The sequence below is a fragment of the Musa acuminata genome, chromosome BXJ1-7 (genome assembly GCF_036884655.1).
Source record: "Musa acuminata AAA Group cultivar baxijiao chromosome BXJ1-7, Cavendish_Baxijiao_AAA, whole genome shotgun sequence".
NCBI lineage: Eukaryota > Viridiplantae > Streptophyta > Magnoliopsida > Zingiberales > Musaceae > Musa > Musa acuminata.
In genome coordinates, this window is record NC_088333.1 from 36,549,130 (window position 1) to 36,621,218 (window position 72,089).

General features: G+C 38.7%; 2 protein-coding genes across 2 annotated transcripts; both read left to right on the top strand.

Moving 5' to 3' along the window:
• The first annotated feature begins 17,399 nt into the window (after positions 1 to 17,399).
• On the top strand, positions 17,400 to 18,483 carry LOC135679720 (beta-eudesmol synthase-like). The gene is made up of 2 exons (XM_065193701.1): positions 17,400 to 17,664; positions 18,107 to 18,483. Exons 1-2 carry the CDS (start codon positions 17,400 to 17,402, stop codon positions 18,481 to 18,483), a joined length of 642 nt encoding a protein of 213 aa, XP_065049773.1.
• Positions 17,829 to 20,585, top strand: LOC135680009 (beta-eudesmol synthase-like). Its single transcript, XM_065193989.1, has 5 exons — positions 17,829 to 18,479; positions 18,660 to 18,878; positions 19,077 to 19,212; positions 19,413 to 19,661; positions 20,140 to 20,585. Exons 3-5 carry the CDS (start codon positions 19,114 to 19,116, stop codon positions 20,431 to 20,433), a joined length of 642 nt encoding a protein of 213 aa, XP_065050061.1. The 5' UTR covers positions 17,829 to 18,479; positions 18,660 to 18,878; positions 19,077 to 19,113; the 3' UTR covers positions 20,434 to 20,585.
• The last annotated feature ends 51,504 nt before the right edge of the window (positions 20,586 to 72,089 follow it).

Here is a 72,089-nt window from a genome sequence, read left to right on the forward strand (position 1 = left end):
AAATTTAACCTGAGGCAGCACGGGAAGCTTCCACAAACAATAAAACTAGTCCATGTTAGGATCAAACATTCGAACTGAGAAGCAAGAAAATGATAGGCAGACTTAGCAGAACAAACCCTCTTATTATCTAGCTTCTAAAACTAAAAATTATCATGTGATATATGGATTAACAATGAGATTAGAACTACCAAAGTGTTGGAATTAAACTTGTTCAAGTATCATAAAGAGGTTCATTTCATCAAAAGAAAGGTTCATTGCATCAAGAAGGAGATTCATTACATCAAGAAGAAAAAATTGATTAAAAGTCTATAAAAGGATAAGTCAAATTGATTATTGGTTCTTGAAAGGGTTTCTTGAAAAAGAATGATTCATCTTGAATACAATTAATATAATATATCTTTGGGGACTATATAAACCCCATATGTTGGGTCATGAGAAATAGAGTTTATGAAATTATAAAGTGTTTTCTTGAGAGAAATATAGAAGATTTAAATTTGTTCCTCTGTTTGATATCTCTATCCCCTCTTCCTATCAAGTTCAACATTTGGTATCAGAGCATAGGTTAAGCTATGACCTCTTCCTCAAGTACCATCTAACTCCAGATCCCCAGATTGACAAAAAAAAAATTATAACATATGGTGCATCCAAATGAAGGTTCTTCTAGGCTCCCAAGATATATGAAAGTTTGTAGAAGATGGATTTGCTGAACCAAGTCCAGCAGAAGGAGCAATGAATGTAGAAGGAAGCAAAACAACTCAAAGAAAGAAGGAATAAGGAGAAAAAGGCTTTGTTCACGATCTACCAAGAGCTTGATGATACAATGTTCAAGATCATCGCTCCAGCAAATACTTCAAAGGAGGCTTGGGAAATGCTTCAAAAAGCATTCAGTGGTGTTGATTAGGTAAAAAAACTTCGTCTACAAGTTTTACGAGCCGAGTTTGAAAAATTACAACAAGGTACTTCTGAAACTATTTCTGATTACTTCTCAAAAATCATTTCTATTGTTCATCAAATGAGACGAAATGGTGAACAAGTAAATGATCAAAGAGTAATAGAAAAATTATTGAGATCTCTAGATCTGAAATTTGATTTTATTGCTGTTGCGATTGAAGAATCTAAAGATTTGAAAAAAATATCTTTAGAAGAACTTATGGGTTCCTTTCAAGTTCATGAACAAAGGATTACAAAAAGAGAAGAAGACAAAACTATGGAGCAAGCACTACAAGCTAAATTTGCTCTTGAAAATAAAGGAGAATCAAATTCTCAAAGAGGAAGAGGATAAGGACAAAGAGGAAGAGGAGGCAGAAATCAGACTAATCAAGAATCTCCAAATAATGAAGATGTTAGACAAAATTCTAACCAAAGAGGTCGAGGTTATGGTCGAGGATGTGGCCGAGGCCGTGGACATGGCAGAAACTCTAAATGGTTTGAAATATAATGCTATGTTTGCAAAAGGTATGGACATTACTCTTATGAATGTTATTATAATTCTAACAATCAAGGTGATAAGGCAAATTTTGTTGAGGAAGAAAAGAACGAAAATCAAGTTTTGCTAATGAGTTATGATAATTTGAATGAGGATCAATCTATGACATGGTATCTAGATATAGGAGCTTCAAATCACATGTGTGGCATCAAAGAGTTATTTTCAGAAATGAATAAAAGTTATTCCGGAAACATTACATTCGGTGATTTGTCTCAAAGACTAGTAAGAGGCAAAGGTAAAATTCTTCTTCAACTTAATAATGGCAAGGAATTATGCATTTCAGATGTTTATTATGTTCCTGATATGAAAAATAATATTTTAAGCTTGGGACAATTACTTGAAAAATGTTTACTCTCTTAATTTTATAACCATTTTCCTTTGTAGTATAAATATTAGATTGATACCATTTTACATCCTTTCTCTTTGGATAAGATAGAACCGAAATCATAGTCTTTATATATGGGATTTAAATTAAATGAGATAAGTAGTAAATAAAATTTTATATTAGCACTTGTTATAGTTTCTAACAAGTAAAAATTTTACAAATATATTATATAAAAAAAAGCATAATTTATAGTTTTTCTAATTCCGCATGGTACCCTAAATCATGCCAATTAGACCGAACAAAATTAAATTAGACTAAAATTAAAAATTAATCAAAATTTAATTGTTCTTAAATTTGATCAAAATGAGATCGATCAAATCTAATTTTAGCCAAGTAGTTGAAATATGATTAGAATCAAATTTGATCAAAATATTTGATTAAAGAAAATCAAATTAGTTAATTTTATAGTTGTGGACAAAAGTCAAAAATATTTGATTGAAAGGGTAAAACTATAATTTTTTAAAATATGTAGTGAAAATATCTTACTTTTAAAGGGCAAAGCTGTCAAGGATGTTGACCGAAATTAAAAGAATTTATAAAGAAATTATAAATATAACACATTCCGCATTGCTTTACTTGAAAGGATACTCAACTTTTCATGAATGATGAAAACTATATACAAGAACATTGATGCATACACCAACTCCGACACACACATGAAAGAAAACATCTCATTGTTGCTGGTCCATCCTGTTCCGATTTGATTGTGTTACCACACTTATTACTCCTCTCAATCCTATATACGATTAGATATCAAGCATTTATGAATAAAAGACCATGCATTATCCGATTTTATTGTGTTACAATGCTTACCTGATAGTTCTACTTGCTCTCCGGTTAGAGGTAGTTTTGACGTTGTTAGATACTGCCATGCCGTTTGCATTTTCCGAGGTATTACAGAAACTATTATAGGGCTTGAAAGTTGTATACATGCGTGTGTTTCTTGACAAAGTTTTTTAAAACAATTTTCTTAAAAAAATCATCTTTTAGCAATATTATGATGATCATTGTTGAAGAACTAAAAAGAGGTGGATCTATTCGAATTGGCTCTTTGGGGAAGTTTATCAGTAAAATCGAATCCTTATTTAATTCCTCAATATGAATTAAATTTTCTCCTTTGTTATTTTTCAATTAATTTTTTTTAAAAATGTTCTCTGTTCAATCCATTGAAAGTGGTCCAATTAAGTCTTTTCACGAGCATTCTGATACAAAGAATATTACTGATTGAATTTAGACGTAGATAGAACACTCATTAATCTCACACGAGAAAGAGAGAGAGAGAGAGAGATTTTATGTTAAGATAATGATTACGTAGCTTCAAATTTATTTCTTAAGCTTTAAATATATATTTTATTCATAGAAGTTATGCTATTTTTGTAATCGAACACACTTATATTTCACTTTTATTCTAATTATTTTGTGTATAAAACCATATTTTCTTTTTACGAAATAAATCAGATCAAATGTGTCACATGGCTAAATGGAAGACCTACACATTCTCAATCATTATTTTAGTTTGGTAAGTCCCATAATCCCACATCGGGAAAATCAGACTTATTATCTCATATTGGAACTATAAATAAGGACTTAGGTTTTGAAGTCAAATACACCATAAGTAGCACCACAAGAAAAACCTAAGTGTTTGCTTTGGGTTTAAGTTCATACTCAGTTAAATAGTTTGGGCTTATAGTTGAGATTTTTCTTGTTTAGTATTTTCGGATGTTTTATGGCCTAGGAATATCTTCCTAAGGCATTTGTAATAGTCTCTTTTATAGTAGTGATTTGCTCTTTTTTCGTCTGTGGATGAAGGTCATGTAGGTCAAGGTTAATTGACCGAACCACATAAATCTGGTGTTCTTGTCGTTTTTATTCTTTCCGCTTTATTGTCTTTGTCGGGTTACCAAAATTACCCTTTGGTAAATTTTCTAGGACTAGCTCTAATAATTTTCATTCTCAATTCTACCACCAAATATCAAGAAATACATTATAGTCTAATATATACTAAAATGATTTAAAAATTTTGAAATTTATGATCAAAGAATGGAAATTTTTAGCGGCGACATCACAAAAATGTTATGACGCTATTTTTTAGTCATCAAACCGTAATATTTTGATCAAGAACATGATGTGTTGTCGGATTAAATAATTTTATCATGTATCAAAATAATCACGGAGCAAATATAGCTGACATCATTATTACATCAAAATAATCATGGAGCAAATATAGCTGACATCATTATTACATCAAAATAATCATGGAGCATATATCAGCCTTGCTAAACCATTCTCATTGGATGAGATTATTATTGCTCTCGACCAAATGGACCGAACGGCTTCATCGTCTAATTTTACCATGGGTTCTAGAATGAATTAAAAGTCCTGATTCATTAGGTATTAAGTAGCTTTCACAATGATTGTTACATTTTACCTAAAACCCACATGTTGCTCATTCCCAAAAATATCAATGCCACCATGATCATAGATTATAGACCCTTCACCCTTTCTAACATTATTTGCAAAATAATATTCAAGCTCAGCCAATAGACTTAAGGAAATAATATCCGAGAAATTGATTGTACTACAATTAAAGCACATGATACTGTAATAGTGAAAGGATTAGCAATTCTTTTGAAGCCCTAAATATGCTTCAGCTAACATGATCAATTGTGTAAACGGCTATACATACGCATCTGATTCCTAGATAGCAATTCTTGAAGCCCTACATTTTACAGAGCAGGAGGGCTTAAGCAAGATTTGGATATGCTCTGAGTCTGCTGTCTTGACTGATGCTACCCTTCGTACGAGCGCAACTTAACACTTCTGGTCACAATCATCTTTTTTTGTTTTTGGGAAGGCTGATGCGACAGCCCTGTCGAGCAGCTGTAACTCTCTTTCTTCAAGTGCCACTTCATTCTCTTTTTCCCAAAAAAAAAAAACAAAACTGTAGCTGTAGCTCACATATAAGTCCAAATGTACATCTCATTTGAGGCTGCAGTTACAGGTGACTCCCCGTATTGAAGTCATCCACCACAGAGAAGAGATAAGCACATCTACGTGTTCGCCGAAGTGCGTCAAACACGAAAACAGACTCACAAAGTATTTATTTGAATACTTGTATTTATTTGATGGAAACACGTATTTATTTGAATTTGAGTCAAGTAAAATCCAACATGTTTTGAGTATAATTTTTCTATATTAAGTAAAATACAAATCTGATCTTCAAGTTGAATTCCAACATGTTTTCTTTTAGTTAAATATGTTAAATATAATTTATGCACATAAGATGAATACATATCGATTTTTAACTTATTTAAGTTTTAGATTTAAGTCACGAAAATAATCCTTAAATACTTAAAAGTAAGATGGTATATCCCGATCCCACATTGGTGAGAGCTTTTAAGTACGTCCTTTTTTAATTTAAAATTAGCTAATTATTATTTAAATATTTAAATTGGATTCGAGTATATACTTTTAATTAAAATCCAATTGATCTCATTGCTAAATCACAATTGAATTATATAGCGTGATAGATTTATTTCTTCATTATTAATGGGCTAGTAGGAGGAACATAACCTCATACCGGTCCCCTTTCACGTAACCATCATAGTTTCATTGAGACTGATGGGGTTATCATCGTCAACAAAGAACCTTACATGTTAGTCATGGACCACCACGAGGAATACGACCTAAGACTCTATGACAAGGCCATGTAATCTTTTTTTTCATCATAGGAAATTGATAGACGATTGATGAATGACAAAGACGATTGATTGTGGGAAAAATATTTGAGAATTCTATTACTGAAACTTGATTACTACGAACAACAAAATCTATAGATTCCTTGGTTATATCTTAATCTTAACAACAAATCAAAATGAAACTATTGAACTTAATATCTACTTTGATAGGATTTGGAATTCGTCGCTCAGTATTATGCTCAAAATTGGTCCCAAACACCTTCTCTAGCATGAACCCTTTTGTGTTTTAATTTTTCGTTATGTTATGTCATGTTATTTTTTAATTAATTATTTTATATATCCTTGCATATGGCGCAATGTGATTGTAATTAAATATTACAAATAACTATCTCAGGCGACAAAATCCAGACATTGAACATGGCAGTAGGTGTTGCAGTAACATCTTTGTGAGGGGGAAGCCATCTTGAGTAGGTGTTGCGGCAGCATCTTTGTGAGAGGGAAGTCATCTAGAGAAGTTACTAATGGGGATATAAACAGGAATAACTTTTGTATATGAATAAATACTAGAAGACCATAATACGCAGCGGAATTAAATGAAACCATAATCAAATAGAACACCAAGATATATGTGGAAAACTCCTTCAATGTGAAGGGTAAAAACTACGGGGCAAACTAGAGATAATCCACTATGAGAATAATGAATATACAAATCTCAATCTCTTGCCCTAAACCCTAGCAACAATCATAAGAGAATAATTGGGATACAAGGATCACGTCATTACTTACAATATCTAAAACCTTCATAAGTAATCACAGCAAGAGTCTACTATAGATTTGATCTAACCTGAGATGAGAACACTGCTAGATGATTGAGAACAGCCTCTCTGCGTTATCCTTGTCTTCTTCCCTTTCTTTCTCTTCCTTTTCTGCCTTGTTTTTGTTTCTTTTCTTTGGAATCCTGTGGCTGTTCTTTTCTCCCATGTTGCTGCCCTATTTGTGCCTTTTTCTGCCTCCAAAAAATAGCCACCACGCCCCTCTAATGTTAATTAGGGTTAGGTTAAGAGGGGGTGTGGGCTGTGGGCTGCCTAAGCCCACTATGGGCTGAATCTGTGGGTTGCCAGCCCAACAACCTCCCCCTTCAGCCCATAAGAATTCTTTCATCCATAACATTTCTTTGCATACCTCTGTAGCAGCAATATATTCTGCTTCTATGGTGGAGAGAGCAATACACCTTTGCAACCTAGATTGCCATGACACAGCTCCCCCTGTAAAAGTAAGTACATAACCTAAAGTAGACTTTCTCGTATCTATATCTCTTGTCATATTTGCATCTGTGTATCCTGTCAACACATGTGGTCCACCTCCAAAGCTTAAACAAACCTTAGAGCTCCCTTTGAGATATCTAAAAATTCACTTCACTACTGCCCAGTGCTCTTTGCTTGGATTTGCAAGAAATCTACTAGTAACACCAACTGCATATGTGATATCTAGCCTCGTACATACCATTGCATATATTAAACTTTCAACTACTGAAGCATAAGGAATCTTTTGCATTTTCTCCTTCTCCTCATCAGTTGACGGACTATGTTCTGAGCCCAACTTGAAGTGACATGCAAGAGGAGAACCGACTGGTTTTGCATTGCTCATACTGAATCTTTCCAATATCTTCTCGATGTATTTCTCCTGTGACAACCAAATTTTCTTATTTTTCCTGTCACGGGAAATCTGCATACCTAGTATTTGCTTTGCTGGCCCCATGTCCTTCATTGCAAAAGACTCACTCAGTTCCTTCTTTAACCTATCAATTTTAGACATATCTTTTCCAAGAATAAGCATGCCATCAATATAAAGTAAGAGAATAATAAAATCCTCACCAAACCATTTAATGTACACACAATGATCTGAAGCCATTCTTTTGTATCCATTTTCTATCATAAATGAATCAAACTTTCTATACCATTGTCTTGGAGCTTGCTTTAGCCCATACAAGCTCTTCTTCAATTTGCAGACAAAGTTCTCTTTACCTTTAACTTTGAAGCCTTCTAGTTGCTCCATATAAATTTCCTCCTTCAAATCCCCATGAAGGAAAGCTGTCTTCACATCTAACTGCTCAACCTCCAAGTCCTGGCTAGCAGCAATACCTAGAGCAACACGAATAGAAGACATTTTAACAACAGGAGAAAAAATCTCTTCAAAGTCAATACCTTTATTTTGACCAAAGCTTTTCACAACCAATCTAGCTTTGTACTTTGGTTGAGAATAATATTCTTGAGTCTTCAATCTGAAAATCCACTTGTTCTTCAAGGCCTTCATTCCATTTGGTAGTAGCACCAAATCATAAGTGTGGTTCTTTTGAAGAGCATTCATCTCTTCCTGCATAGCAACTAACCACTTCTCTTTCTGCTCACTTTCAACTGCTTCCTGGTAACTCTCTGGTTCACCTACATCAGTAAACATCACATACTCATCTGTAGAGTATCTTCTGGAAGGTTGACGTTGTCTAGAAGATCTTCTCAACCGAGGTTCTGTTGGAACTTGCTCTCCTACTTCTTCTTGCTCAACATGTCCTACATATAGATCAACGTTAGGCTCTACACAATCTTCCTGCACATCTCCCCCATCATCCTGATATACTGGAGGAATAACTGGGTCACAATCTGCTAATCCTTCTGCAGAAGTCTTGGCCGGTGTCTTCTTCATCAAATCTTCAAAGGTTTGTTCCTCAAAGAAGACTACATCTCTACTTCTGAACACCTTCTGCTTTTCTAGATCCCAAAGCCTGTAACCAAAATGATCATGTGAGTAGTCAAGAAAAATACATTCTTTAGTCTTACCATCCAACTTGGACCTCTCATTGTCTTGAATATGTGCAAATGCGTGACAACCAAACACTCTTAAATACTTGTAGGAAACATCTTTCCCTAACCATACATGCTCTGTAATTTCACCATCTAGGGCTGTACATGGTGATAAGTTGATCACATCAACTACAGTACTCAAAGTCTCATCCCAAAACCTTTTGGGTAGCTTGACCTATGAAAGCATACATCTGATCTTTTCCATAATGGTACGGTTCATCCTCTCTGCAATTGCATTATGCTCAGGTGTACCAGGAACTGTCATCTCATGTTGGATCCCATGTGACCTGCAATAGTCCTTAAACAATCTTGTATACTCACCACCATTATCTGATCTTTTGCATTTCAATTTCCTTTCTGTCTCCTTTCAACCCTGGCATGAAACTCTTTGAAGATATTAATTACCTGATCTTTAGTCTTCAAAGCATAGGCCCAAACTTTTCTGGAAAAATCATCTATAAAAGTGACAAAATAAAGTGCATCACTTATACCAAGAATATCAATAGATCCACCATGAGTTTTTGCCCTTAAAGGACCACATACATCTGTATAAACACAGTCTAAGGCATGCATTTTTCTAGACAAAGCAGGACTAGCAAATGAAACTCTATGTTGTTTACCTGCCAAACAATCAAGACAAGGATTCATATGTATATATCTGAGATCTGGTAATATCTCTCTTGGAAAGAGCTTGCAGCCCCTTCTTGCTCATGTGTCCTAGTCACCTATGCCACAACTCCATGCTGAAGTCTTTTTCTATAGCATTTAACTGCTCACCATAAGCTTTAGCCTGTAACCTATACAAAGTATGACATTTCTTTCCATTAGCTATAACAAGAGAACCCTTACTGAGCTTCCATTGCCCATTGTGAAATCTGCTTTCGTAGTGTTCATCATCTAGCCTTCCAACTAAAATTAGATTCAGCCTCAAGTCAACCACATGCCTCACGTCCTTAAGCACCAACTTGCAACCAAGGTTGATCTTTAAATGGATATCACCCATGCCTATGATGTCTACTGTGCCATAGTTACCTATCTTGATAATACCAAAATTTCCAGACCTGTATGTAGTAAAAAACTCCCTCTGTGGTGTAGTATGATAAGAAGCACCTGTGTCAATCACCCACTCAAGATCCTGACACATACAAGAAAAAATATCATCAGAATGAGACAAAATCAAATAATCACCACCCTGCATTGTAGTTGTGATATTATCTTTTGACTCTATAGACTCCACTTTTTTTCCCCTTTTTTTGCTCTTCTTAGGTTACTTACATTGGTTCTTGTAATGTCCTTTCTCACCGCAATTATAGCAAATAATATCTTTTCTTGATCTTGACTTGCTTCTATCCATGCGTGAATTACTTCTAGACTTTGACCTTCCTCTGTTCTCTGAGATAAGTGCCTGTGAATCATTCTGAGATGTTGCCGAACTCTTTCTTCTCAACTCCTCATTCAACAAATTGCTTGTTACTTGACTCATAGTGACAACACCATCTGGCACAGAATTACTGAGGGAAACCACCAATGTCTCCCAACTTTCTTGTAATGAACTGAGAAGCAACAATGCTTGCAACTCATCATCAAGAGACATTTTCATAGAGGATAACTGGTTAGTAATACTTTGCATTTCATTCAAATGTTCAACAATAGAAGCACCCTCTCTATATTTTAGGTTCACAAGTTTTCTGATCAAAAAAGCTTTGTTGCCAGTTGTTTTTCTTTCATAGAGACTTTCCAACTTTTTCCAAAGAGAATATGTAGAAATTTCAGTAGAAACATGGTGAAAGACACTATCATCAAGCCACTGTCTAATAAACCCAATTGTTTTTCGATCTAACCTCTTCCACTCATCATCTGTCATTGTTGTGGGTTTTGCACTATCCCCCTGCAAAGGTTCATACAAATCTTTGCAATACAAGAGATCTTCCATTCTTGGTTTCCATATCATCCAATTGTTTCTATTCAAACTAATCATGCGAGAAACATTACTGGCCTCAATGTTCAAATACAAAAATTAAATCACCAAAACCCTTTGTTCTGATGCCAGTTGATGGGGATATAAATAGGAATAACCTTTGTATATGAACAAATACTAGAAGACCAAAATACGTAACGGAATTAAATGGAACCACAATCAAATAGAACACCAAGATATACGTGGAAAATCCCTTCAATGTAAAGGGTAAAAACCACGGGGCAAACTAGAGATAATATACTATGAGAATAATGAATATACAAATCTCAATCTCTTGCCCTAAACCCTAGCAACAATCACACGAGAATAACTGGAATATAAGGATCACGTCACTGCTTACAATATCTAAAACCTCCCTAAGTAATCACAGCAAGAGTCTACTATAGATTTGATCTAACCTGAGATAAGAACACTACTAGATGATTGAGAACAGCCTCTCTGCGTTGTCCTTATCTTCTTCCCTTTCTTTCTCTTCCATTTCTGCCTTGTTTTCCTCCTTTTCTTTGGAATCCCATGGCTATTTTCTTCTCCCACGTTGCTGCCCTATTTATGCCTTTTTCTGCCTCCAAAACGTAGCCACCACACTCCCCTAATGTTAATTAGGTTTAGGTTAAGAGAGGGGGTGAGCTGTGGGCTACCCAAGCCCACTATGGGCTGAATTTGTGGGCTGCCAGCCCAACAACCTTCCTCTTCAGCTTATACGGGAGGCTGTCTCATGACTCCTCAATATGAAGCCATGCCGACCAACTGTCGGTATATCTCCTATCTTTCTTTTGGTAAAGTTTTTGTCAACATGTCTGTTTCTTTGTCATCTGTGTGAATATTCTGAAGCTGCAATTGCTTCTCTTCAAATACATTTCGAATCTAGTGGTATCTGATATCTATATGCTTTGACTTGGAATAAAACATTGGGTTATTACACAAATGGATGACACTCTGGCTGTCACAATGCACCACATAATTTTCCTGTTTTAGCCCCAATTCTTGTAAAAATTCTTTCATCCATAACATTTCTTTGCATATCTCTGTAGTAGCAATATATTCTGCTTCTGTGGTGGAGAGAGCAATACACCTTTGCAACCTGGATTACCATGACACAGCTCCCCCTGCAAAAGTATGTACAAAACCTGAAGTAGACTTTCTCGTATCTATATCTCTTGCCATATCTGTATCTATATAACTTGTCAACACATGTGGTCCACCTTCAAAGCTTAAACAAACCTTAGAGCTCCCTCTGAGATATCTAAAAATCCACTTCACTACTGCCCAGTGCTCTTTGCTTGGATTTGCAAGAAATCTACTAGTAACACCAACTGCATATGCGATGTCTGGCTTCGTACATACCATTGCATACATTAAACTTCCAACTACTGAAGCATAAGGAACCTTTTGCATTTTCTCCTTCTCCTCATCACTTGACGGACTTTGTTCTGAGCACAACTTGAAGTGACCTGCAAGAGGAGAACCAACTGGCTTTGCATTGCTCATACTGAATCTTTCCAATATCTTCTCGATGTATTTCTCCTGTGACAACCAAATCTTCTTATTTTTCCTATCACGGGAAATTTGCATACCTAGTATTTGCTTTGCTGGCCCCATGTCCTTCATTGCAAAAGACTTAATTAGCTCCTTCAATCTGTCAATTTTAGACATATCTTTCCCAAGAATAAGTATGTCATCAACATAAATTAAGAGAATAATAAAATCCTCACCAAATGCACAATGATCTGAAGCCGTTCTTTTGTATCCATTTTCTATCATAAATGAATCAAACTTTCTGTACCACTGTCTTGGAGCTTACTTTAGCCCATACAAGCTCTTCTTCAATTTGTAGACAAAGTTCTCTTTACCTTTAACTTTGAAGCCTTCTGGTTGCTCCATATAAATTTTCTCCTCCAAATCCCCATGAAGGAAAGCTGTATTCACATCTAACTGCCCAACCTCCAAGTCCTGGCTAGTAGCAATACCAAGAGCAACACGAATAGAAGACATTTTCTTGCTTAACATGTCCTGCAGGTAGATCAACATCAGGCTCTACACTATCTTCCTGCACATCTCCCCCATCACCGTGATACACTGGAGGAATAATTGGGTCACAATCTCAAATCTTCAAAAGTTTGATCCTCAAAGAAGACTACATCTCTGCTTCTAAACACCTTCTGCTTTTCTGGATCCCAAAGCTCGTAACCAAAATAATCATGTGAGTAACCAAGAAAAATACATTCTTTAGTCTTACCATCCAGCTTGGACCTCTCATTATTTGGAACATGTGCAAATGCACGATAACTAAACATTCTCAAATACTTATAGGAAACATCTTTCCCTAACCATACATGCTCTGCAACATCACCATCTAGGGTCGTACATGGTGATAAGTTGATCACATCAACTGCAGTCCTCAAAGCCTCATCCCAAAACCTTTTGGGTAGCTTGGCCTGTGAAAGCATACATTTGATCTTTTCCATGATGGTGTGGTTCATCCTCTCTGCAATTGCATTATGCTGAGGTGTACCAGGAACTATCATCTCATGTTGGATCCCATGTGACCTGCAATAGTTATTAAACAATCCTATATACTCACAACCATTATCTGGTCTTATGCATTTTAATTTCTTTTCTATCTCGCTTTCAACCCTAGCATGAAACTCTTTGAAGACATTAATTACCTGATCTTTAGTCTTCAAAGCATAGGCCCAAACTTTCTTAGAAAAATCATCTATAAAAGTGACAAAATAAAGTACACCACTTATACCAAGAACATTAACAGATCCACTATGAGTTTTTGTCCTCAAAGGACCACATACATCTTTATAAACATGGTCTAAGACATGCATTTTTCTAGACAAAGTAGGACTAGCAAATGAAACTCTATGTTGTTTACCTGCCAAACAATCAATACAAGGGTTTAGATATATACCTTTGAGGTCTGGTAATATCTCTCTCTTTCTTGGAAAGAGCTTGCAGCCCCTTCTCGCTCATGTGTCCCAGTCGCCTATGCCACAACTCCATGCTGAAGTCTTTTTCTGTAGCATTTAATTGCTCACGATAAGCTTTAGCCTGCAACATATACAAAGTATTACATTTCTTTCCATTAGCTATAACAAGAGAACCCTTACTGAGCTTCCATTGCCCTTTGTGAAATCTGCTATCATAGTCTTCATCATCTAGCCTTCCAACTGAAATTAGATTCAGCCTCAAGTCAACCACATGCCTCACATCCTTAAGCACCAACTTGCAGCCAAGGTTGGTCTTTAAATGGATATCACCCATGCCTATGGTGTCTGTTGTGCCATAGTTGCCCATCTTAACAACACCAAAATTTCCAGACCTGTATGTAGCAAAAAACTTCCTCCGTGGTGTAGCATGATAAGAAGCACCTGTGTCAATCACCCACTCAAGATCCTGACACATACAAGAAAAAATATCATCAGAAGGAGACAAAATCAAATAATCACCACCCTGCACTGTAGCTGTAGTATTATCCTTTGACTCTATAGACTCTACTTCTTTTCCCTTTTTCTTATTCTTCTTAGGTTGCTTACATTGGTTCTTGTAATGTCCTTTCTCACCATAGTTATAGCAAACAATATCTTTTCTTGATCTTGACTTGCTCCTACCCATACGTGAACTGCTTCTAGACTTTGACCTTCCTTTGTTTTTAGAGATAAGTGCCTGTGAATCATTCTGAGATGTTGCCGAACTCTTTCTTCTCAGCTCCTCAATCAACAAACTGTTTGTTACTTGAGTCATAGTGACAACACCATCTGGCGCAGAATTACTGAGGGAAACCGCCAGTGTCTCCCAACTTTCTGGTAATGAACTGAGGAGTAACAATGCTTGTAACTCATCATCAAGAGACATTTTTATAGAGGATAACTGGTTAGTAATACTTTACATTTCATTCAAATGTTCAGCAATAGAAGCACTCTCTCTATATTTTAGGTTCACAAGTTTTCTGATCAAAAAAGCTTTGTTGCCAGCTGTTTTTCTTTCATAGAAACTTTCCAACTTTTTCCAATGAGAATATGCAGAAATTTCAGTAGAAACATGGTGAAAGACACTATCATCAAGCCACTGTCTAATAAAACAAATTGTTTTTCGATCTAACCTCTTCCACTCATCATCTGTCATAGTTGTAGGTTTTGCACTATCCCAAGAGATCTTCCATTCTTGGTTTTCGTATCATCCAATTGTTTCCATTTAAACTAATCATGCGAGAAACATTACTAGCCTCCATGTTCAAATACAAAATTAAATCACCAAAACCCCTTGCTCTGATACATGTTGATGGGGATATAAAGAGGAATAACCTTTGTATATGAACAAATACTAGAAGTCCACAATATGCAGCGGAATTAAATGGAAGCACAATCAAATAGAACACTAAGATATATGTGGAAAACCCCTTCAATGTGAAGAGTAAAAATCACGGGGCAAACTAGAGATAATCCACTATGAGAATAATGAATATACAAATCTCAATCTTTTGCCCTAAACCCTAGCAACAATCACAAGAGAATACCTGAGATACAAGGATCACGTCATTGTCCACAATATCTAAAACCTCCCCAAGTAATCACAGTAAGAATCTACTATAGATTTGATCTAACCTGAGATGAGAACACTGCTAGATAATTGAGAACAGCCTCTCTGCGTTGTCCTTGTCTTCTTCCCTTTCTTTCTCTTCATTTTCTGCCTTATTTTCCTCCTTTTCTTTGAAATCCTATGGCTATTTTCTTCTCCTACGTTGCTGCCCTATTTACGCTTTTTTCTGTCTCTAAAACGTAACCACCACACCTCCCTAATGTTAATTAAGGTTAGATTAGGAAAGGAGATGAGCTGTGAACTACCCAAACCCACTATAAGCTGAATTTATGGGCTGCTAACCCAAGAAGTTCAGCTGCTAACACAATTATCTTTTTTTTTTGTTTTTGGAAAGGCTAATGAATGCGACAGCCGAGCAGCTGTAACTCTCTTTCTTAAGTGCTAATTCATTCTCTTTTTCCAAAAACAAAAACAAAACTGTTGCTGTAGCTCACATTATGTCCAAATGTACCTCTTATTTGAGGCTGCATTGAGGCTGCATTTACAGGTGACTCCCCCACCACAGAGAAGAGATAAGCACATCCACGTGTTCGCGGAAGGGCGTCAAACACGAAAACAAACTCACAAAGTATTTATTTGAATACTTGTATTTATTTGATGGAAACACGTATTTATTTGAATTTGAGTCAAGTAAAATCCAACATGTTTTGAGTATAATTTTTCTATATTAAGTAAAATCCAAAACGTTCGATGAATACCACTTGATCCGAGCGTTTGTGAGACTACTTTATCATGTTGTACCACTTGAGGATATCAGATTAGTTGATAACAAAACGTTCAATCAATAGTATATACGCAGCAGATTTAGATGATCTAGTAGTACGTACACTCAGATTTAGATAATCTCCAAAACATTCAATGATATTAGTATGTACACAGCAGCTTAGCTGATAACAAACCTGACGATTAATAGTAAGGCCATGAAATCAAATCCCGCTTGCCGGTAACAAAAAAAAAAGAAATACTCTATTGGATCTACATTGCTTAGGTCATACATCCTTGGGTTTCATAATGATGGCATAAATATATCATTATAGATTCGAATAATTCGCTAAGCATGTGCGAGCATCGACATGTGGGCCATCAACTTCCAAATCCTTTCATCTAAAAATCTCATGTGAACTTTTTTTTTTTTTTTTGTATGTTAACATATTTATATCAAAGAGACGATCTCTCTTTGAAATTAGTAATTGCTGCTTTAGTACTATGCCGTGCAACCAACCACACACATCCACATCTGGGAAAAATATTTGAGAATTCTATTACTGAAACTTGATTACTCCGAACAACAAAATCTATAGATTCCTTGGTTATATCTTAATCTTAAAAACAAATCAAAATGAAACTATTGATCTTAATATCTACTTTGATAGGATTTGGAATTCCTCACTCAGTCTTATGCTCAAAATTGGTCCCAAACACCTTCTCTAGCATGAACCCTTTTGTGTTTTAATTTTTCGTTATGTTATGTCATGTTATTTTTTTAATTTATTATTTTATAAAATGAGAATTATTTCGTCGATTAATCAAATTGGAGGTTTGATGATTGAATAAAGATGAAGCATCCCAAAATGAACCACATTATTTGTTGTAGATTGATGAAGAATATGTAGATAGGTTTTGAAAGAAATTTAACCCTTTAAAGTAAAAAAGAGTTCAATTAATACACACATGGAAAAAATGTTAAAAGTTAAACTAAAGTTTATATAATATTATTTATAGTTTGAGAGTGAGTAGACTGATATGATGAGTTTCACACTGTTTAGAGTTTATTATAAAACTTAAGTTAATATACGATTATATACATGATTTATAGTTCTATTACGAGAGTGAGAGCAAGGGTGATGGATGCAAAACTAATTATATCTCGTCTTTTTCCTATATTATTAGAAGCAAAACTAATCATAGGACGTCAATTAAAGATGATGGATAAGCTAAAACATAAGCCAATAAAAAAGGAGCGTACAATCCCTGATGACTCATTCGTTATCTTCTTTCTCATAAAACGTGTTACTTACGAAACCAAACCAGATTTAAGACTATAAATTGCTACACAAGGTTGCAGGCTCTCGCCATCCTCTCATCACTTGCATCCAGATCAGAATGGAGAACGTAATTTCGCAGCCACACGTTCCAGGTGATGAAGTGGTGATTCGCAAGTCTGTAAGCTACCATCCCACCGTTTGGGGTGATTACTTTATCTTACAGGCCCAGTCCTCCCCCAGTACACAGGCATGTATATACACATATATCTCACATATGTTCTAAGTTTTAGGCAAGAAACTCTCCGAGAACGAATGGTGTCAATGTTTCATTAACATGAAAAATGTGCGCATGTTACTTTCTTTCGGTTTTGTTGGTTGAACAATTAATTGCTATGCTATGGAGGATGCAGGAGTGCGATGCAAGGATGCAAGAGAGAGCAGCAGAACTGATGGAGCAGGTAAGAAGCATGTTCAAGGACACTACCGACATCTTGCATACTATGGACTTGGTCGATTCAATCCAGCTTCTTGGATTGAGTTATCACTTCGAGAAAGAAATAAGTGAAGCATTAAACCGAGTCCATGATGCCGATTTTAACGATCATGGTCTCTACGATACTGCTCTCCGGTTTCGCCTGCTGAGACAACAAGGGTATCATGTGACCCCTGGTAATATGCTCTTACGTTTCCTTGGAGTAGATGTATTTGTATGTTTTATCTATAATTATGTTTGCAAAAGTAATATTTACATATATTACTTTTGCAAACATAATACATATATATAAATACATATATATATATATATGTATATATATATATATGTATATATATATATATATACATATATATATATATATATACATATATATATATATATACATATATATATTAATTCCAAAACAATACGATCTTCTTTAATCATCTTTTATTTAATTCAATCATAGAGGTTGGCAGTACCAAAAATATTTTCTCCGGTAAAATAGACATAAAAATCACACACAAAAGTCATTGTATTGATTATCACGTAATCACTTAAAACAGTAAATTAATTTTGATAATATGACTGTATGTTTTTTTTTTCTCAAAACCAAAACTCTATGTATTTCTGTAGTTGTCTTTAACAAGTTCAAAGATGAGGGAGGGAGTTTCATGTCTACCTTGGGGAGTGATGTGAAAGGACTGTTAAGCTTGTACAACGCAGCCTATCTTGGGACTCATGGGGAGATCATTCTTGATGAAGCCATCTCTTTTACGAGGAATAGCCTAGTGTCTGCATTAGCTGATCTTAAACCACCATTAACAACGCAAGTGTCTCTTGACCTCGAGACACCTCTCTGTAGAAGAATGAGAAGGCTCCTGGCAAGAGATTACATCTCTATATACCAAGAGGATGCCACACGAGTTGATGCCATCCTGGAGTTTGCAAAGTTGGACTTCAATTTGTTGCAATCTCTTCATCGCGAGGAACTTAAGAACATCACCAAGTAAGCTCCTCCTCACTTTTGAATTCCCTGGAGCTATATTTCTTCTGGAATTTTATAAAGAAAAAAAGATACAATCAAGTTGCAAATGTAAACAAGCGAAGGCTAATTGCTGAGTTTGGTTCCTCCTCCCATCAAACATTAATTGATATGTAATCATTTTGATTTGTGAACTACTTGAAGGTGGTGGAATGATTTAGCCTCCTAAAAAAATCTCAGTTTTGCTCGAGATAGATCGGTGGAATGCTATTTCTGGATCCTGGGGGTATACTTTGAGCCCTACTATTCTCGTGCACGAGTGATAACGACCAAGGTGATTGCCCTTACTTCAATTCTAGACGACATATATGATGTCTATAGCACATTGGAGGAGAGTCAACGACTAACTGAGGCAATTCAAAGGTTCGTAAATCTTATATCGATGGACAGATTACCTTTTACTATCATGGCTCAATAGATGATAACAAAAAGTGCCATTGATAATATCACATAAGAAAATAAAATATCACATAATAGTTTTAGTCATTGTGTATAGCAAAATAACAATATGTATGTTTATGTTCTATTTTTCTAAAGATGGTGAAACTAATACATATGCAGGTGGGACGTGAAGATTATTCATCAATTACCAGAGTACATGAAAGATTATTATCTAAAGCTAATGCACACCTTTGAAGAGTTTGAAGATTTATTGGCTTCCAGTGAGAAATATCGTATAACCTATCTAAAGGAAGCGGTGAGTGATGAGATTATAAGGTTCTTATTATTTTCACTTTTATTAATTAGCATTACATAAGTAATAAACGAATCCACTAATGGCCAATATAAAGAATAAGCGTTTGAGATGAGACAGTATTGAACTTAGATTGTCCCACTTATAGACGTTACTCATGCATTACAAACATTAAGGAATGGTTTTGTTTTACTTGTGTACAGATGAAAGATTTATCTGAAGCTTATTTTGAGGAATCCAAATGGAGAGATCAACATTACGTACCAACTTTGGAAGAACATCTACATGTTTCCCTCATCAGTTCAGGATATCCTACGCTCCAATGTGCTTCTTTCGTTGGAATGGGAGAAATAGCAACTAAGGAGGCATTTCAATGGATTACTAGTTTCCCAAAGATTGTCCAAGCTTCTGCAATAATTTGTCGTATCATGAATGACATTACTTCACATGAGGTATGGTCATAATATAATCTCCTGTGTTTTATATCATATAAACATTTTTCATAGTAAATTTTGCACTGATTTCTGTCATAGTAGAAATATGATGACACAAAAAAAAGAAAAATAAAATAACATACATTCTCCGATTAGATGAGATGGACCATAATTGAGGTTTAATAGGTAATCTCCAAAGTTGTCTTCAATATTCCTTCTATTTATCTCCTCAAAAGCATTTCTTATCTCACTCAATTGCATTATCAAAGTTTTGCTGAACTCCTTAAATGATTTTATATTAAGAAATCTAGTACAAACAAAAAAACCCCGTTCGTAAGCTTCCACATCTGTAGATTCCCAAATTCCTTTCATCTATACCTTATTATTGATAATAGTCTATCAATTTGTTTTAATATAATGAACATGTAAATCCTCAAAGGATCCGTTAGAATTTAGTTTGTAGATCATTAATCCTCTTTTTTCATGAAATTTACAGTTGGAACAAACTAGGGAACATGTTGCCTCCACAGTCCAATGCTACATGAAAGAATATGGAACAGATGTGCATGTGGCATGTAAGAAGCTCCAAGTTCTAGTTGATGATGCATGGAAGGATATAAATGAAGAGTGCCTCAATCAAACTGCATTCCCTGTTGCTTTACTTCAAAGGATTGTTAATTTTTCACGAATGATGGAAAATATATATAAGTACATCGATGGATACACCAACTCCTCTACGAAGACAAAGGAATATATCTCTTTGTTACTTGTACATCCTGTTCCACTTTGATTGTATGACGATGCTTGCTTCTTCTATGAATCATTTATTCTGAAATATATGTAAGCCTTTGTAAATGAATGTGTATTGTACTATGCTTGCTTCTTCTACGAATCCTTTATTCTGAAATATATGTAAGCCTTTGTAAATGAACGTGTATTGTACTGGGAAGCTGAAGCTAGTATTATCCATGGAAAACAGAAATCTTTGCTTAACAGTAGTTCAAAGCAATTTGCAAGTTGCTGGTATGTGTTACAAAATTATATTAGCTATTTGCAATTTTCACTCTTTTCAGTCTTGCCAACTTAAGAAAGGCTCTTGAAGCTGCTATGCTAAATAGAGTGTAGGGATGGTGAGGTTGGGTTTTGTAGATGCCTACATCAGATATCAAGATACTTCTTAGTTAAGTTTGGGATGATTACAATTCGGAAACATATATATTCAAGCTACATTTTGGATAAGTTAGTGATATCATATGTTGGACACTATCAGAAGATTTGGCCATGTCATTAGCGAGAACAAATGCTACTATCTCTTGAAAATCTTGTAAACAGAACAAGCAATGGGGTCGAAAACAAGATAATTCATAGCCCTCCATATTCACCAAAGACCAATATCATTTAGAACCCACAAGGTTTGACCATCAGAATTGGGACACTGCACCCCCCTCTGTAGAAGATTTAGAGAGTTGCCATAATTTAATAGGAAAGACGCACAGAAAGAAGTGATTAATGGTTTCTGCTTTAGATTGACAAAAGGGCAAGTAGTAGCATTACTGCACACTCTTAGTTGAGACGATCAATGAGAGGTGGCGGTGCAAAAGTTTCCAACAAAAAAATTTAACCTGAGGCAGCACGGGAAGCTTCCACAAACAATAAAACTAGTCCATGTTAGGATCAATCATTCCAACTGAGAAGCAAGAAAATGATAGGCAGACTTAGCAGAACAAACCCTCTTATTATCTAGCTTCTAAAACTAAAAATTATCATGTGATATATGGATTAACAATGAGATTAGAACCACCAAAGATCTATCACTAGCATGTATATTGCTGAAAGCATGCTTGAATGGACTACGAGAATCTAAAATATAGTTATCTTTGAAAACATCAACAATAGAAATATCACCAAAAAATTTAGTGAACTCTCCTCTTAAACTTTCAAGAGCGAGAAGAAACAAACCGGATTCTAGCTTTGCCATAATAATTTTGAATATTCCAAGGAAAAATCACGGCATATTTAGTTCTAACCATTTTATCTCATATACTATCAATGATGGAAAGATATTGGTCTCTGTTGGGCTTGAAGTGTATATTTCATAATAAAGGTTATCAGTCCCAAGACGTAGCATATCTAGAAAGAATATCACTATACTAATCCCTTGAAAGAATGTGCATACCCTTGGAAGAACCACAATCAACCCAGAAAGTATCTAGGATTGCTAATAATATTATTCCAAATATCATTATCCATCCAAGAGTTGCTTAAGCTGCATCTTGTGGTCATGCTATGTGATAGGGGTAATATTTGTTCCAATATATACTCAGACATGTGACAGCCCAGCCCGGGTTAAACTCATTATAAAATGTCAAATGGTTTGAGTGTCTGAGGAATCAGGTTGAGAAATCCATCCAACATCAACCTTCGTGCAGATTGATCATGGAACATGCATCCGAGTCCACATTAGGGTTTGAGGAGCGTCCAAGTCTCTTCGTCAACCAACTTAGACCTTTGAAGTGCCCACAGTTACTGCCACAGGCGACCATGGCATCACAATTCGGATTTGTTGCCAATGAGTCACTCAAACCAAATATGGAACAATTGATGTGGCAGATAAGAAACATGAATAACGGAGAGCGACACAAGAGGCAATAAAACACAAAAAGACCTGAATCCTTACGTCTCTTCATATCTTATGTCGATGGCGCCCATGCATGGAAACCAATTGGCATTTGTAATGCTTACGTCTCTTCATATCTTTTGTCGGTGGCCAAATTGACACATTTGTAATCCTTGCGTCGCTTCCCTATCACCACGAAGTTGCTATTTATTTTAGTTAGAACAGATACAGCCGACTTCAATTTTGATAGTATGAACTGTGAGTAGAGATATATGATGATAATATCTTTTCTCTTTCGCGTCGTGTGAAATTTGGTTTAGTAGGTAATCTCCACAAAGTAGATGAGAGTCGTGGCTCATATTTGTCTTCCTCCTCGACAGACGCAGATTTTATGTCCTCATAAATTCCAACACAAGGCAGCAGGCTCTCCGCCACCTCGCATGTTTAATTAGTCTTCACATAAAATAAGAATGGAGAGTCTTAGTCTGCAATCACTTGTTCCAGATGATGAGCTGATGGTTCGCAAGTCTGTAAGCTATCGTCCGAACGTTTGGGGCGGACTACTTTATCCAACATGGCCAGTCCATCACTCCAACATCGGTATGTAACCCGGCCATCCTATCTGCCAAAGATGTTTCCAGTTTTCAGCAAGAAGGTCACCTGGAAAGAGGGGTGTTGAAAATTTAGCTCCAGCTAAATAGCACTCATGCTTAAACTGGTCCTTCATCGACAGAGTTGGGGTTTCCTGCGGTTTCAGTACCATGAAAAATCTCCCTTTTCTCGTCTATTGCAGGAAGAGTGTGATACAACGATAAAAGAGAGAGTTGCGGAACTGATGGAGCAGATAAGAAGCATGTCCAAGGATCCTACTGACATCTTGCAAACTATGAATTTGGTCGATTCAATCCAGCTTCTTGGATTGGATTATCGCTTCGAGAAGGAAATAAGTGAAGCGTTAAACCATATCCATGATGCCCATATTGACGACCATGGTCTTTGTGACACTGCTCTCCGATTTCGACGGCTGAGACAACAAGGATATATATTATGTCTCCCCTGGTAACATGTTCATTCCCTTACGACACTGCTCTCTAGCTTTCACAATGATTGCTACATTTCACCCCATTGGGAGAAAACCCTCATTCCCAAAAATATCAATGCCACCATGATCATAGATCATAGACCCTTCACCATGATAATAGATCATGGATTAGCAATTCTTGAAGCCCTAAATTTTACAGAGGAGGAGGGCTTAAGCAAGATATGGATATGCTCTGATTCAGCTGTCTTCAATATTGCTATCCTTCGGATGAGGCTGAAGGTTGTTGAGTTCAGCTTCATCCCCTACACAACTCAACACTTCTGCTCACAATCATCTTTTCTTGGAAGGCTGATGCGACAGCCTTGCCTAGCAGCTGTAACTCTCTTTTTTTAAGTGCTAATTCATTTCCTCTTTCAGAAAAAAAACAAAACTGTAGCTGTAGCAATTCGACTGCTGAGACAACAAGGGTATCATGTGACCCCTGGTAATATGCTCTCACGTTTCCTTGGAGTAGATGTATTTGTATGTTTTCTCTATAATTTTGTGTTCGCCTCGTGTTTAATTCAGGCATAGAAAAATTATGTTTGCAGAAGTAATTCGATTTGTATTTTAGATATGATGGAGGATTTTTGTTTTTAAAAAACAACTTAATCAGCCCGTCAAAAAACAAGTCACTGAACAATCAATCCGATGGCTTCTAACAATATTAGCTGATCAATTTGCTACATAATGTCTTCTCTGTACATGAGTGACCTCACACTCTCAAAAGTTTTGATCTCCTACACATATTTTTCAATTATATTAAAAAGATGTACTTTGTTATATATATATATATATATATATATATATATATATATATATATATATATATATCGTCCATAATTGTTACTGCCTGACTAGTATAGTAATCGTCCATAATGTCTTCTCTGTACTTTTCATGATCATACTGTTGGAAAAAAATGTTAAAGCAAAAGTATTGGGTTTCTCATCAAAATACCAACTTAACATCTAAATAAAAATATCAATCAAATAAAAATATCAACCAACACAGAATAAACAATAGAGCAAATAATCACGTGAGACCAAATCTTTTAACATAGAAAATCCAACGTGGGAAAAACCATGGGACCGTAGTCCACCTCAAACTTTCACTATCAATAGTAATGATAACAGGTTTATAATAGGTCTTCTCTAGAATAATCAGAGGATCACAATAACATCAAGATCATAAATCTTAGCTCAAGAATAGCATATCTTCATCATATAGGATGGATCTCCTCAAATGAGAATTCTAGGTCTCACAGAATGGATATAGCAGGAAAGTACCTTACAGAGGATAAACTGTAGATCAACACCATTAGAATTGTAGAGTTTGCTGCAAGGATTCTCCACATAAAATTTGGGCCAAAACTGGCAACGTTTGGCCACCGATCGTCAAGCAGAAAACTCAGAAACCTTACTTTCTCTTTTTATTTTGTTAGAAAAAAACTTTCCTCACACTATGTGTTTTGCCCTATCTCATATCTTTTAATTAATAATTTTATTTCTTTGATTTAGGCTCAAACGGCCCAATTTGTCCAAGCCCACATATGGGCTGGACCCAACAATTCTCCCTCTCCAGCTCATATGGTTGGCTGTACCAAGCCCGCTCTTCGCTTACATGTTTCAAGCTTCTCCTTAGGTAAAGACTTTGTCAACATATCTGAATCAATATCATTGGTATGTACTTTTTCCAATTGTAATTCTTTCGTCTCAAGCACATCATGAATTCAGTGATATCTCACATCAATATGCTTGGATCTAGAATGGTATGTTGAATTCTTAAAGAGGTGATTGGCACTCTGACTGTCACAGTAAAGAGTATATCCTTTCTATTTCAAGCCCAATTCTGTAGAAACTTTTTCATCCATAAAGCTTCCTTGTAGGCTTAAGTAATTACTATGTATTCTACTTCTATGGTTGATAGAGCAACACACTTCTGTAACTTAGGCTGCCAAGAGATTGCTCCTCCTGCAAATGTCATCAAGACTCCCAAAGTGGACTTCTTAGAATTAGTATCACCTTCCATGTCTGCATCTGTATAACCTTCTAACACAGGTTCATCACTGCCAAAACATAAACATAACCTGGAAGTACCTCTTAGATATCTTAATATTCATTTCACTGCTGCCCAATGTTCCTTTCCAGGATTAGAGAGAAATCGACTGACAACTCCAACTGCATGAGCTATATCTAGCCTAGTATAAACCATAGCATACATCAAACTGCCTACTGCAGATGAGTAAGGCACTCTAGACATTTCTTCTTTTTCTTTCTCACTTGTAGGACATTGTTTCGAACTAAGTTTGAAATGACCTGCAAGTGGAGAACAAACTACTTTGGCTTTACTCATGTTGAATCTTTCAAGAACCTTTTCAATGTAAGTCTCCTGAGATAGCCAAATCTTCTTTTTCTTCCTATCACGAAGAATCTTCATGCCAAGTATTTATTTCACCGATCCCAAGTCTTTCATGGCAAAAGACTTACTTAGCTCTATTTTAAGCTTTTCAAATTTTCTAACATCATGGCCAACAATTAGCATATCATCAACATATAACAGTAAAATAATAAAATCATCATTTGAAAATTTTTTCATAAACACACAATGATCAGATGTGGTTCTATCATACCCTTAGCTTATCATAAAGGAATCAAACTTCTTATACCACTATCTAGGTGCCTGTTTGAGTCCAAATAAGTTTTTCCTAAGCTTACATACCATATTTTCTTTTCCTTTGACTTTGAAACCTTTTGGTTGCTCCATGTAAATTTCTTCTTCTAAGTCACCATGAAGAAATGTAGTTTTCACATCAAGTTGCTCAACTTCTAAATTCAAGCGGGCAACCAAACTAAGAACAACTCGGATAGAGGACATTTTCACAATTGGAGAAAATATTTCTTCAAAGTCAATACATTTCTTCTAACTAAATCCTTTCACAACTAGTCGTGCCTTGTATCTTTGTTGTGAGCTATTATTTTCAGTCTTCAATTTGTAAACCCACTTATTCTTGAGAGCTTTTTTCACTTTAGGCAATTTTACCAAGTCATAGGTGTGGTTCTCAAGCAAGGATCTCATCTCTTCTTGCATGGCTTTAACCCACTCACTCTTATTCTCATGTAGAATAGCTTCTTGGCTCTCCCCCATCAGTAAGCATAACATACACATGTGAAGGATATTTGGTAAATGGTTGTCGCTCTCCAGTGAATCTTCTCAATGGATTCTCAACTGGTGGTGGAGGTGCTTGTTCAGTTGGTTCAACATCATCAACTATAGGTGTATCATCACTGGTATTCTCACCACAATCTTCTTTTTCATCTCCCCCATGATCATCATGAACTGCAGGTGAAGGAACTGGACCCAAACTCCAAGGAATATAAACAGAGGTTTCTGGCCTCTCAATATTATCACCATCATCAAATAATTGGTCTTCAAGAAACACAACATCTCTGCTTCTAATAATCTTCTTGTTCATTGGATCTCATAATCTGTACATAAACTTTTCATGACCATATCCCAAGAAGATACATGCTTTTGCCTTATTATCAAGCTTGGACCTCTCATCTTTGGGAATATGAACAAATGCTTTACACCCAAAGACTCTCAAATGATTATAAGATATATCTTTTCCTTTCCATGCTCTCTCTGGAACATCACTTTCCAGAGGAACTAATGGAGAAAGATTTATGAGGTCAACTGTAGTTCTCATAGCCTCCCCCCAAAATGACTTTGGTAACTTAGCATGGGAAAGCATACACCTAATCCTTTCTTCAATGGTTCTGTTCATCCTTTCTGCCACACCGTTCTGTTGAGGAGTTTTAGAAACTGTTTTCTCAAGCCTGATACCATGGAACGTATAATAATTCTCAAAAGGACCCCTGTACTCGCGACTATTATTTAATCGAATACACTTTAGTTTTCTACTAGTTTCTCTTTCAACACTGACATGAAACTCCTTGAAAACATCGAGTACCTAGTCTTTAGATTTCAAAGCAAAAGCCAACACTTTTCTAGAATGGTCATCAATAAAAGTAACAAAATAAAGAGCACCTCCAAGAGTTCTAGTTTGCATAGTATAAACATCAGTATGAACTAAATCAATAATATCTGATCTTCTAGATAATGGATATGTCTGAAATATAACTCTATGTGTTTTTCCAGCTAAGCAATGATCACAAGATTTAATAAATGTACCTTGCAACTCTGGTAAGAATTGCTTTCTAGCAAGAGTTTGAAGTCCCTTCTCGCTGATATGTCCAAGCCTCTTATGCCAAAGATCTATACTTTCACCTTTTTGAATTGCATTAATCTCTCCTTTGTGTAGCTTAGCTTCCATGACATAAAAGGAGTTAAGTTTCTTTCCTCTTGCTACAATCAGAGAATCTTTAGTGAGTTTCCATTTGCTTTTACCAAAATAGTGTGTAAAACCCTCATCATCAAGTCTACCTGTAGATATCAAGTTAAGACGAATATCTGAAACATGCCTTACATCTTTGAGTATCAATTTGCTCCCAATATTGGTCTCCAAGCAAATATCTCCAATACCCACAATCTTAGATATACCACTGTTTCTCATTCTGACATTACCAAAATCACCAGTAGTATAAGATCTAAAGAAATCAGCATGAGAAGTAATATGAAATGAAGCACCAGAGTCAATTACCCAATTACTGTCCTGAGCTACAAGACTAACATAACCTTCATTACAGACAATAGTGATATTACCTTCAGCAGCAATCGTATTGGTCTCTTTCTCATTTGTCTTCATTTCATTCTGTTCTCGCTTCCAAAACCTACACTCTTTCTTCATGTGACCTGGCTTGTTATAGTGAAAACATTTGATATCTCTTCTAGACTTGGATCTTCCTCTATATCCATGTGGATTTCTATTATGGCTTCTTTCACGTCTTTCTTGTTTTTTAGTAACAAATGCCCCAGAAGAAGATTCACCCTATTATTTCCTTCTGGCATCTTCATTTAGCAAACTATCTTTAACCATATCTATAGTTAGAGTCCCCTCTGACGTGGAGTTACAAATTGTCACCACATATGTTTCCCAACTTTCTAGTAAAGAGTTGAGAAGTAGTAATCCTTGCATCTCATCATCTATATTCATTTTCATAGCAACCAACTTATTTGCAAGACTCTGAAATAGGCTTATGTGCTCAACAATGTTACCACCATCTTTATACACCAAATTTACAAGCCTTCTAAGGAGAGAAATTCTATTTCCCATTGTCTTTTTCGCAAAGAGGTTTTCTAACCTTTGCCAAACAACATCAGCTTTGGTTTCATCATAAATATGCTCATGCAAGTTTATATCCATCCATCTTCTAATATAAGCAATGGCTTTTTTATGTTGAACTTCCCATTCTTCATCGTCCATAGTAGAGGGTTTATCTTTAATCTTGATAGGCTTATAAAAATCTTTACAATATAGCGAATCTTCCATCAGACACCTCCAAGTGGAATAATTTGATGAGTTCAAATTAATCATATCATCTGACTACTCTATTTCAATCACACAAGAAAAACTAGCACCAAACAACCTGTTGCTCTGATACTACTTGTTGGAAAAAAATATGTTAAAGCGGAATATTCTTTTCCCTCTTTGTGTATCAAAATGGGTTCCTCATCAAAATACCAACTTGATATCTAAATAAAAATATCAACCAGCATAGAATAAATAATAGAGCAGATAATCAATCACATAGTGAGACCAAATCTTTTAATGTGGAAAACCCAATGTGGGAAAAACCACGGGACCATAGTCCACCTCAAACTTCCACTATCAATAGTAATGATAATAAGTTTACAATAGGTCTTCTCTAGAATAATCAGAGGATCACAATAACATCAAGATCATAGATCTTGGCTCAAGAATAGCATATTTTCATATTATAGGATGGATTTCCTCAAAAGAGAATTCTAGGTCTCACAGAGTGGATATAGCAAGAAAGTACCTTAAGAGGATAAACTGTAGATCAACACAATTAGGATTGTAGAGTTTGCTGCAAGGATTCTTCATATAAAATTTGGGTCAAAACTGACAATGTTTGGCCACCGATCGTCAAGTAGAAAACTCAGAAACCTTACTTTCTCTCTCTGTTTCTCTGCACGCCGCCGCATTGTACGCACGAAAAAAACTTTCCTCACGCTCAGTGTTTTGCCCTATCTCATATCTTTTAATTAATAATTTGATTTTTTTTATTTTCGCTCAAACGACTCAATTTGTTCAAGCCCACATATGGGCTGGACCAACACCTGCAATCAGATAATACACATTTGTCACTGAAAGTTCCTCTTGAAACCATCTTTGGCGTATATCATGATTTATATTTGACCTATATTTGGCATATTATAGAGATGAAATTACTATGTTCGATTTCAAGAGACTCAATGTCATTTTTTGTGAAATTGTTACAATAACGTAAATAAAATAAAACCACTTCTTGTGTTTTCTTAAAACTTTATGAATCAACAGATGTTTTTAACAAGTTCAAAGATGAGGAAGGAAATTTAGTGTCCACCGTGAAGGATGATCCAAAGGGACTTTTAAGCTTATACAATGCGGCTTGTCTACGGATACATGAGGAGACCATACTCGATGAAGCTATTTCTTTTACAAGGGACCAGCTTGCGTCCATGTTAAGTGATCTCACACCACCGTTAGCAACGCAAGTGAGACTGTTCCTTGAGAGTCCTCTCTGTAGAAGAATGAAAAGGGTCTTGGCACGAAATTTCATCTCCATCTACCAAGAGTGTGCGACACGAAATGATGCCTTACTAGAGCTGGCAAAGCTTGACTTCAATCTACTGCAATGTCTTCATCGCGACGAGAGAATAAGAGCATCTCCATGTAAGTTCTTTCCTACAGTTAGATTGATTGAGAGTTCAGGTTGAGGAGTACACTTGAATACGTAGAACACTGTCATTGTAGAAATGTTTGATTGTGTCCATCTATTTTTATCGATGTTTGGATTGACAATAACATTGTGGTTTGTGGATTGTATTGAAGATGGTGTACTTTGAGTGGTGGAATGTTATTATTGGATGCTTACGGTGTACTTTGAACCTCACTATTCTCGTGCACGAGTGATTACCACCAAGGTGATGACCATGACTTCCATCTTGGATGATATCTATGATCTCTATAGCACATTGGAGGAGAGTCAACTACTCACTGAAGCAATTCAAAGGTTTGGAAATCTCTTGCTTTTGGATAGCGTTTTTTTGTTTTATTATTGTCGAGAATGAGATATCTTATCTCAATTGATTAGAACAGCAGGTGCCATGACAAATATGCCACAATAGTTTGATTCTTTGTGGATAAAGCAAAACTAAGCTAATTGTGGGATGCCAAGGCTGTTCATCAGCTACCAGAGTATATGAAGGGCTATTTTCTGAAGCTAATCCATACCTTTGAAGAATTCAAAAATTTACTAGCACCCAGTGAGAAGTATCATTTATTTTATCTTAAGGAAGAGGTAATTTTTTTTATTTTAATGGATTTCAATTTAGATTAGTGTAATGAATTAATATTTGGTAAACAAGAAAAATCTGATTGCACGTTTCTTTTTTTTGATCTACTCTACTAATTCGAAGTCGTGCTATACTTCTAAGTGTTTTTTGCCTTCTTATTTCTTACGCAACGTCACCGTTTCCTCATCTTTATCATAGATGAAAGGTTTATCAAGATCCTATCTCGAGGAAAACAAATGGGCTTTCAAACATTATGTGCCAAACTTAGAAGAACATATGCAAATCTCGCTCATCAGTTCAGCCTATCCTTTGCTTGTTTGTGCTTCTTTTGTTGGAATGGGGGAAGTAGCTACCTGCACCTGTGACTAGCATCTCTAACCAAAAACCTCGTACCACCCTTCCCCCTTTAATCATAAGGGTCGTTGTTTGATATACCTTTTACTTGAAGCCTGCATTTCTTAATATTAACACTTATTCTGAGCATTACTTTAGTTCAAAGTTAATTCAAATTGGTACTTGGAATAAAAATAAAATTAGTGATACGAATGGTGCTATTATGTATGAGCAAATATCTAAGATTGGTATTCCTAAAATGCTGCATTTGGAAACTTGGCACTAATAAACGATCGACCACTAGAACAACATACCTTTTTCTTAGAGACCAGTATTTCCCCGTTGAACGAGAGGACTGGGTGAGCCCTTTAAGTTTCAAAGTCATTGCATGATTTTGACTCTGTTGTGACTGAGAAATTGCTCGGCCACATCCGGGAGCACTACAATATCCCAAGTGATAGGATCGTAGAGTTTGTAACAACTGAAATTCTCTAAATAACCTAGCAAAATATATTTTTGACTTTTATCTTCTAATTTTGTTCTGTTTTCTTCTGGTATTTTAGCAAATGCAATAATTCCAAAAATTCTCAAATGATCAACTCTTGGTTTTTATAAGCTTCATGCTTCTTCTGGTGTAATGTTACCAATTTGTTTTATCGGAAACCTGTTAAGCAAATAAATTACACAAGCAATAGCATCTCCTCAAAATTCGTTAGGAATTTTTCTTTCCTTTAACATGCATCAGACCATATTAAGGATAGTCCTATTTTTTCTTTCTGAGACACCATTCTGTTGAGGTGTATATGACATGGTGAATTGATGTAGAATTTCATTATTTCTACAAAAAATTTAAATTTATTTGATATATATTCACTACCCCTATCTGTTCTTAAATATTTAATTTTATAATAACTTTATCTTTCAACCAAATCCTTAAATTCTTTGAATTTGCTTAAAACTTCTTTCTTTTATTTTAATATATAAACCTAAATTTTGCCACTATGATCATCAGTGAAGGCAAGAAAATATATGCTTCCTCTAAGTGATACTGGATTGATAGGGCCACAAATATCTAAGTGTACCGGATCAAGTCGATGCCATGCTCTTTTTGTTATTCTGACTTTAAAATGCTTTCTTTCTAGCTTACCCATGACACATACTTCACATAATTTTGATGGGCGATCAATTTTTGGCATTCATGTTATCATATTATACTTCTCTAGAAGTTTCAAAGCCTCAAAATTTAAGTGCGCGTATCTAAGATGCTAAATATAGAAATATCCTCAATATCAGTTTTAAAATAATTTGATTGATCAAAAATACTTAAATGCAGAGGAAACATTCTATTCTTTGCCATTTTCACATGTGATATCAATATTTTATTCTTGTCATGAATTGAGAGAGCTATATCTTTCATCTCAATATCATAACCTTTTTTTAAATAATTGTCCTAAGCTTAGAATATTATTTTTCATATCAGGAATATAATAAACATCTGAAATATATAATTCTTTGCTATTATTAAGTTCAAGGAGAATTTTACTTTTGCCTCTTACTGGTCTTTGAGATAAATCACCAAATGTAATGTTCCCGGAATAACTTGTATTCATTTTTTAAAATAGCTCTTTGTTGCCACACATATCATTTAAGGCTCTTATATCTAGATACCATGTCAAAGACTGATCATCTTTCAAATTATCATAACTCATTAGCAAAACTTGATTTTCATTCTTTTTTTTATTTCTCAAAAAAATTTGCCTTATCACCTTGATTGTTAAGATTATAATAACATTCATAAGAGTAATGTTCATACCTTTTGTAAATATAGCATTGTATTTCAGACCTTTTAGAGTTTCTGTCACGTCCATGGCATTGACCACATCACATCCTCAACCATAACCTCGGCCTCTTTAGCTAGAATTTTCTCCAACATTTTCATTGTTTGGAGATTCTTGATTGGTGTGATTTCTGCCTCCTCTTCCTCTTTGTCCTCGTCCTCTTCCTCTTTGAGAATTTGATTCATAAACTTGAAGGGAACCCATAAGTTCTTGTTGAATCTCATATTTTGATGATAAAATCAATTGATGGGTTAATTGATCTAATCCATATTATTAAGTTAAGTGTGCAGGATTAACTACGATAGCCAGAAAACACAAAGCAAGAATACCGGAGTCAAGTTCGATGGACATTTAAGAGTCCGAAGAATCGTCGGAGATGCTGCCGGAACCAACCGAGAAGAAATTGGGAACTTGTCGGAAGTTTTGGAAGTTCGCTGAAGAGATCGTCGGAGCTTCACGGAGATCACCGAGAAGGCTCGGCTACTCGTTAAAGTCATAACAAGATCAGGAGGTCACTGGGAGTACGTCGGAAGAAGTTCGTCGGAAAGCTCGCCGGAACAAGACTCGACGTTTGCAGTTGAAAACTTGCTTAGGATGTTTTTAGTAATGTAGTTCACTTGTAATTAGGATTAGGAATAAGAGATAATCCTATATCCTAGTTAGGGGCCAACTAGGCCCAAAATTAGATTTGGTTTAGGCTAAATTTAAGCCCAACCAGTGAACCGGAGAGCCAGGCGGTGGCACCTCCTAGCACCCGAGAGCTGGGCGGTGGCACCGCCAGCATCGGGAACCAAAGAGGATTCAAATTTTGGAGCCCAAATTTGAATCCTCTTTAGGCCTATAAATACCCCTCAAATCTCAGCTGAGATTACAACTTTTTGAGAAGTAATTGATTGAGAGAAAGGTCTTAGAAAGTCTTAGCAAGTCTTGTTTTTCAATTTGCTAGAGTGTTCACCTCCTTCTTTCTTACTGAAAATTTGTAAGAGGTTGAACTGCTTGTAAAAGGTTGTAAGAGGGGTGTTTGCCCTTCCATTTCAAGAGATTTGCTAGTGGAAGGTGGGAGCCTCATCGAAGAGGGAACTCGCAAGTGGATGTAGGTCATTTGACCGAACCACTTTAAAATCGGCGTAATCTTTGGTTTGCATTTCATTACTGCTATTTACATTACTGCAAACCTTCTTACTTGCCTTATTTCCTCATTACCTTTGCTGCACAACTTTGCGAATATGCTTTCAAGTTAAGTACTTCCGAGTTTGATTTTTATCGTATGAAAGATTTGTCAAAACCGACGTTTTAATCCGCTACACTAATTCAAACCCCCCTCTTAGTGCCGCTCCGATCCTAACAATTGGTATCAGAGCTAGGCTCACTCTTATACTTGGTTTGATACCCAAGAGAGATGGCTTACTTCGGCATACATGAGGGTCATTCTATCACACGTCCACCCTTGTTTAATGGGTCGGATTATACTTATTGGAAGACTCGTATGAGGATCTTCCTCATTTCCATGGATTTTGAGCTTTGGACTATTGTTGAAAATGGATTTCAAAAATCTTCTCTTCCGATGAGCGAATGGAATGAATCAGAGAAGAAGGTTTTTGCTTTAAACGCAAAGGCTATGAATGCCTTGTTTTGTGCACTAGACAAAAATGAATTTAATCGTGTTTCAATTTGTGATTCGGCTTTTGATATTTGGAGAACTCTTGAGGTCACTCATGAAGGCACTAGCCGAGTGAAAGAGTCCAAAATCAACATCCTTGTGCACTCTTACGAACTTTTCCGAATGAAACCAAGTGAGTCCATCGGAGACATGTACACCCGGTTTACGGATGTCATCAATGGACTCAAAGCTCGTGGTAAAGATTTTACTAACTTTGAACTAGTAACTAAAATCCTAAGACCCCTCCTTAAAAGTTGGGATCCAAAAGTTACGGCTATTCAAGAGGCTAAAGACCTTAAAACATTCCCTCTTGAAGAACTTATTGGGTCTCTAATGACCTACGAAATGACATGTCAAGCTCATGACGAGCTCGAGAACCCCCTTCCAAAGAATAGGAAGGATATGACACTCACATCACAAGAAGACCACTTGAAAGGAACATCAAGTGATGAGGACAATGACAATGACATTGCACTTTTGACTCAAAAATTTAAAAAATATTTAAGAAAGAATAAATTTAAAAATAATACAAAAAATAAATTTGAACACAAGAAGGACCAAGTGATTTGCTATGAGTGCAAAAAACCCGGACACTATAAGAACGATTGTCCTCGAGCCAAAAAGAGAACATCAAAGAAGAAGGCGCTCAAGGCAAAGTGGGATGATTCAAGCGCGTCCCAAGAAGAGGAGTCGAACACCGAGCAAGTTGCTCATTACGCCCTAATGGCCATCGGAGAAGAGGTAACGGATTTAATTGATGCAGATTTAGCTTACCATGAATTATTAAATGCTTTCCATGAGTTATTTGATGAATGTAAGACAATTAGTAGAAAATATAAATTGCTAAAAAAGGAGCATGATAGTCTCACTTGTGATATCGATAAATTAAAAACTAAATATCATGATAATTTAGCTCCATGTATAAAATTCCATGATCTAGAATCTCTCCAAAAGGAGAACTTGCTACTTAAGGACACCTTGAAGAAATTCGAGGTTGGTAGCAAATCTTTGAACATGATCCTTACAAATAAGGGTCACGTTCCTAAAAGAAGTGGAATCGGATTTGTGAGAAGTCCTCACCAAAATCCAACCACCTTCATTAAAGGCCCCCGTCTTACATGTTCGGCACCAAAGCAATTGCAACTTTTGTTGCAAATATGGACATAAAACTTATAAATGTCCATTCAAGAAAATTAGTCCGAACAAACTAATTTGGGTTCCTAAAGGAACCATGATCAATTCTATGCAATATGATGAACAAGTTAAATTAGTTTTTAAGGCACCCAAAAGAAAATGGGTACCTAAAAATAATCCCTTCTTGTAGAAACATACACCATCACAAGCTAGGAGCAAGAGATGGTATCTAGATAGTGGATGCTCAAGACATATGACTGGAGATCCATCTCATTTCTCTATGCTCACTAGTAAAGAAGAAGGGTACGTCACCTTCGGAGACAACAACCAAGGCAAAATCATTGGCAAGGGAACCATAAGTAACAAATTAAAATTTTCTATTGATGATGTCTTACTAGTTGATTGATTGAAACATAATCTCTTGAGTGTTAGTCAATTATGCGATAAAGGTTATATCGTTATATTTGAATCAAATGTGTGTATTATTGAAAAACCAAACCATAACATAACTATGATTGCATTAAAACAAAATAATGTCTACACCATCAACCTTGATGAACTGAGTAATGAAATGTGCTTCTTCGCTTTAAATGATGATGCTTGGCTTTGGCATAGGAGACTAGGCCATGCAAGCATGAAACTAATATCTAAGATCTCATCTAGAGAATTAGTATGAGGAATTCCAAATATAAAGTTTATTAAGGACAAAGTATGTGATGCATGTCAACTAGGTAAACAAATAAAAACTAGTTTCAAACCAAAAACTCAAATTAGCACCACTAGACCTTTACAATTGATTCATTTGGATTTATTTGGACCAATTGACACGACAAGTCTAGGAGGAAGCAAATATGCGTTTGTAATTGTGGATGACTATACTAGATACACTTGGACCTATTTCTTAGCTCACAAAAGTGATTGTTTCAAGTGTTTCTCTAAGTTTTGTAAACTCACTGAAAACGAAAAAGGTTTCATGATTTCATCAATTTGGAGTGATCACGGTGGTGAATTTCAAAACCGTGACTTTCAAAATTTTTGTGAAGTTAATGGATACAATCACAACTTCTCTACTCCGAGGAATCCCCAACAAAATGGAGTAGTTGAAAGAAAAAATAGAAACTTATAGGAAATGGCAAGAACGATGTTAAATGAACATAGTCTACCTAAGTATTTTTGGGCCGAAGCCGTGAATATGGCTTGCTACATCATGAATAGGGTCCTAATAAGACCATCCCTATCAAAATCTCCCTATGAATTATGGAATAATAAAAAACTAAATATTTCCTATTTTAAAGTTTTCGGTTGTAAATGCTTTACTTTGAATGAAAGGGATGCCTTAGAAAAATTTGATGCTAAATCCGATGAATGCATCTTTCTTGGTTACTCTTCCGTTTCTAAGGCTTTTCAGGTTTTTAACAAAAGAACCTTAGTAATAGAAGAGTCTATTCATGTAGTTTTTAATTAAATTTCTAATTTAAAGAAAAATGATTTTGATGATGATCTAGGTTTTGATAATTTGAATTTAAATGAACCCCCTCCTCAAAATAGCAACTTGGATGCACTTTCTTCCGAAATTTCCTTACCCAAGGAGTGGAAGTATATAGATGCTCATCCAAAGGAGCTAATTATAGGAGATACATCAAAAGGGGTTCAAACTCGTTCCTCTTTCAAGAATTTTTGTGCTAATGTCGCCTTCCTTTCTCAAATCGAACCTAAATGCATTTACGAGACCATGAAAGATGATTTTTGGGTTATTGCAATACAAGAGGAATTGAATCAATTTGAGAGGAATAAAGTATGGAAGCTTGTTCCTAGACCTAGTGACCATTTAGTCATTGGTACTAAATGGGTCTTTAGAAACAAGCAAGACGAAAATGGTATCGTGGTTAGAAACAAGGCTAGATTAGTGGCCAAAGGTTTCAACCAAGAAGAAGGTATCGATTACGAAGAAACCTTCGCTCCCGTGGCTCGATTAGAAGCCATATGGATGCTCCTTGCCTATGCTAGTAGTAATAATTTTAAACTATTTTAAATGGATGTCAAAAGTGCTTTCTTGAATGGTTTTATTTCCAAAAAAGTATATGTCGAACAACCTCCCGGATTTGAAAATTCTCTTCTTCCTAATCATGTATTCAAATTGACTAAGGCTCTCTATGACTTGAAACAAGCTCCTAGAGCTTGGTATGAAAGGCTTAGTTCCTTTCTTATTTTAAATAATTTTACCAAAGGCAAGGTTGATACTACATTGTTTATTAAACATTTTGAAAATAATTTTCTTATTGTGCAAATTTATGTTGATGATATTATTTTTGGGTCTTCGGATGAATCACTATGTGAATCATTTGCCAAATGTATGAGTCATGAAATTGAAATGAGTTTAATGGGTGAATTAACTTTCTTTTTAGGATTACAAATCAAACAACTTAGTGATGGTATATTTCTTAACCAATCTAATATACATTAGAATTGTTAAAACGATTTAACATGGATAATTCAAAAGCAATAAACACCCCTATGAGTACTGCGACTAAGTTAGATATTGATGAAAGTAGTGAAAATTTCGATCAAAAAACATATAGGGGAATGATAGGTAGTCTACTCTACCTCACCGCGACTAGACCGGATATTATGTTTAGTGTAGGACTTTGCGCTAGGTTTCAATCTAATCCTAAATTATCTCATCTTAAGAGTGTTAAAAGAATATTTAGGTATCTTAAAGGAACTCCAAATTTAGGGTTGTGATATCCAAAATCTAAAAAAATCGATTTAATAGCTTATGCAGATGCCGATTTTGGCGGATGTAGGATAGATAGAAAAAGTACATCCGGAACATGCCAATTCTTAGGACATGCACTTGTTTCTTGGACTTCCAAGAAACAAAATTCAGTTGCACTATCTACGGCGGAAGCCGAATACATTGCTGCAAGTGCATGCTGTGCACAAGTTATTTGGATGAAAAATACATTAGAAGACTATGGAATTCACTTCAAAAACGTTCCCATAAAATGTGATAATACTAGTGCCATATGTCTTACCAAAAATCCAATTCAGCACTCTAGAACTAAGCATATCGATATTAGGCATCATTTCATACGCGATCATGTCCTTAACAATAATGTTGTTCTAGAATTCATTGACACAAAGCATCAATTAGCAGATATATTTACAAAAGCTTTGAATGAAGACCAATTTGAATTCATTAGAAGGGAATTAGGTATGTTAAATTATCTCTAAGAATAAACTTGTTTGAATGGATTTTCCGTAAAGTTTTTCATCCTCTCTCCATTCCACGGTGAATTTGATCCTTCTCTTTTGATTCTAAATGACACGTTAAATTACTCTAACCTATCTTGAGTCAAACACCACTCCCATCTGATCACGATTAATGATTTTATGATATTTTGTGAATCTCGAAATTGATTTTGATGGCTTGATTATGAGTTTCAAGTTGACGATTTGAATGAGTTTGTATTCGAATTATGATCTTGACTTATTGGAGTTACTACTTGAATTTTTTTTTATCACAATCTCTTCCTTGTACACCTACAATTTTTGCTATAGAAAGAAGAGATTTGATAAAATGGATGAATGCTGAATTTTCTTTTAAGTTGAACTCTGCGTAAATATTTTAGCATACTTAATTTTGAATGATAAATTCTTGTATGATCAATTCTGGATTCCTAATGTTATAATCACAAATTATGTGCTTCAAGTCTCATTCCCTTTTTGTTGATGATAAAGGGAGAGAAGTGATGACTAAGTGATGACTTATACCACATCGATAGCATGGCTTAATGAATGAAAATGTCTTATGCGCATCGATAACATGACTTATATGAATTACAAAAGCATGTGTGAATGTCTTATATGCCTTGCAAAATCCTTGAGAATATCGCAAGATTGATTGATCATATTGAAAGCATCTCTTACATTTATATCATGAAATTCATGTTGAAAATCTTTATCTCCTGTCGTAGTAAAAATTGTCTCTTATCATTCGACTTGAAAATGATTTTCATCGAAGTTTCGTATTAACTTATGCTTAGTGAGAATAACGATAAGTTCTACGGTTAGAACTTATCGGTTTATGCTTGAATTCAATGGGATGGAATTCAAGCGTTTTTTATCTTCTCCTAATATGGCATATAGATAGGGGGAGTTATGTTTAACTCCGTCATCAATTGATTATCATCATCAAAAAGGGGGAGATTGTTGAATCTCGAATTTTGATGATAAAATCAATTGATGGGTTAATTGATCTAATCCATATTATTGAGTTAAGTGTGCAGGATTAACTACGATAGCCAGAAAACACAAAGCAAAAATACCGGAGTCAAGTTCGATGGATGTTTAAGAGTCCGAAGAATTGTCAGAGATGCTGCCGGAACCAACCGAGAAGAAATCGAGAACCTGTCGGATGTTTCGGAAGTTCGCCGAAGAGATCGTCGGAGGAGGTTCACGGAGATCACCGAGAAGGCTCGGCTACTCGTTAAAGTCATCACAAGATCGGAAGCTCGCTAGGAGTCCGTCGGAAGAAGTTCGTCGGAAAGCTCGCCGGAACAAGACTCGACGTTCGCGGTTGAAAACTTGCTTAGGATGTTTTTAGTTATGTAGTTCACTTGTAATTAGGATTAGGATTAAGAGATAATCCTATATCCTAGTTAGGGGCCAATTGGGCCCAAAATTAGATTTGGTTTGGGCTAAATTTAAGCCCAACCAATGAACCGGAGAGCTAGGCGGTGGCACCGCTAGTCAACTATCAGTGTCAGAAACTGACAGGCGGTGGCACCGCCAGCATCGGGAACCAAAGAGGATTCAAATTTTGGAGCCCAAATTTGAATCCTCTTGAGGCCTATAAATACCCCTCAAATCTCAGCTGAGATTACAACTTTTTTAGAAGCAATTGATCGAGAGAAAGGTCTTAGAAAGTCTTAGCAAGTCTTGTTTTTCAATTTGCTAGAGTGTTCACCTCCTTTTTTTTTATTGAAAATTTGTAAGAGGTTGAACTGCTTGTAAAAGGTTGTAAGAGGGGTGTTTGCCCTTCCATTTCAAGAGATTTGCTAGTGGAAGGTGGGAGCCTCATCGAAGAGGGGCCTCGCAAGTGGATGTAGGTCATTTGACCGAACCACTTTAAAATCGGCGTAATCTCTAGTTTGCATTTCATTACTGCAAACCTTCTTACTTGCCTTATTTCCTCATTACCTTTGCTGCACAACTTTGTGAATACGCTTTCAAGTTAAGCACTTCCGAGTTTGATTTTTATCGTACGAAAGATTTGTCAAAACCGACGTTTTAATCCGTTGCACTAATTCACCCCCCCCTCTTAGTGTCACTCCGATCCTAACACTTCTAAAGATATTTTTTCCAAATCTTTAGATTCTTCAATCGCAACAACAATAAAATCAAATTTTGGATCTAGAGATCTCAGTATTATTTCTATTACTCTCTGATTATTTATGTGTTTACCATTTCATCTCATTTGATGAACAATGGAAATGACTTTTGAGAAGTAATCAAAAATAGTTTCAGAAGTACCTTGTTGTAATTTTTTAAACTCGGCGCGTAAAACTTGTAAACGAAGTTTCTTTACCTTATCAACACCACCGAATGCTTTTTGAAACATTTCCCAAGCCTTCTTTGAAGTATTTGTTGGAGCGATGATCTCGAACATTGTATCATCAAGCCCTTGGTAAATCGTGAGTAAAGTTTTTTTCTCCTTCTTCCTTCTTTTTTTGAGTTGTTTTCTTTCTTCTGCATTCATTGCTCCTTCTTTTGCTGGATTTGGTTTAGCAAATTCATCTTCTATAAACTCTCATACATCTTGGGAGCCTAGAAGAACCTTCATTTGGATGCACTATATGTCATAATTTTCTTTTGTTAATCTGGAGATCTGGAGTTAAATGGTACTTGAGGAAGAGGTAATAGCTTAACCTATACTCTAATACCAAATGTTGATCTTGATAGGAAGAAGGGATAGAGTTATCAAACCAAGGAAGAGTAGGACAAGCTTCAATGTAGGTTTTACTTTTTCATATTATCTTCAGTTTGTTATAAAGCAGTTTGATTTGAAAAGACCACAGAAGCTGTTAGGTTACGTGTTTTAGATCTATCTTTGAATTTGACAGTAACATTATAGTTAGTGGATTGCATGAAGGTGCTTGTTTGGCTTGTTCCTTTTCACATTGCTTCGTAATTTATTATTATTTTGGATATAGATCTTTCTTAACCTAGTTATTATATTTTTTAAATTATATTAAATCAAAATCCTGCGATTATTTGGCTTGTTCCTTTTCACATTGCTTCGTAATTTATTATTATTTTGGATATAGATCTTTCTTAACCTAGTTATTATATTTTTTAAATTATATTAAATCAAAATCCTGCGATTACATCAGTCATCCTGAACAGCCTTTCCCTTTTCAATTCTGAATTCCCTTGCCAAAACGATAATTCCCTATTTAGTTTCTCAAAATTTGTGGATCCATGGACGACCATATTACCTTTTGAAAAATATGGATAATATAAAATTCATCAAAAGAGGGCAATAAACCGAAAATATTTCTGATTATATTAAGTATTGAGTCATCATTGTTGAGTTTTTACGAACCCATAATGGGTCTCTCCAGTCGACAGCTATAAGCGAAACCCCTCGAGACTCACCTTACCAATTCAATCAAAATGCGATGAAACACAATGCCAACCTGGCAGGTAGCATTAAAAAAGTTTTTATTACGTAACCTCCAAATCCAACCATAACTTACATTCTCTTACATGAATACCATAAAAACATTTTTAGAAAAATTGTGAAACTATACAAAAGAACCTGCAATGCTTGTAAAAATATCCAATGTTTAAGTTTACATAGTCATAAAAAAAAATAGAATCAATAGAAGTCAAACGACTTGCTATTTTTTATCTTGTTTCATGAAATTTGCAGCGTGAGCAATCTATGGAGAATGTTGCCTCCATGGTGGAAAGCTATATGAAAGAGTATGGAACAAGCATGCCACGAGAAGCTTCAAAACTTGGTTGAAAACGCATGAAAGGAACTGAACCAAGAGTGCCTTAAGTCGACTGTATTCCCCTGCCATTACTTGAAACGATAATCAATTAACCATCAATGATTGGAACTATATACCAAGTTCATGTTCACGGATAGACCAACTATATTGGTTATACCAAGGATGATATATCTTTAATACTCGTTAATCTTATTCTGATTTGATCATGTTATCATTATATGGCTAAAATATATGTTACCTTAGATTTTGATATTTTTGTCATGTTTTTACGAGTGTGTGCACATAAGTATGGGCACGCAAATGCGCATATTCATGTATACAGCTATGTATATACATGCATGCATGCATATAATGATATATAACATGTGTTCCTAGTTATTACGAAGAAGAGTCCTTTGTATTTCGGGTGTGAAAATATACAAATTATATTTTACAATTTTTACAAAGAAAGCCTTTTGTATCTTGGAACCTAAACTACTAAACTTGCTGCCCCATGTACAATTAATTACTTTGAGAGAGATTTGGACTGAGAAAGGGAAGGAGAGAGACTTGTCAAAAATAGAGACCTACAACTTCTCAATAATAAAGTCGAATATATTTTTCAATATTCTATCATATATAAACAAAAAAATGGTATCTAACTCCAATTTTATTTAGCTCGACTTTCTAGCAAAATATTTTATAGCCCTATAAAATTATTATATTATTTTTTTAATTTATTCCTATATAATACACATGATAAAAGTGGCCTATGTTTTAGTTACATTTCTAAATTGCTGTCATAAATTGTATTTATAAGGTTATTATGATTCCTTTTTCTACGACAAGATTGGACAACACGTCCGATGAGTCACACTCAGCTATGTGGAGCTGATCCAGCTGATGTGGATATAGATTAATTGAATTACGCAAGCAATGTGGATGATGGGAAGGTTTATAATATTTTTTGTTTTACTCCATAGAAATTAGATTGATGTGATCGTTAGAGAAATGAGATGACACTGATGTAATTATACATGCATTATCATTCGAGATAAAGGAAATCAAGATCAAATTGGTTACTATCTTCCTTGACAATCTCAACACGTCGTCCAACCAATCCAAAGGACAATAGTACAATGAATCACTTTCAATTAACATGTAGATCAACATGATTTAGCTAATGCAATCATAGAAAAAATTAATGATGGGAAAGTAATATAATTGTTTTGCTTTGTAATACAGAATATTAAACTGATGCCATTGTACATCCTTTCTCTTTATAGTAAAGAAAACCATAATCATAGTCTCTATCTATGAGATTTAAATTAAATGAGATGTGTAGTATATAAAATTTTATATTAGTACTTGTTATGTTTTCTAAAATGGTATTAAAGTAAAATGGATAATATCTCTTTGATACTTGTTAATCCTATTCTGATTTAATCATATTACGATTCTATGGTCAAAATGTATGTTTGGCACGTGTACATGCGCATATTCATGTGAATGTCTATGTATGCAAGCATGCATTCATATAACAATATATAACATGTGTTCGCAGTTTTTCTGAAGAAAAGTCCTTTTGTCTTTTTGGATGTGAAAATATAAAAAAGCTATTAGCAATTATTACAAAGAAAGTTTTTTTGTATTTTGGAACCTAAACTACTATTATCTTTTCCTTCTCCTGAAAATTTTGCAGAAAGCCAACAAATATAACATATCTCCATGTTATATTCTTTGATCTTTAAAAGTGAGAAACTGTAAGAACAAAGAAGTGTTAAATAGTCTGATCGTCAGTATTTTTTTTTTTATCATATCGGCAATAGTGTCCTTACCCACGACGACTATAATTAATCTAATAACACAATTCGTTGCCGACATCATCACTTGGCATGTACTCGAAAGTGTTTAACAAGTTTAAAGATGAGCAAGGGAGCTTCATGTCTTCCTCGCACTACCAAGTCTCAAGATGATGAACTATTATTAATCCAATAACATAATTGGTTGTGGGCATCATCACTTGGTACATACTGCAGAAGTTTTTAACAAGTCTAAAGATGAGCAAGGGATATTCATATCTTCCTTGAGGGGCGATGTAAAGGCACTACTAAGTGTATATAATGCGGCTTATTTGAGAAAACACAGAGAGCCCATGCTCGATGAAGCATAGATTTCGCAAGAAACCAGCTGACATCCACATTAAGCGATCTCAAGCCACCATTCTCAATTGCAGTATCTCTCGCCCTTGAGACATCTCTCTGAAGAAGAATGAGAAGGCTGTTGCCAAGAAAATACATCTCCATCTACCTAGAGGACGCAACACGAAATGATCCCATACTGGAGCTTGCCAAGCTAGACTTCTACCTACTGTCACAACCTTAGCTGGAATTGCCTAAGAAATGAGGCACCCTTGCGGCCAAGATGTGAACTTAGCTTGCATTGCCTAAGTCGCGAGGCACTCTTGCGGCAAAGACGCGAACTTAGCTTGCATTGCCTGAGTCACACTTCGCCCTTGCGATATTGCTCCGCAAAGATCAGCCTACTTACAACCTCTCACAGATCCCGAAGGACCTATAAAAGAGAAAGTTCATTAGTTCGAAGAACGAGCGACGGACAAATCCCGACGTCTCGCGAAAGAGGAAGCTTTACAAGCAATTCAGCGAGCACCTTGTGTGCACAAGAGAAAAGAGGGAAAGGGGAAAAACAAGGACTTTAAAGGGTTGAACGAATAGCTGCAAGTCCACAAATAGCTGCTCACCAGGTGCCGGGCATGACAACAAGTTCCCGTCAAGGTAACATGTGAACTTGCGAAAGGTTGTTCAATGCCCAACACTATACCGAAGCCCCATCCAGCCCTATGCCACCCGGGTGGTTCTAAGGGGCTAAGATGGCTGACATTTTGGTGAGCGAAAGAGGATTGCAGAAAACAGCTTGTGGCACACAAAAACGGAGCTGTTTTGGGCAATTTTGGGGCTGTTTTGCTCGGTTCGGTGAGCGGTCGCTTTATAACGCTGCAATATGTTCGAACTTACATTTTTACAAGCAAAATGACTCAAAACCAAGACAAAACATGCTACCAAGCAGCTATACATGTAGATGAGAGCGACGAATGGTTCGTTGAATGGAGTTGTTGCGGGTGCGCGACGACCGTTCGTGACATTCTCCCCCACTTAAACTATCGACGCCCTCGTTGACACTTGTTAGTAGTTGTTGATGATTGCTTCTTCATGTCGTAGGGCATCTTCAGGCTCCCAACTGGCTTCAGTTCGGGGAAGCTTTTGCCACTTCACCAAGTACTCTATTTGTTCAACTCCATTGGGTAGCTTTTTCTTGCGGTCCACCAGAATGGTTTCAACTCGCTTCTCGTAGGAGGCTGTGGTGGGGGGTAGCCGAGTTGGAATACTTCGGGAAGCATTTTGCAGATCTGAGTGGTAGACTTTCAAGTTGCTAGCATTAAGAACATTGTGAATTTTGAACCACGCCGGCAGCTACAACTTGTGTAACTTGTAGGAGACGTTGCCCACCCTACTGATAATTGGGAAGGGCCTCTCATACTTGCGCACCAATCCTTTATGTACTTTGTTCCTAAAGAATTGGAGAGATGCTGGTTGGAGCTTGACCAACACCAAATCGCCGATCTTGAATTCTTGCGATCGCCTTCCCAAGTCTGCCCACTTCTTCATTCTTTTTGTCGCCTTCTCCAAGTAAGCCCATGCAATATCTGCATTTTGGTGCCACTCCCTTGCAAAGTGATAGGTGGACGGACTACTCCTAGTATACCCATTTACTATGGTGTGAGGAGTTGACGGTTGTTGCCCTGTAATAATCTCGAAGGGGCTCTGGTTGGATGTAGAGCTCCGCTGCAAATTGTAAGAGAATTGGGCAATATCCAATAGCTTCACCCAATTTCGTTGGTTGGCACTCACATGGTGCTGAAGATATTGCTCCAGGAGTCAGTTTATCCTCCCGGTTTTTCCATCCGTCTGGGGGTGGAGGCTTGTGGAGAAGTATAACTTGGATCCCAACTGTTTGAATAGCTCTGTCCAGAATTGTCCCAGGAACCGAGCATCTCGATCACTGATGATATTGTGCAGGACTCCCCAATACTTCATCACATCCTTCATCATCAGCTTGGCCACCTCCTCTGTTGAATAGTGTAGGCGAGCAGCAATGAAAGTTGCATACTTTGAAAACCAATCGACTACCACGAGTATCGATCCGAGTCTCCCTACTAGTGGCAAGCTTGATATGAAGTCTAAGGAAATGCTCTCCCATGGCCTTTCTGGTACGAGCAATAGCTCCAAAAGTCCTACCGGCTTCTGCTACTCTGCCTTGTCTTGTTGGCAAGTGAGGCATGTTCGAACATATTCCTCCACATCAGTCCCCATCTTTGGCCAGTAGAAGGCCATCTTCACGAGAGCCAACGTTCGGTGAATACCTGGGTGTCCAGCCTAAAGGGAATCGTGACACTCTCTTAAGAGTTCACGCCTCAAATTATCCACTCGAGGAACATAAACCCTATTCCCTTTTGTGTACACGAGTCCCTCCTGGACCCAAAATCGTCGTGCCTTACCTTCTTTGATGAGCTGCATCAGGGTAATTGCTTGGTGATCACTATACAGTCCACCCCTGATCCTAGAAATGAAGTTGGAGTGCAACTGACTTGCTTGGCCTCTACCCTCCAATTGTACGACATTCACACGCTCCACTTTCCGACTCAATGCGTCGGCCATAACGTTTGCCTTTCCAGGCTTGTACTCCATTGCCATATCAAATTCAGCCAAGAAGTCCATCATGCTTGCTTTGGGAAAAGTTTCTTCTGAGTTTGGAAATAACTGTCATCTCCTTCTCGTGCACTAGATACCACCACTCGGTCTTGTTGAGCTTGCGGCTCTCGTAGGCCACCGGATGACCCTCCTGCATGAGTACTCCCCCAATAGTGAAGTCTGAAGCATCTAAATGGACTTCAAAGGGCTCCCCATAGTCCAATAACTTAAGCATCGGTTCTTCCAGAACATTAGCCTTCAGATCCTAGAATGCTATTTCACATTTGTCAGACCACTTCCAAGGCTACTCCTTCTTTAGCAACTCTGTCAGTGGAGTTGCATGCTTCAAATACCCCACTATGAAGCATCAATAGTAGTTGACAAAACTAAGGAAGAATCTCAACTATGGCACCTTCTTTGGAGTTCGCCATTCCGCAACTGCTTGCACTTTTGATTTGTCCATCCGAATGGAGCCATCACCGATTCGATACCCTAAGAATAAGATCTCCATCTGGGCAAAGTAGCATTTTCCCCTTTTCACGAACAAAGTGTTCTCCTTGAGAACTTTGAAAATTGTCCGAAGGTGCTTGATAGGCTCCTCGAGCGTTTGACTGTAGATGACGATATCATCCAAGTAGACGACCACAAACTTATCTAAATACTCCTTGAATAGTTGATTCATGAGAGTGCAGAACATGGCCAGAGCATTGGTTAAGCCGAAAGGCATCACCAAGAACTCAAACGCTCTATACCTGGTCACATAGGTAGTCTTTGCTTCATCGTCTTCAGCAATGTGCACTTGCCAATACCCCGACCTAAGATCGAGTTTTGAGAAATACTTGGCTTTGCCCAACTGGTCGAACAAGTCTGCGATGAGCGAGATGGGATACTTGTTCTCCACCATCACTTTGTTGAGGGCTCGGTAATCGACACATAGTCGGAGGCTCCCATCTTGTTTCTTTTGGAAGAGAACTGGAGCTCCGAATGGTGCTTTAGAGCTGCGGATGAGACAACCGCTTAGTAGTTCACCTAACTGCTTTCTGAGTTCTGCCAACTCTAGTGGGGGCATGTGGTAGGGTGGTCTCGCTGGAGGCTTCACTCTTGGCTCTAGCTCGATGTTGTGATCCACGACTCTGCATGGTGGAAGAGTCTTCGGCAACTCGGGTGGCATAACGTTAGCGAACTCTTTCATGACGTTCGCCACCATAGCAGATTCTTGAATGACCTTCTCGTCGAGTGGCTATAGCTTCATAGCAGCCACAAATGTTAATTCACCTTTTCACACCCCTTTCTTCAGTTGCAATGTGCTAGTCATAGGTGCCCAGCAAGCCAATCACGTGAGTGATGGCACGTGTGACTTGATACAGAATCTTTTTGCTTATTATATTTTAGCGTATATCACTTTATAACTATTGCATAAATGCATACATATATTGTGATGTCCTTGGATTTGTGCAATGAGAATCGGATCGTGATGAGATCACGATAATGAGATCGATTCACCTTTAAACACATATCCTAAATGATCCCAGTCATAGGTTACTCGAGAGGGACATCGTGATAACCGGATAGACTGGTGTGCTGTATACCCGTCCATATGATGGATGCAGCTGGTCTCATAGCTGCTCGTGTAGGGACACTAGGGATACAGTACAGGTGCTCATTGAAGAATGAGTTCATTGATTGATCCGCTTATGGAATGCTGGATGGTTAATGATGCCTTATTGTCAGACAGCGATTCCGTAGTCCTAGTGGTGTATCTGGTCCTTAGACTTGAGACACTAAGGATGTCCTGTATGAGTGCTCCACTCTTTGATACCAGACTTATAGGTTTGGCTGTCCCAGATCTAGTACAACTGGTCATTGGGAGTGGTAGTCGACTTTACGAGGGCTATTGAGTGTCGATAGAGGATCATCCACTCTCGGCGTCATGAGAGGAATATCCCATGTGTTCTTTCTCAGACAAATCCCTGGCCAGGGTCATTCGGGTTGAGAGAGAAAGAGTTCTCCGGGAGAATTCGATTAGAGTGAGACTCCAGTAGAAACCGTATGGATCTGACAGCACCATGCTCAATATACGGTCTCTGGGATATTAGATGGATGAGGGACTATATGTACACAGTAACTGAGGACAGATAGGTCCAATGGATTGGATTCCCCTGTATCGTCTGGGGACTACGGCGTAGTGGCCTAGTACTTCCGTAGTCGATGAGTCAAGTGAATTATTACAGAGATAATAATTCACTGAGTTAGAAGGAGTTCTGACAGGTATGACTCACGGCCAACTCGATATTGGGCCTAGAGGGTCACACACATATGGTAGGCATTGCGATGAGTAGAGGTTCGGATATGAGATATCCGACGGAGCCCTTGTCTTATTGGATGCAGATACAATACCCACTAGGGGAGGACCCATTAGGGTTTGACAGGGGACCTCTATAAATAGGAGGGATTCAGAGCCTCATAGGCTAGAGCCTTTGCTTGCCTTTCCTATTCTCCTCTTCCTCTCCACCTCAGAGCAGGCCTGGAGTTTTTGAGGAGCGTCGTCGCAACCCTGCTGTGTGGATCACCGCTAGAGAGGAGGACGCTTGACCTCCTTTACCCTCTCCTAAGGATCTGTAAGGAAACAGGGATATACGATCTCCCTAGGTAACTCAATCTACTCTATACGCAGTTTCATGTTTCGCGGATTTTTGCGCACCAATCTTCGCACGACGACGAACATCTTTTTGGGAATCGGGGATTTTGTTTTCTTGTTGTTCCGCTGCGCATGTGATGTCGCCCCCATGATTTCCCAACACAATGCCGATATATATTGGGGTTCCTTGGTTCCTCTCCGAGAGATGGGAACCACGCAGGGGTCGTCACCTCCCATCATACACAAGGAGTTTAGGAACGGCAATGGCACCAACTTCACCGCATTGCATGAACTTCATTCCAAGAATCACTTGGAAGTCATCCAGTGGCACCACCATCATGTTGGTGTTCCCACTCCATGATCCGATCTTGATGGGAACTTCCTTCGCCAACCCAGAGATTCGCTTGGCCTCCGAGTTCACTGCCTTCATTCGACTTGGGCTCTTCTCCACGATCAGTCCAAGTCGCTTTGCTTCTCGATAGGCAATGAAGTTGTGGGTAGCGCTCGTGTCCACTATTGCACGGGTCGTTTGGCCATTGAGCTTGATGTCTATGTACATCAGCTCACCACTTCCTACTTTTTGTAGCCTTGTCTTCGTGTTCTCCCCCACTTGACCCTGCATGGCATTCAACAAACGCATTGCTCCCATCCGGGGTCCTTGCGACTCCTCATCGTCGTTGTTGGATTCAGAACTACTCGAACTAAAAGCGACAGCCTTGCCCTTATCAGATTTAGGGGGGTGGATGAAAGCCGTTAAAGCATTGAGTGCCTACTTTTGTGGGCACTCCCTCACCATGTGCGGCCCTCCGCACAAGAAGCATTCGCTAGGTTTCGAGGACTTGCCCGTCAGGCTTGGCCCTTTGTGGGAACTCTTCTTCCTTTATTCACCCCCGAGCTCCTTCCCTCAAGAATACTTTGGAGGGCGATTGCTTAAAGATTATTTCCTTCTTCCTGGGTCTTCGGAGGAAACAAAGTCAGTGAGCCTTTCTGCAATAGCAATTGCCCTGACCAAATCGGCGACATTCCTTCAGTATAGTTCTTATTGAGCCCATGGCTTCAAACCATCAAGGAAGCTGAACAACTTATCCTTCTCGGACATGTCTTGTATGTCCAGCATTAGTGCAGAAAATTGCTTTACGTAGTCTCGGATGGAAGTGTTTTGGCGGAGTTGTCTCAACTTCCTTCTTGCGACGAACTCTGTATTCTCTGGTAGGAACTGAGTTCTCAACTCCCACTTCAGGTCCTCCCATGTGTCAACCTGACACCGACCTTGTTGGATCTCCTCCCAACGGGTTCGTCACCAAAGTTTTGCATCTCCGTTCAGATACATTGTTGCTATAGAAACTTTGGTTTCTTCAGAATCGGGCCTCGTAGCTCGAAAGTTTTGTTCTATGTCGAACAGGAAATTCTCGAGCTCTTTGGCATCTCTGGCCCCTCCATAACCATGAGGCTTGAGTGCCCTCAAGTTTTGCGGCGGTACAACGCGGGTGTTGCTTCCTCCCGCATTTAGTACTCTTGTGAGAATGGTCACCGTTGAAGTGAGTTCCGCCACAACTTCCTACAGGTGTTGCATAGAGTCTTTGGTGTATCTGATAGTCGGTCAACTAGGGCCTCGACCTTGTCGATCCTGGAATCTGCTTCCTCTTGCGAGCTCTCTACCCCAATAAGCCTTCGTTGGCCATGGTAGAGTTCCTCCAAGCTCACTTCAAGGACATCCAGGCGAGTTTCCGTCATTGTGTGTCTCTCCTTATGACTCTTTTTCTCGGTTGGCGCTCCAGATTGTACCTCCTCCACTCGCGGAGAGTAGCCAACTTCTCAATCATCATGTTCGCTGCCACGCTCCTCATGAGCGGCTCCAACGGCATGAGAGCGAGTGTGCACTTGCAGCTCACCTGCGGCTGCTTGGGGCAAGGGTCCAGCTTGCCCCGTCTTGCTTGATTCGCCATGATGCTTTGCCATGGCGAAGTTGTGAAGTTCCTTCGCTGCTCGCTCAAAGTGCTTGCCCACTCTGATACCACAATGTCATGACCTTAGCTAGAATTACCTAAGGCGTGAGGCACCCTTGCAGCCAAGACGCGAACTTAGCTTGCGTTGCCTAAGTCAAGAGGCACCCTTGCGGCAAAGACGTGAACTTAGCTTGCATTGCCTAAGTCGCGCTTTGCCCTTGCGATATTGCTCTGCAAAGATCAGCCCACTTGCAACCTCTCGCAGGTCCCGAAGGACCTGTAAAAGAGAAAGTTGATTAGTTCGAAGAACGAGCAATGGACAAGTCCCGACGTCTCGCGAAAGGGGAAGCTTTATAAGCAATTCAGCGAGCACCTTGCGTGCACATGAGAAAAGAGAGAGGGGGGGAAAACAAGGACTTTAGAGGGTTGAACGAATAGTTGCAAGTCCACAAATAGCTGCTCACCGGGTGCCGAGCGCGACAACAAGTTCCCGTCAAGGTAACGTGCGAACTTGCGAAAGGTTGTTCAACGCCCGATACTATACCGAAGCCCCATCCAGCCCTATGCTACCCAGGTGGTTCCAAGGGGCTGAGATGGCTGACGTTTTGTTGAGCGGAAGCGAACCGCAGAAAACAGCCCGTGGCACACGAAAACGGAGCTGTTTTGGACTTGTTTTGGTGCTGTTTTGCTTAGTTCGGTGAGCGGTTGCTTTGTAATGTTGCAACATATTCGAACTTAAATTTTTACAAGCAAAATGACTCAAAACCAAGACAAAACATGTTGCCAAGCAGCTATACATGTAGATAAGAGCGACGAACGGTTTGTTGAACGGAGTTATTGCGGGTGCGCGACGACCGTTCGTGACACTACTGCAGTCTCTTCATGGCGAGGAGCTAAAGGCAATTTGCATGTAGGTTTTACCTTTTCATATTATCTTCAGTTTGTTATAAAGCAGTTTGATTTGAAAAGATCACAGAAATTGTTAGGTTTCGTGTTTTCCATCTATCTTTTAATTTGACAGTAACATTATAGTTAGTAGATTGCATGAAGGTGGTGGAATGATTTATGCCTCTCCCAGAATCAAAGTTTTGCTCGAGGCCGAGTGGTGGAATGCTACTATTGGGTACTTGGCATATACTTCGAACCACATTATTCTCGAGCACGAATGACTTCTACTAAAGTGATTTACCTCCCTTCCATCTTGGATGATATCGATCATCTTCAAAGCAGATCGGAGGAGAGTCAGCTACTCATTGTAGCATTCCAAAGATTTGAACATCTCTTTTTTTTTTAAACTAAAAACCAAAATATATTGCTAATTACAAAATTCTTTTTGACAAAGATCTCAGATCATTGGAGAACAAGTTACAGTGAATAAAGTATCTCTTATGAAGCAGAAATTGAACATTACAAGCTAGGAGGGAAATGCATCTGGTCGTTTGCATCCAAGCGAATCAAAAAATATAATTCGACAGGCCAGAAAGTTGTCCCAATAGAACAAGTACCTACAACCAAGGAAGAGCGCAGCAGTATCACATCCTCTTAAAACAAAACCATATCCATTATCTAAACTATGAACCCAGCCCCATCACAATTGATCTTGACTCAATCGTCTTTCGACGAAGGACTCCTCGAAAATAACAAGTGTAACATCCCATTAGTCCCACATTGGAAGTGGGCAATGTGTATGATTAGCTTATAGGGGTCTGATGAATGTATTATATTAACTCCCGTTTAAATATTTTGGTCCGTAGTTGAAGGACCAAAATGGAGTTATTGGCCAGTTGGTTCGGTTCATCTCATTTTAGCCAAGTTAATTCATAAGCAGGTGGGATGCCAAGGCCAATGATCAGCTCCCTGGGTACATAAAGGGCTATTCTCTGAAGTTAATCCATAGCTTTGAAGAATTCGAAACTTTGCTGGTACCCAACGAGAAGTATTGCATATTTTATCTAAAGGAAGTGGTAACTTTTTTCTCTTCTGGTATTTTTATCAATGGACGCTTTTATGCACTCAAAAAGAAAACTGGACGAAAGAGTGCTAATATCATCGTGCTTGATGAAATTTGGACTAATTGTGGTTTGCAACATCATTACTACTACAAGAAAGACCTAAGTAGTGAAATAATAAGCTTGATGGTCTCATAGTTTTATGAGGTCCTATGATGGTGTTTTATCGATAGTTAAGGCTTTTGTTCTAAAAATAAAATAAAACTATCTTAAAAATAATTAATTATTTTCACAAGCCCCAAAGACTTCTACGGTTGTCGGCCATAACCGAACACTAATAGTTGTTTCATTCCTAGAACCAACATCCAAATTTTTTAGCCTCATCCTCTACATTCTATTATGCCCTATTACGATTTCTTTATTACCAACTCAGTATATTTATTAGCATTTACTTTTAGAAATATGTGTACAAGAAAGACCTAAGTAGTGAAATAATAAGCTTGATGGTCTCATAGTTTTATGAGGTCCTATGATGGTGTTTTATCGATAGTTAAGGCTTTTGTTCTAAAAATAAAATAAAACTATCTTAAAAATAATTAATTATTTTCACAAGCCCCAAAGACTTCTACGGTTGTCGGCCATAACCGAACACTAATAGTTGTTTCATTCCTAGAACCAACATCCAAATTTTTTAGCCTCATCCTCTACATTCTATTATGCCCTATTACGATTTCTTTATTACCAACTCAGTATATTTATTAGCATTTACTTTTAGAAATATGTGTACATGATATTCTTCGTCATGTCAGACTTACTTTATTGAAGAAAGGAAAATGCCGAAAGGCCAGTAAATTTTGCTCGTTCTGTTGTTTTTTCTGTAATATATTTCGGTTCAACTTGATTAATGAATTATTATTCTACCAGTTCATAGCCTTGCAATTAATTCATCTAGGTGGGTGCTTGTTTGGTTTGTTCCTTTTCACCTTGATCACAGATGAAAGCTTTAACGAGATCTTATTTTGAGGGAAACAAATGGGCTAGAAGACAATATGTGCCATTGTTAGGAGAACATTTGCAAGTTTCGCTGATAAGTTCAGCATATCCTATGCTTGAACATGGCTTCTGCCTTAGTTTGTCGTGTCATCAATGGCGTTGCTTCACATAAGGTAATTTATTATTATTTTGGATATAGATCTTTCTTAACCTAGTTATTATATTTTTTTAAATTATATTAAATCAAAATCCTGCGGTTTCAGCAGTCATCCTGAACAGCCTTTCCCTTTTCAATTCTAAATTCCCTTGCCAAAACGATCATTCCCTATTTAGTTTCTCAAAATTTGTGGATCCATAGACGACCATATTACCTTTTTGAAAAATATGGATAATATAAAAATCATCAAAAGAGGGCAATAAACTGAAATGATAATCAATTAAACACAAATGATTGGAACTATATACCAAGTTCACGTTCATGGATAGACAAACTCCATTGGTTATACCGAGGATACTACATCTTTGATACTTGTTACTCCTATTCCGATTTGATCATGTTATCATTCTATGGCCAAAATATATGTTACCTTAGACTTTGGTACTTTTGCTATTTTTTTATGAGTGTGTGCGCTACATGCATACGTGCATGTAATAATGTATAACATGTGTTCCTAGTTATTACGAAGAAGAGTCCTTTGTATTTTGGGTGTAAAAATATAAAAAATCTATTTATAATTTTTACAAAAAAAAACCTTTTGTATTTTGGATCCTAAATTACTAATCTTGCTGCCTCATGTACAATTAATTTTGAGCGAGAGAGAGAGAGAGAGAGAGAGTTGAATGGGAAAAGGAAGGAGAGAGACGTGTCAAAAAGAGACCTACAACTTTTCAATAATAAACTCAAATATATTTCTTGTAATATTCTGATCATATATAAACCAAAAAATGTTGTCTAAGTCTAATTTTATTTAGCTCGATTTTCTAGCAAAATATTTTATAGTCCTATAAAATTATTATATTATTTTTTAATCCATCCCTATATAATACACATGATACAACTGGCCCATACTTTAGTTACATTTCTAAATTGGTATCATAAATTATATTTATAAGGTTATTAAGGTTCCTTTTTCTATGACAATGTTGGACAATACACCCAATGAATCACACTCAGATATGTAGAGCTGATCCAGCTGATGGGGACATAGATTAATTGAATCATGCAAGCAATGTGGATAATGGGAATGTTTATATTATTTTTTATTTTATTCTATAAAAAATAGATTGATGTGAAAGGAGATTACACTGTTGTAATTATACATGCATTGTCCTTTGAGATAAAGGAAATCAAGATCAAATCGGCTACTATCTTCCTTGACAATCTCAACATGTCATCCGATCAATCCAATGGAGACGATAGTACAATGAATCACTTTCAATTAACATGTAGATGTACATGATCCAACTAATGCAATCATAGAAAAAAATTAATGATGGGAAAGTAATATAATTGTTTTGCTTTGTAATACAGAATATTAAACTAATGTCATTGTACATCCTTTCTCTTTATAGTAAAGAAAACCAAAATCATAGTCTCTATATATGAGATTTAAATTAAATGAGATGTGTAGTATATAAAATTTTATATTAGTACTTGTTATGTTTTCTAAAATGGTTTTAAAGTAAAATGGATAACATCTGTTTGATACTTGTTAATCATATTCCGATTTAATCATATTACGATTCTATGGCCAAAATGATTGTCTGGCTATAGAATATCTTAGATAATATTTTTGGTATGTGTTTATGAGTATGGGTATGGATGTGTACATGTGTATATCAGTGTGCGCAACCATGTGTTCATGTAACAGTAGATAACATGTGTTCCTATTTATTATAAAGAAGAGTCCTTTATATTTTCGGGTGTAAAATTATAAAAAATCTATTAGCAATTTTACAAAGAAAGCTTTTTGTATTTTGGAATCTAAAGTAATAAAGTACTAAAGATTATATATATAACTTAAATCATAGTCTTTATATATATAATTGAAATCTCAGAGATACATTGGGTTATTCATCCTAAAGCACCGAAAATCCTCACCTCAACCTCAGAATTGATAGACAGACAGATTAATAATTTCTATAAGGATGATAAAGGTTTGAGTGAAGAGGTCATGATTAAAACAAGTAATTTTATCAATATCTTCTACTTTTTTATTTTCTAAAAACTCGAGCTTTTGAATAGTGACCTTATTCTTGAGCTTTCAAATAGTGACCTTATTCTAATGACCTCGTTGCCAATGAAATGGTTTTTGGTGATGAAAAGAAGGTGGTAAGAATCATGATAGGAAGTTTGGATGCAATTCGGGTTCTCCTGGAAACCACGCGGTGCATGAATCTTCGGAAAGGGAAAGGAGGGAGCGGAGGAAGTGCCGTTAGTCCCACATCGCCAATATTTAGAATGTAATAAGCAGTTATATAGCCGTTATATGAGGCTCTAGATGACTATTGGGTTGTGAGCCCACTATCACTGGCTTGTAAACCGATCGGGGATGTTTGTGTTCAACTCGAATGGGTTTTCTCTGGTCTTGGTAGACTTGGCTTTGCCCGACCCAAGTCAGGCAGCTGGGTTATGCGGCTAAGGGCCCGAGCCTTGTGGATTCTTCAGAGCAGCGATAACCTCCCTCTCTGGACGGTGGAAAGATGACAGGCCGCTGCACCTGCCCATGCCTATCGGACTGACCAGACCGTGACTTTTTGCACACCGATTCCTTTTTTTATCTCAAGATGAACATTAAAAATAATATTAAATGATAGAGTGCATACACAACATATTTTGACAGAAAGCCCCGCTTTGCTGAAGTACCATAGGCATGTCCCATCATATCATCCTCTAAAAACCAATGATGTGGGATTAGAAAGGATCAACTATGCAATTTCAACATAGCGTAGTTTGAATTGGTTTTTGATAGGATTTGTAACTCCTTAGCCCATGGTCATGCTAATAATTTTTATAGGGCCTTTGGCTCACCCGGGAATATTTTGGCAACTTGCCCTCCAACCATTATGCACAGCCACGACAGCATTAAAGTCAGTGTAATGAACTGCACCACCCAAGTACAATGTCGTTCCGATCCTTGGGACGGCATCGACCAAATACCGCACCGTCCGATCTTCGTGGGACGGTGCCACCCAAGTATAGTGTTGTCCCACGAAAGTCGGGATGGCACCGACCAAGTACCGCGCCGTTCGATCTTCGTGGGACGGCGCCACCTGAGTACAATACCATCCCACGAAAGTCAGGACGACATCGACAAAGTGGCACCATTGTGCACAGCCACGACAGCATCAAAGTCAATGTAATGAACCGCACCACCCAAGTACAACGTCGTTCCGATCCTTGGGACGGCATCGACCAAATACTGCACCGTCCGATCTTCGTGGGACAGTGCCACCCGAGTATAGCGTCGTCCCACGAAAGTCGGGATGGCACCGACCAAGTACAACGCTGTCCCGCAAGGATCAAGACAGCGCCGACCGAGTACCACGCTATCCCACGAAAGTTGGGACGGCACTGAGAACGACACCGTCGTCCAGCGCCATGGCATGAAGAACACCCCACATAGGCTCCCGGAGCAAGCCAGTCGCCCGATAGGCCGGTCATCATGAATATGACAAGTACGGTTGGCCCCTCGACGGAAGGATAAAAACCCGTCGCGAGGCCGCCAACAAGGGATTGGTTTTCAACTGATTTTCCACCCAGTTCTAACTAAATCTTCGGAGGGGTCGAAGTCGGGAGCCTCCTTCCCGACCTTGACTTGTGTGCAGGGATTGACACTAGAGAGGCAAGTGGCCAGCCAAGGGGAGTTTTCATACTTTGAAGCCAGAGCCCAAGCCCAACCACACCAGATGATGATCCTCATCGCCCAAGCACCGACGTGGATGATTTTGTGCGCCCGGAACTAAACAAAGCCGTGCTAACTCCCTCTACCACTGCGTAAAGGATCACCATCATTTTGCACTAGAAGGAGGGCCCAATACCTGCACCTCGGCCGAGCAAACTCGCTCTCGAGCCATGCACCTCGGTTATGAGCCATTGGCTTCCCTACGGGAGGGAGCACTGATAAGACCATTTAGTCCCACATTGGTTGAGGAGTATGAGAACCAATGGCTCATAAGTCTGTCGGGTCTCCTTTACCCTCAAAGGTGCTTTTTGGAGCTCACATGCTTTGAAAGGATAAAATCGTGTGAGTACACCCATCACCATAAATGAACAATTCCTCACGAGCCTACGGGCTACTAATGACTCTTTGGATGGAAGGACTAAAATAAATATTATATTGATCTTAGATAAAAAGAAAGAAAAGTGCAACAATTAACTTACACCACATGCCTTCCAAATATGTATATTTTTAAAAAATATTAGGCAATCATAACTTTAAAAATATTAAGCTATACAATATATGTTTGAACTCTATCGACCCCCATGCTCCCACTCATCATCGTTCGTGGGTGAGGAAGGGGGGGAGGCAGCCCGTGTGCCCTCGTAATCGCCCATAAGCACTCCTCGCTATCGATCATAGGCGAGGAAAGAGTGTGGCTGGGCCCACTCGTGAAGGCGACCAAGAACACTGTGAGTAAAAGGAGTTTGAGCAAAAGTAGAGATAAAATGATGTTTTAATGCAAGAATAGGTACTTAGTATACATTTTTAAAAGTTGAGATGGCTTGAGAGAATTTTTGAAAACTAAAGTTTTTTCTAAATATTTATATATCTATAACAATTGCTTTTTATCATTGAGTAGGAAGGAGTTTTCATTTCATTTACAATGCAGTTGAATACTTTCTCCAAAATAAAAATAGGCAGACAGCCACACCATCGAAGCCTGTGTTCTCGCTCGAAAGCATTTGGTTAGTGAATCTCTCTGCAAAGGGAGGAGGGGAAAGTGGTCGCACTATTCTTCGTCCCACACTGCTAGTTTTTACCTATTTTTATACCTTTATATTACCCTATGAAATACGTGTAATCATCGAGCCACGAAGCGCAGGCTTGTCAGTCGAGTGGGGGCATGAAGGAGGTGGAATGGTGTGTTGTGCTTGACCGGGTTAGATTTGACCCACCCAACCCCGGCTTGCCCATTCTGAGTCGGGCAGTTGAGCATTGGTGGGACTTGAGTGAAGGCTTGAGTCATAAGCATCCTAAAGCGAAGGGCACCATGTTAGGCTGGCTTGACAGAGCAGCGAATACCTCCCTCTCTTGACAGTGGAAGGGATAGCAGGCCAGTCGGAGCCGGACTTTACCATGCTCGGCAAGCTAACATTGATCAAACCACCACCATCCTTTTTGGTTCCCTCTCTCTCTAATTCGACTCTTTTTTTTGTTCCTTTAGTATTATTAGTGTTAGTGAAAAAATGTGTCGTGGCTGGTGAGTTAGCACGACCTAGTCCACAGGTCGATTTCGGGAGCCTTCTATCGGTTGAGCTGGATGCCGGGGTCGACCGGGCCCCGGTGGTGGGGTGTTGATTAGCATTCCTCGGTCTGAGTGCTGGTTGATGGCTCGCCGTGGGGACGTCGATCGACGACTTCGAAGGTTGGGATGATCCCTGTCCCCGAACAGCGTTCCTCGGTCTGTCGATCTAGGTATCGTGTATGCCAAGCTGCATCTCTCCATCTCCGGGGTGGTTGGCAGCTCATCTTCGTGAGGTGGCCACGCCCTCAGGAAGGAGTGCTGGTTGGCGTTGGTTGGGATCCGGGCCGATTGGCTACTCTCCTTCGTGCACTGGATGGTGATTCCCGGGTTGAGACACTTGCGTGTCATGGGCGGTCGCTTTCCTGCAAAAATGGCCCTCATCGGGTGAAGGAGTGCTGGTTGGCGTTGGTCGGGATCCAGGCCGATTGGCTACTCTCCTTCGTGCACTGGATGGTGATTCCTGGGTTGAGACACTCGCGTGTCATGGGCGGTCGCTTTCCTACAAAAATGGCCCTCGTCGGGTGATTCCCGACGAGGCCCCTTCGACGAGCAAGTCAGTAGTGGGTTCAATTGGTTTTCCACCCCCCTTGGCCAGATGTCGACCAGAGATCTTTATATTACTGTACGTGGGTCAATCGTACGCGGATTGGCATGGTGGACGTGCCAAATAGTGCCTTGGTGCGGATTATGACTTAGCGTGTCTCGGGATTCTCGAGACGTGATGTGCCGAGTAGTGCCTTAGTATGGATTCTGACTTGGCGTGTCTTGGGGGCGACTCTGTCTCGAGATTCCTGAGACGTGACGTGCCGAGCAGTGCCTTAATACGGATTCTAATTGTGGCTGATGGCATCGGATTCTGATGTGTCTTGGGCCCAAAATATGCCATATCACTTCTTCCCCCCCCTTCCAAGGTGTGTCCGTGGGGTCCTTGAAGGGTCGAGAGGCATGCCTGGGTCCAAATGATGCGATTGTGTTGGCTGCCCGTGTGGGGAAGCTAGATTGACTCGTCGGGGGCCGATTTAGAGGGGCGGTGCCCCATGATTCGGGCAGGACTAACCCTGCTGATCGAACAGTAGGGTCCTGGCGAGGCGAAACTGAAGCGTCGAAACCAGCGAGGCGAGACCTGCACGGCGAAGTTGGATTGACTCGTTGGGGGGCGATTTAGAGGGGTGGTGCCCTGTGATTCGGGTAGGACTGACCCTGTTGATCGAACGGTAGGGGCCTAGCAACGCGAAATCAAAGCATCGAAACTGGCGAGGCGAGACCTGCGCGGCAAAGCTGGATTGACTTGTCGGGGGGTGATTTAGAGGGGCGGTGCCCCGTGATTCGAGCAGGACTGACCCTGTTGATCGAACTGTAGGGGCCTGGTGAGGCGACACCAAAGCATCGAAACCGACGAGGCGAGACCTGCGCGGCGAAGCTGGATTGACTCGTCGGGGGGCGATTTAGAGGGGTGGTGCCCCATGACTTGAGCAGGACTGACCTTGCTGATCGAACGGTAGGGGCCTGGCGAGGTGAAACCGAAGCATCGATACCGGCGAGGCAAGACCTGCGCGGTGAACCTGACATGTCTCAATTCAGAGGGTGGATTTCGTACGGCTCGGAGTTACGGCTATCGACTTTGCAAGTCGACGAGCGAGTCGGAGCAGCTTGGTTCACATACTTGATGGGTAGCGGGTCGGAGGTCGCCATGGAGCGATCCAGGCAGGATTTGAACTTAGGGATTGAGTGACTAAACTCAGTTCTGAACCTGGGGGCCGAGTGATTAAGCTCGATTCCGAACCTGGGGGCCAAGTGATTAAGCTCGGTTCCAATTTCGATGCCAACGAGTCGCTAGTTGGGAGTGATCTGGAGCGACCCGAGCAGGAATCGAACCTGGGGGCCAAGCGACTAAGCTCGGTTCTGAACCTGGGGGCCGAGTGATTAAGCAGGGTTATGAGCTTGGGGGCCGAGCCACTGAGCTCGGTTCCGATTTCGGTGCCGATGGGTCGTCAGTTGGGAGCAATCTGGAGGCACCCGGGCAGGAATCAAACCTGGGGGCCGAGCGACTGAGCTCGGTTCCAAACCTGGGGGCCAAGTGATTAAGCTCGGTTCCAATTTCGGTGCCAATGGGTCACCAATCGGGAGCGATCTGGAGTGACTCGTGCAGGAATCGAACCTGGGGGGCGAGCGGCTAAGCTTTGTTTCGATTTCGGTGCCGACGGGTCGCCGGTCGGGAGTGATCTAGAGCGACTCGGGTAGGAATCGAACTTGGGGGCTGAGCGGCTGAGCTCAATTCTGAACTTGGGGGCCGAGTGATTAAGCTTGGTTTCGATTTCGGTGCTGATAGGTCGCCAATCAAGAGCAATCTGGAGCAACTCGGGCAGGAATCGAACTTGGGGGTCGAGCGACTGAGCTCGGTTCCAAACCTGGGGGCCGAGTGATTAAGCTCGGTTCCGAACCTGGGGGTTGAGCGGCCGAGCTCGATTTCGGTTTCGGTGCTGACGGGTCACTAGTTGGGAGCGATCTGGAGTGACCCGGGCAGGAATCGAACCTGGGGGTCGAGCGATTGAGCTCGGTTCCAAACCTAAGGGTCGAGTGATTAAGCTCGGTTCCGAACCTAGGGGCCGAGCGGCTGAGCTCGGTTCCGAACCTGGGGGCCGAGTGATTAAGCTCAGTTCAGATTTCGATGCCGACAGGTCGCTAGTCGAGAGCGATCTGGAGCGAGACGGGCAGGAACTGGGCCGGCGAGGCACAAGTCGGGAACCAATTTGAAGTGGCTCGGGCAAGAGTTGGATCGGCGAGGCACAGGTTGGGAACCGATATGAAGTGGCTCGGGCAAGAGCTAGGCCGATGAGGCATAGGTCGGGAACCGATTTGAAGCAGCTCGGGCAAGAGTTGGGCCGACGAGGCACAGGTTGGGAACCGATCTAAAGCGAGCCTGTGGACCTCTTGTCGTGAGTGGCTTTTCGGCGAGAGATTTTAGATGACGAGGCATCTTTCGATGGGTCCCCTAGGACGTGGAGTTGCTTCTTGGGGTTCCTTGAGATAGCACCTGAGGTGACCTTTTCGGATCAAGTCCTCGATTTGATTCTAGAGGTCACGACAATCTTTCGTGTCGTGGTCGTAGTCCCGGTGGAACGTGCTTAGAGGGAGAGGTGGGGGCCTCGGGAGCAGTAGCTCTTGTCAGTCGGGCCTCTGGCGGGGTTGCACCGGGGCTGCTGCAGTCATTCCCTGAGATTGTTCCGCCCTTGGCCTCTTGCTGTCCATGCGCTTTCTTGTCGCTAGAGCTTCGGTGGCGATGTACTTGTTGGCGCGCTGGAGCATCTCGGGCATGGTTACTGGCGGCTTCTTGATCAGTGACCAGAAGAACCTTGAAGGCTTCAAGCCCATTAGAAATGCCTGCACGATTAAAGAGGGGTGAGCATCCGGGAATCCCCGGATTTTAGCGACAAAGCATGCCACGAATTGAGAGAGTGATTCGCCCTCGCGTTGAGATAATGCTAGTAGGGTGGCGATGGAAGGCTTGGGCCACACGCTAGCGATGAAGTTTTGCTTGAACTCCCTTGCAAGCTGGTCGAAGGATGAGATTGAGGACTAGCACAGCCGGCTGAACCACGCTCGTGCCGGCCCGCTGAAGGTGGTCGGGAATGCCCGACACATCAGTACATCGGAGGTACCATAGAGGGCCATCTGAGCCCAAAACACGGCAATATGCTCCGCGGGGTTGGAGCCGCCAATGTACATCTCCAATGCGAGCAAACATGAAGTTGAGGGGTATAGGCTTGTCCTATATTTCTTGAGTGAAAGGGGATACGCCCGAGTCGCCTTCGTTCGACTCGCACCGCGATTTTTGGAACTCGGGCTAGAACTTGTCTAGGCATTGGTTGATCTGGGACAGTTGGATCCTGAACGAGTCTCCGCCGAGTTGGACGATATGGTGTCTGGGTTGGAGCGGGGCGGTGTGATTCGGTAGGGTTTGGGCATGCTTTGCTCGGGCGGACCTCTCAGGCCCATTGTTTGGTCTCGAGCTTCTCCCATCCTGACCTACTCCATGCTCGGCCTTTGTCGGGTCGGGTCAATTGAGGGAGCTGCTAGTCGCATGATCTAGGGAATGAGTGGGACGAGCATCTGCATCATCCCTGCCATTGCTTGTACTTGCTTGGTTAGGCTAAGGAACGCCTCGGGCGACACAACAAAGGGTCCCGTGGTAAGTCTGGGAGGTGGTAACCCTGGGTCGTTGAACGGATGCCGATAGCGATCTGGCATCGAGGACGGGATCCCCTCATCTCAAAGGATGGGGAGGGGCTGAAATCTGGACCCGACAAAGGGGTGACTGGCCGGTGGTTCTCCCTCGGGGAGAGCTCTTGTGACATGGCCCTCCTTCTAGTGCCAAAATGTTAGTGAAAAAATGTGTCGTGGCTAGTGAGTCAGGAGCCTTTTGTCGGCTAAGCTGGATGCTGAGGTCGACCGGGCCCTCGTGGCGGGGTGTTGATCAGCGTTCATCGATCCGGATGCTGGTTGATGGCTCGCCATGGGGACGTCGGTCGGTGACTTCGGAGGTTGGGATGATCCTTGTCCCCGGACAGCATTCCTCGGTCTGTCGATTCGGGCATCGTGTATGCCAAGCTGCAACTCTCCGTCTCCGGGGTGGTTGGCAGCTCATCTTTGTGAGGTGGCCGCGCCCTCGGGAAGGAGTGCTGGTTGGTGTTAGTCAAGATTCGGGCCGATTGGCTGCTCTCCTTCGTGTACTGGATGGTGATTCCCGGGTTAAGATGCTCGCGGGTCGTGGGCGACTGCTTTCCTGCAAAAATGGCCCTCGTCGGGTGATTCCCGACGAGGCCCCTCCAATGAGCAAGTCAGTAGTGGGTTCAATTGTTTTTCTACCCCCCTTGGCTAGATGCCGGCCAGAGATCTTTATATTACTGTACGTGGGTCGGTCGTACATGGGTTGGTGTGGTGGACATGTCAAACAATGCCTTGGTGCGGATTCTGACTTAGCGTGTCTCGGGGGCTCTATCTCGGGATTCCTGAGACATGACGTGCCGGGCAGTGCTTTAGTACGGATTCTGACTATGGCTGATGGCATCGGATTATGATGTGTCTTGGGCCCAAAATATGTCATATCAATTAGATTATGAGATTAAGTTTCTAATAGGGCAAGGTTGTATCATAATGGATAATCAAATGTATTCTTACCTATGGGGATTACTTTAGCGCTTTTCGATCTGCATCCATGAACACAGTTTGGTCATGAATGCATCATTCGGGGCGTTGGAGTATAAAGTAGCTGTTCCTGCCATGAATCCAATTCTCTTGGAGCACTTGCAGTTTGTGTTACCCTCCGAAGCATTTTGGTGGATGAATCGGTGGGAGGTTTCTTAGTCCCACATCGACAATTTTTAAAGAATCAAAGCCGTTATATTCTGGTGTGAAAGCAACTTAAATGATGCAGTTTTATTCTTTTCGAAGCATGTGAGCTCTAAAAAATTACAGTAGTTTTATCATTTGGTTAGCCTGTGACCCATAGGCTCATGAGGAATTGAGCGATGGGTGTACCCCGCACAGTTTTCTCCTTTTCGGAGCATGTGAGCTCCAAAAAATGCCTCTAAGGGTAAGGGAGACATGACAAACTTATTAGCCCTTGGTTCTCAAACTCTTCAACCAATATGAGACTAAATAACTTTATTAGTGCTCCCTTTCGTAGGGGAGCCCTGCACATAAGTTGAAGTCAGGGCCCTGCACACAGGTCATAGCAGCAACCACCCACCTCTCGCTCTTGATGGTGGAGGGATAACAGGCCAGTGTATGCCGCACTCACCATACCCTTCAGGCTAACGCTTATCAAACCACCAACTTTTTATTTTTTATTTTTTATGTTGGAGTTCATTGTGGGAACATGATCCCAAAATTCATGATGAGATTATGAAGGATCCCAAAAAATCATATATGATAAGGGACCATTTGGTTGGCCTGCAACCCATAGGCTCACAGGAATTGGGTGATGGGCGTACCCCGCACAGTTTTATCATTTTTGGAGCATGTGAGCTCCAAAAAATGCCTCTAAGGGTTAGGGAGACAAGGTAGACTTATTCTCCCTTGGTTCTCAAACTCCTCAACCAATATGGGACTAAATAACATCATTAGTGCTCCCTTCCGTAGGGGAGCCAAGGGCTTATAACTAAGGTGCACGGCACAGGAGCGAGTTTGCTCGGCTGAGGTGTAGGCCTCGAGCCCTCCTTTTAGCGCCAAAATGTTAGTGAATTTTATACCGTGGCCAGGGAGTCAGCACTGCTTGGTTCGGCTCCGGATGTCCAAGGAGATGCCCACAAAGACTCTGGGTCGGTCGTGTTAGGATCAAGAGTGCACTAAGAGGGGGGGGGGGGGTTAATTAGTGCAGTGAAAAACTTTTACAATTTCAGAAAACTTATTTCGATTAAAGCTGATTTAACAAGAATGGTTTCAACTTAATCCTTTTCGGAAGAACTTTGAACTTGAAACCTTTTGTGAAATGGCAAGAGAAGACTAATGTGAATTGTAGCAAAGTAAAGTGCACAAATGAAAAGAACTTCGTACGAGTAAAACCGATCTCGGAAGATGTTTACGTCAAAGCGTATGTAAACGTGATTAAAGAAGAGTAAGGAGGAGAGGCAGTTTGCTATAAAGGAAAGATACTCAAAGTAAATGCAAACCGAGATTTTAGAGTGGTTTGGTCAATGTGACCTACATCCACTATCGGCTTCCTCCTCCGACAAGGTCACCAGTGTCTACTAGAGGCCTTCCTTCAATAAGTGAAGGCCAACCACCCTTTTACAGCTTTTCTCCTTTTGCCGGGCTTAGGAGACAACCCTTACAAGTTTTCACTCCTCTCTTGAATGATCTAAACACTTAGAAAGAAGGGAGGAGAACTCTAGCTCTTTTACAACACTTTTAAGGCCTCAATGACTCAAGAGTATTTCAATATTTCGGTGCCCTTTCATGCAGGAAAGGGTGGGGTTTATATAGACCCTAATGAGTTCAAAAATAGAGCCTAAAAGTATCCATTCTCGGATTTCTGGGGTCCTGGCGGTACTACCGCCATTACTGGGCGGTACTACCTCATGACAGAGCTCGGAGACTGAGCTCTAGCGGTACCACCGCTTGACTAGGGTGGTACCACCTCTGGCAGCAATAACTATCGTCGGTACCACCGCCTGATAGGGGTGATACCACTGCCCAGAAATCCTGGGAGAACGAGTCTCCTAGGTGGTGCCACCGCCGGCCAGGATTTCATGGGCCAAATGGGCTATTCCATTCGGCCCAATTTGGGTCTGTTAAGGGCCCAGTTGGCCCCTAATTAAGTTAGTGGGATTACCTCCCAATCCTAACTTAATCTATACTCTAACTACAACAATTACGACATGATTACTGCTATTTGTATTCCGGTGCGTCAATCACTCTTCCGGCGAGCTTCTGACGAACTTCTGGCCAACATCCGATGAACCCTCGGCGATGCTTCGGCAGACTCTCGACAAATTCCTGGACTTCGCGATAATCTTCTTGGCAAGTTTCGACGAGCTTTTGTGGCAAGCTCCTAGACTTCTCAGATGGTTCTCACAAAACTTCCGACGAGCATCCGGACTTCCAACAAACTCTCGTACTCCCAACGTGATTTTGATCTTGACTCTGGCTCAACACCTGCTGCATGTCTTACTGCCATCGTAGTTAATTATACACACTTTTCTCAACATATAGATTAGATAAACAAATGACAATTGACTTCATCATCAAAATTCGAGATTCAACAATCTCCCCCTTTTTGATGATGACAATCAATTGATGACGGAGTTAACCTTAACTTCCCCTATCTATATACCATACTTGAGAAAAGTCATTTTTGAATTCAAAGCCTTTAAATTCAAGAGACATATTGATAAGTTAAGTTCATTTAAACTTATCAATATACCCATCATGATTCCTATCATGATGTAACTTTTCTGAAAATGATGTCAGGCATGACATCTATTTTCAAGTCTTATATTTCAAATATGAAGGATAACAATCATAGCAATTCATTCTATGACAAGATGTCAATTTGTAAATTTGCAAGTTAGGCTTTAGATATTTTATCATAATTCAAACATTTCAAGTGTATAGCAATTCATTCTATCATCAATTTACCACAAATTTCTCCCCCTTTGTCATCAACAAAAAAGAGAACGATTCAAGAATATATGTAATTGTGATAAAAATTCATGTCATTTTTCAACTTGTAAAGAAATTCATACCAATTATTCTTCAAGCATTCATGACATGATATTATTCATTAACTTCTTTCCTTTTTCTTATCATCAAAACTTTGCATGAAGGAAGAAAGTAAGGAGGAAAAGCCATTGAGAACCAACTTTAAATGAAGTTAAAAACGATAAGAAAGTTTCATTTCATTTTTCATTAAAAATGATAAAATCATGCTTCATTTTGCACAAGGATCAAGATATACATGTGAAATTAAATCCTTACATGTGTTCATCTCAAAAAAAAATCTTCCTTCATCAAGAAGGAATTCATGTGAAAGAATGATTACATCAAATCCATTTCTCAATAAAAATTCACAAAAGATAAGTCCATGAGAGATGCATTTGTCAATTAATTCTATGTATCATAAATCATTTAGTGATAGACCATGGATATGAAATAAATTTGATATGGCATAGGCTTATGAAAGCTCCATTCAAGAAATACATTAAATCTGAAAGAGAAATACAACAAAATCATGCATTCGTACAATATTTTGTTATAGCTTTTCAATTACAATCATGAAGGTGAACATGATATTGCATGATCATAGAAACTTTTAGAATCAAAGGACAAAATTTCCAACTTCAAAGTAAACATGTTATTGAGGCACACAACCTTATCATCATGTAAAATTCGCAGCATAGAATTTAAATGAGTGATCAAGGAATCAAGAAAGTTCGAAACCAAAATTTAGCAAATTCATGCATTCGGACAAATCAACATTCCTAATTCTCTTCTAATAAAATCAAATTATTCTTCACTTAAAGGCTTTGTAAAAATATCAACTAATTGATGTTTAGTATCAATAAACTCTAGGATTACATCATGATTAGTGATATGATCTCGTATAAAGTGATGCCTAATATCAATATATTTTGTTCTATAGTGTTGAATGAGATTCTTTGTTAAAATATTGCACTTGTGTTATCATATTTTATGGGGATATTTTTAAGATGAATCTTATAATCCTTTAAAGTGTTTTTCATCCATACAACTTGTGCATAGTATGCACTAGCTGCAATATACTTAGCTTCGGTTGTTGATAGTGCAATCGAGTTTTGTTTCTTGGATGACCAGAAAACAAGTACATGTCCCAAAAATTGACATGTTCCTAATGTGCTTTTTCTATCTAGTCTACATCCAACAAAATCCGTATCAGTATAAGTAATTAACTCAAAATTCTCGAATTTTGGATACCATAATCCTAGATTTGTGGTTCCTTTAAGAAATCTAAGTATTCTTTTAACTGTTTTAAGATAACATATCTTAGGATTATATTGAAACCTAGCTCATAGTCCTACACTAAATATGATATCCGGTCTAGTTGCAGTGAGGTAAAGTAAACTTCCTATCATACCCATATAAGTTTTTTGATCAAATCTTTCTCCACTTTCATCAATTTCTAACTTAGTGGAGGTGCTCATAGGAGTGTTGATAGCTTTTGAGTTATCCATATTCAACCTTTTTAGCAAATCTAAAGCGTATTTTGTTTGACTAAAAAATATACCATTAATTAGTTGTTTGATTTGTAAGCCCAAAAAGAAAGTTAATTCCCCCATCAAACTCATTTCAAATTCAAGACTCATACTTTTAGCAAATGATTCACAAAGAGATTCATTCATTAAACCGAAAATAATATCATCAACATAAATTTGAACAATGAGAAAATTATTTTCAAAGTTTTTGATAAACAATGTAGTATCGACCTTGCCTTTAGAGAAATTATTTTCAATAAGAAATGAACTAAGTCTCTCATACCAAGCCCTTGGGGCTTGTTTTAAACCATAGAGAGCTTTAGTCAATTTAAACACATGATTAGGGAGACTATTTTTCTCAAATCCGAGAGGTTATTCAACATAAACTTCTTCGAAAATAAAGCTATTAAGAAAAGCACTTTTAACATCTATTTGAAACAACTTAAAATTATTACTACTAGCATAGGCAAGGAGCATCCTTATGGCTTCTAATTGAGCCACAGGAGCAAAGGTTTCTTCATAATCGATATCTTCTTCTTAATTGAAACCTTTGACCACTAATCTAGCCTTGTTTCTAACCACGATACCAGATTCATCTTGCTTGTTTCTAAAGACCCATTTAGTACCAATAACTAAATAGTCATTTGACCTAGGAACAAGCTTCCACACCTTATTTCTCTCAAATTGATTTAACTCATCTTGCATTGTGATAATCCATGAATCATCTTTCATGGCTTTGTCAATACATTTAGGTTTAATTTGGGAGAGAAAAGCGGTATTGGCACAAAAAATTTAAGAGAAGAACGTGTTTGAACCCCTTTAGATGTGTCTCCTATGATTAGCTCCTTAGGATGAGCATTATATACTTCCAATCCTTGGGTAAGGATGTTTCGGAAGTGGATGCATCCAAGTTGCTAGTTAGAGAAGGAGTTTCATTTAAATTTAAAGTATCAAAATTAACATCATCATCAAAATTATTTTTCTTAATTTTGGAAATCTCATTAAAAACAACATGAATGGATTCTTCTATAATTAAAGTTCTTTTATTGAAGATAGAAATGCTTTAGAAATTGAAGAATAGCCAAGAAAATTTTCTTCATCGGATTTAGCATCAAATTTTCCTAAGGCATCTTTTTCATTCAAGATAAAACACTTACACCCAAGAACTTTAAAATATGAAACATCAGGTTTTTTGTTGTTCCACAACTCATAAGGAGTTTTGGTGAGTAAGGGTCTTACTAGAACTCTATTCATGACATAGCATGCCGTGTTTACGGCTTCGGCCCAAAAATATTTAGGTAGGCTATGTTCATTCAACATTGTTCTTACCATTTCTTGTAAATTTTCATTCTTTCTTTCTACCACTCCATTTTGTTGAGGATTTTTTGGAGTAGAGAAGTTGTGGTTGTTTCCATTAGATTCACAAAATTTTTGAAAATTATGGTTTTGAAATTCACTACCGTGATCACTTCGAATTGATTAAATCATAAAACCCATTTCATTTTGAACAAGTTTACAAAACTTGGAGAAATATCTAAGGCATTCACTTTTATGTATTAAAAAATAAGTCCATGTGTCTCTACTATAATCATCTACAATAACAAAAGCGTATTTGCTACCTCCTAGGCTTGATGTAGAAATTGGTCCGAACAAGTCCATATGGATCAATTGCAAATGTCTAGAGGTGCTTATTTGGTTCTTAGGTTTGAAGCTACCTTTTATTTATTTTCCTGATTGACAAGCATCACACACATTATTTTTGACAAACTTGATATGAGGAATTCCTCTTATAAGTTCTTTAGAAGAA

What these genes read in the sequence shown, in the direction of transcription:
- LOC135679720 (XM_065193701.1), top strand. Translation starts at nt 17,400, where the DNA reads ATGCAGGAGTGCGATGCAAGGATGCAAGAGAGAGCAGCAGAACTGATG. An exon ending in AGGGTATCATGTGACCCCTG is followed by an intron (nt 17,665 to 18,106) that starts GTAATATGCTCT and finishes GTATTTCTGTAG; the next exon opens with TTGTCTTTAACAAGTTCAAA.
- LOC135680009 (XM_065193989.1), top strand. Translation starts at nt 19,114, where the DNA reads ATGAAAGATTATTATCTAAAGCTAATGCACACCTTTGAAGAGTTTGAA. An exon ending in TAACCTATCTAAAGGAAGCG is followed by an intron (nt 19,213 to 19,412) that starts GTGAGTGATGAG and finishes ACTTGTGTACAG; the next exon opens with ATGAAAGATTTATCTGAAGC. An exon ending in ATGACATTACTTCACATGAG is followed by an intron (nt 19,662 to 20,139) that starts GTATGGTCATAA and finishes TGAAATTTACAG; the next exon opens with TTGGAACAAACTAGGGAACA.